At 45.9% G+C, this 71,684-nt stretch overlaps 1 protein-coding gene across 1 annotated transcript; it reads left to right on the top strand.

Annotated features, from left to right (window-relative positions):
• The first annotated feature begins 28,277 nt into the window (after positions 1-28,277).
• TRIM29 (tripartite motif containing 29) lies at positions 28,278-49,565 on the top strand. The gene is made up of 9 exons (XM_010009383.1): positions 28,278-29,135; positions 36,308-36,403; positions 37,652-37,885; positions 38,257-38,455; positions 41,276-41,359; positions 44,184-44,243; positions 45,506-45,607; positions 46,710-46,786; positions 49,503-49,565. The coding sequence occupies exons 1-9, from the start codon at positions 28,278-28,280 to the stop codon at positions 49,563-49,565; spliced, it is 1,773 nt and encodes a 590-aa protein (XP_010007685.1).
• Positions 49,566-71,684: the final 22,119 nt, after the last annotated feature.

Raw genomic sequence — 71,684 nt, 5'->3', positions numbered from 1 at the left:
AGCTTTGGAGCAATCCTGCGCTTGCGTTGGGTGGTTTGGGTGTTTTTTCCCACGGGATACATAACTATATACAAACTACAGTTGGAAAAGAGAAGGCAGCGTTAACAACAAAGCCCAGCTCTCCTGTCTGTGCAAAGAGAGTCCTCCAAACGTGTGGTTGTTGTGAATCAAACGACATTTACGTGATTGCCCAGCCAGTGCACCGTTACAAGTCTGCCACGAGGCATGCTGGATGTATTCCTGCCCCTGAGCATGTAACCTGGGCCACTTCAGATATTCTTTCACAGGCATGTGGACCTGAGTCACTTCAGACTCTGCAGGTCACAGTCAAAAGGCTCCCGATCTACCCTTCACCCACCCAGTTCTGCAATCACTTCCAGATGGGCAGATGCTCGTGAAGGGCCCCTTTGATTTCAAAAGGTCTCTCTGCAAACACAAAGGTCACTGTGGCAGCAGGATCAGGGTCTCAGAGAAAGAGCTTTGCAAGGAGAAGCACAGAAATAAAAAGGAAACGACCATTTAAATCCATGCTTCCAGGCAGAGAGACCACTCTTCTCCAAATAGTGCTTTTTGTGGAACCTCACACAAGTTTTAACCCTAAATTTTCACAGCCTCCCTCAAACAGACTGTCTCCTTGAAATACTTCTCAGGACAATGCCAGTGCCAAAAATGAGAGCTGAGGAAAGGCAAAAGTTAAGGGGTGCAAACAGGGGAGAAAAGAAATGGCTCAGCTTGGATGCAAGAGAGGGAGGGCCCACATGGTAGAAACATACAAAGGAGAAGGCCCCACTCGCAGTGTATATATTAGAGGAGATTATGCAAAAAGACAGGAGGACTCCAGTAGGGGCTGGAAGGAGGAGTGCCATGAGGTCAGTGGGCACAAATAACCCTTGGAAGACTTCCAGTCCATAGGGCCGTACTTGCTTCTCAACCCAAATCCGGAATCCACTTCCCTGTGGCACTAGGGTTACTTCAGGTCCATCAGTTTGCAACTGAGCCCCAAGCACCGGAGCACAGTGTGGTCCCCTGTCTGTGCTGGATGTGATGTGATGAAGCACAAGGAGGTGTAAGCCTGCATTCTCGGTAGCAATATACATTTGTGGGAATACACTCTGTCAGCTGCAGGTTTCAGCAGTGCCTACTGTGTACCTGGATCCTGAGGTGCAAGAGGTGATTCAGGACTGTTCCTCTTCGTGTTGCCAAGCTAACAAAGTTGGTTCAGAGCAACTGATATCATTTTTCTCCTGGTATGTCCTAGAGCAAAGGAAACCAGAAAACAGGCTGTCTCAGTGAGGCTCAGGACCTTGCCAGGAATGTTGTAGTCCTGCAGATTGCAATTTGAGCAGAGTACAACTGAACCTTGAATCTGACCTGGGAATGGTAGATTTGAGCCCAGTCCCATAATGAATGGACACACAGGCAAGAAGTACTGGAAGATGGGGAGGGGGTTCCAAACACTGGCAGGCAAACTGAAGTAAAGAGCAAATAGCTCTTCGGCAGATAGCAGAGAACAGAAAAGTAATCAGGGAGCACAGGAAGCAGAGGTTTGCTGACATGTGAAAGAGACTGCAAGCTGACAAGTGAAATGGACAGACACTGCTGGTCAGTATCCCAGCAAGAGGCACTGAACAGGTTGGTGGTGAGTGGAGAAGTACTGAATGGCAACTGCAGCTCAAAGACTCTGGGACAAAGTGAGTGGCCGAAACAATACATTACTGGTGCCAGTCAGCCTCTATATCTTTGCTGTTTGCTAAGATGAGACAGTTCTTCATGCACACAATCTCTTTTCTGAACTGCAGGGAAGGCGACATATGCCTTAGTTTGTTGTTTGCATTGCAGGATGAGTTACTGAGTTACATTTAGTTTTATTGAATGTTAATGGTCTGGGCCAAGAGTTTCTGGTATGTGTGCACGCTGCAGTCTTTTTACTGGGAGGAAAATTCCATTAAAATACCTCAGCCATGTTTGAGAACAAGGTTAAGGGAAGAAATACGCTGTTAAAAGAAAACACTCTCCGCTGTGCTTTGTTGGGATGTTCCAGCAGAGCAGTGCGTGGGAGCAGGGATTGCAATCTGACATGGGGCTTGCCTTGGTGCCTTAGACGAATTCTTTGTCATCCCTGGGGAAAACCACTAATACTTGGCCAAGCTACAGACCTTCATTCCCTCTTCCTCAAAACTTCATTTACAGAAGCTCAGTGTCACATCAGCACCTTGGAAAACCAGGAAGGATCAATGTCCACTAAGACCTGGACTCAAAGACAGCCCTTGCTGTAAAAGTTTAGAGCCCTAGCAGGTAAGGGAAAAACAGAAACAGAGCATGTGAGAAGTCCTACAGCATCCCACACTGTGGGTAAGCTGCTTGCAAGAGCCCTGCCTTTCCTGCATGCAAATTTACCAGGCAAACAAAAATGTTTGTAGCCACCCTGTCTTCACCACTTACCACCCACCTGCTGTTGCGTCCATGCTGTCAGGCTGGATGGTGCATAAATACCTGCACCATGTCCTCCCTTCATCCATTCCAGGAATACATCAGTCCTGTTCCTTACCACCCCAAAGAAATCCAAAATCAGACTGTTGCAACTCTCTCTTATGCAGTCTAGGATGCTTCCTGCCCAACCAACCCCCTGAATACAGGGGGACCAGAGAGAATAAAAGCCCTTTCCCCTTTGCTGTTTCACCCCAATGTGAGTAATCAGTCAATACTCCAGAGGCCATTAGCATCTGAAGTTTACTCTCCCATGGAGGAGAGAGTAATAATTACTGCTACTTTCTCATCAACTTACAGTAAGGCTTTGTGGCCAGTTTTCTTATTATGAGCACAAAACCAAGGTATTTAAAATGCCACAACAGCAGTACCACCAATACATCAAAGAGTGAGGATGTTTGTTGTGAAGGAGCTGCTTATTCTAAGAAACAATCCTGGTAACTGGGCAGTGGGGAAGAGCACCTGATCTTAGTCCCACACAACTCTGCTACTGTAGAAACAAGCTTCATCACTGCCAGCATGGTTCCCATCAGACAGCATGCTGAATCAACAACCACAGTGGTTCCCAAGAAGCTCTTCTAGCTCCTCCAAATCATCTCTGCTTCTTCAGAAAGGCCTCTTGTTTGCCATTTCATGTTGCTTTTCCCTTTAGAGGCATCATGCAATCTGTTGAACAGAAATTCAGTGCAGAAGCCACAAAGCAGCTCGGAAGCCCTGGCTGCCAGGGAAGGCACACCACTGAAGTTGCACTGGTGTTAATCTCAATTGAATTTGGTGTAACTGTGGTCAGGGATCAGACCCACATGTTCTGCCTTGATCTCTTTAATCTTCAATCCTTCATTTTCATGCCAACCTCTATTTTTAAAGCTATATGAAAGAATCATCAGTGCTTTTTGAAGGATTCAATCAGGGCAACTATTTTGGGGATCTGAACACACAAAACCCAGCTTTTTACTATTGTTCACAGCACTGCAGAACTAACAGAGCTCTGGGAGAGTTAATTGGATGTTTTTCACTCTCTTAGTCCCCAACTTGTTGACTAAATCCCAGCTATTATCAGGAGTATTACTACAGAGGACCTATGGCTTGATCTGAAGTTCTGGGAAAGTATTTGTGTTGTGGTGTTCAGTAAAGATCTTACTGTTACAGAAGGGAATCGGGCTTCAAGTCATTTTTCATTAATTAAAAACTATTCAGCGTCCCTTTTGAGTGTTCCCTGCTGCCCTCCTGAATGCCCTCCTTTTCTTGGCAATTACATGAAACAAGCTTCTGAATGGTGTTTCAAACAGCTTTGCTCTCTTTAAACAATGTCTATCATCTTCTATTTCTGACCTGTTTACGACGCTATTCTCTGTCTTGGGCAATTAAAAGGTTGAGAAGTACAGCAGCCTGGGTGTAATTAAATGAAGAGGCCCCAGTGGCAGAGCACTGGGAAGTTAACTGAGTGCTCAACCTCCACAGCCGATGCAGACTCTCTTCCAGAGATGCTCATGTCCTGATTAGATGCACATTAATTGAGATCTCATGCTCATTTATTCAGAGGCTGGATGCAACTGCAGGGAGGATGAGAAAGGCAGAGGAAGTGGGGAGGAGAGCAGTTGGAGTGGTTCTTGGCAGGCACAGGAGGGGTTCTTCCCCTTTTCTCCTGGGTAAATTCACAGGAGGAGACTCAAAAGCATGATCCTGCTCCTGCTGTGGTCTGTGTGACCTGGTTCATAGATAGGATAGGATAGCAAAATGCCACAAAATAATACCCATGGAGCCATAGTACAGATAAGGATCCCTCACAGGGCACCTGAAGCCCTAAGACACAAATCCTCAACTGTGGGAGCTGGTGGGGACTGTCCACTAACAGTAGTCAAGATCTGGGCTACCCTTCCTTGGAAAGGCCACGAGAGCTTGGAAGGATCATGTGGAAAAGTCTGGTCTGTCTGAAGGAGAGACTTCAGAGTTCATGCTGATGGTGTAACATCTGGGAGCTACTAGGAAATGCTTGGAAAAATCTCCCTCTGGCAAATACTGTTCTATAGCTCCCTATGTGAGCAATAGTTGCTTTGGTGAAGCAGACTCGTGACAATCCACTGGCTGCGGATGCCTTCTCCTCTTGGATCAGGAGAGCAGAATTTAGTAGTTTTTGATGGTCAACCCTTCTCTTGCATTGAAGATTTGGGCAGGCTTCCCTATTGGTCCAGCTTCTGGGGCAGAACAGGAGTTGTACTTGGAGACCTGAATTCACACTCCTTTTGTGTTCAACTTGTCTAATGGGGAGGGCAGGCTTGGTGCTCCTTACTTTCTCCTGCTCCAGCCTTTTTCGGTCCCACTCACACAGCTCTGCTCCTTCCTTTAACATCTGGATTCAACTATCAAACAACAGGCTTTCTGTAACACATTCCTTGCCTCCCTCCTTGCTTCATGCCTCATGGGGTTTGTCCTGTTCACAGAGGGAATAAACATGAAGAGGGGGAGGGCAGAGAGAGAAAAAGAAAACATGGCAGGACGAAGGCATTGGTAGGTGAAAAGCTTTTTTCTTTTCCTTTCCTGAACCCAGCTCTTGGCCTGTTTGACATGGGCACCGAAATGCTGCACAAATACAGGAATCCTATTCAAACCCACTGCAAAAGTCTTCTGAACACGTCCCATGGAAGCGACCCTGCAGTAATCACTGTGTGCAGAAGGAAGACCTCCCTGCCATTTCCAGGGATGGGGAGGATGCAATTATCTCACTTAGAGGTTGGTTTTTCACCCTGAAGCGTGTGGATTTAGATCCCTTCTAGCTGATTTCTTATGCTGATATGATCAGAGCTGGGCAGGAAATATCAAGCCAGGTCTTCTGTGGCTGTTAAACAGAAGAGTGGCTTCCGTCCTGCTGTGATCTTGGCATAGGTGCTGAGGGACAGACTCTTGCACTGGAACTTCATGTCCTGCAAGACTTCAGCTCAAAACAAGGAGTGAGGCAGCATGGCCTCACCCTAATGGCTGCTTCTATTGCACAGTTACTGTCTTGGGGGCACTTCCCTGGACAGGAAAACCCAGTTTGGAGCCTACGTCACCCAACTGGACGCTGATCCCACAGTCTTGCATCCTGGGAGAGCACAGTCCTGGTCCCCTGTCATGCCAGGAGAATGTGCTCAGCTTCCCTATGATGGTGTGATATTTAGTATACAGAACAGAAAGGAATAAAAGTGGTATCTCACTAACTGGACTTCCACTGGGTATTCTGAGGAATCCAGTTAGCAAGATGATCTGCTGGTGCTGACTCAGAAGAGGTTAATTTAAATCAGCACAGTCTGTGCTGGAATGATCCCAGTGGAAATTAGTGAGGGGAAAAACAGGTGGTGAGTTCTTGCTTCGTATGTCTAATTGGGATGCTGACTAGAGTCTAGATAAAGCAACATCAGTGTTGAGTTAAGCAATATCCTTTAAAACAAAAAGAATGCAAATCTTCTATGCAAGACAAGCTTAGTAAAAGAGATACTATAAATCTAAGTGAAGTCCTCAAATTGTAAAGGGATATAAATCTAATTAAAGTGATATAAATCTAACTGGAGAAATAAACTGTAAATTCAGCCAGAATGATATCCATCTAAGGAAAGCAATGCAAATGCACCAGAAACACCATAAATAAAATCAAAGCAGTATATAAGATGTAACGGAAGCAATCTGAAACCTAAATCAAGTGATACAAATAGAATGATATAAACCTAATTAAAGTGATTTATAAAATGGACATTTTGAAAAGAATACAGAAGATGAGAATAGCTGAATAGAGGGACCAGGATAGGTTCATGAGACATAAAAACACCTGCAGCTACAAAGAATAAATCAAGGTTAATTAGGTGCTGTGCTTCAGGGCAATCTCTAGTTGCAGAAGGGGTCAGGAAAGCTGCTCTTCTCCGAGTACAACATTCGAGTCACTTCTGACCCACATTATATGAATGGCATGAAAGGAAAATGTGGACGTTTTGCTTTGGGTAAATGTAACAGCAAAGATAATGACAGCGCTGTTCACAGGAATCCCAGAGTCTTCCAGCCCAAGGTCCTGGGAGCTTTGGGGGATAGTTAGTTAAGCAGGAGTTCATGGGAACAAGCATAATCCCCTTGCACAGTTGAATGCACTCATCTGACTCCATCAGACCTGACACAGCAATGTGGGCTGGGAGAAGCAGCCCCATGTTGAGGGTCGACTCTCAGAACAGTCGAGAGAGATTGGAATCAATTTAAGCCTGAAGCAAAATTGTTCAGTTATGAACAACAAGCCCCTCCTTCCCCCTTCGCCTCCCATGATTAAAGGCAGAACTGTCCCAAACCTTCTGTGTTTGCAGAGGGAGACAGTGGTTAATATTTTTCTCTTAAAATGAAAATCTCTCATGGGTAGTTTCCACTTTCACATAAAGGATCTTCTGTTTTTCATTTACGTGATTTAATAATTGAACTAATATGACCCCAATACAAATAATTAATAAGGCTGTTGCTTGTCTTTGGGGAAAAAAAAATCAGTTTCAGAGAATAGTCAGATCTGCTCAAGATTCTGTCTCCCTTTAGCTAAAAGAAACCTCTGCCTTTTCATTCGGAATGCTAAAACGTCCTTGGTTCAGCTTTACAATTGAGCTCTTCCCTTCCAATCTTATTCCAAAGCAAAGTGCCATATGTTTTATACTTACCATTTCAACATTTTCTCGTGCTTGAAAGTAAATTGGCATTTGAGCATCTGCAGTGGTTTGAATTTCATTTTCCAGAATAAAGGAAAATATCTATTTTGTGCAAACTTACAGAAAATCAGCAACCCCCTCCCAAAACCCCCAAGCCCAACAGACTGGGTTAGAAATCAGCCTGGAGGGAAATGCAAGTATTTTTCTTGCAGATTTAGCTGGAAATGTCTCCTATACTTTCCCGGAACATTAATGCAGAATTAGGCAGCCTGTTGGTTTGACATGCCCACTGAATCAAATAGCTTTATAAAACCCCCCAGTTAACCAAAATGTCTATTCACTGTATGCATGGACAGATGCACTGCATTCTGTGTCACCTAATCTTGCGTGCCTTTAAGCGCACTGGAAATAGTTCTGCAAACTATTCTTATATTATATTCTTCTCATCACAGCCATGGGTCTAACCATGAAGTGAAGCTGGCGGCAGTCACTCCATGCCGTGGGCTTCAGGAGGAAGAAGGATGGGGTAGAGCTGGTTCAGGTCCAGGTTATAGTGCGAGAGTTGATCATAGCTCTGGACTAACTTGTGCTGTAAATCTTCGCTGGGGGCTGCCAACAAGCCATCAAAAGAGATGACGGAAAGAACCCCTCCTGTGCCAGTTCCTGCAGTCCCTCCTGCAGCTCCCAAACCCTGCTGCTGCTTTGGCTCCAGCTCCTGGGTGCTGTTACCCTGACGTGTGGCTCTTGGAAACAATCCACCCTCCCTCATCTCTATCTTCCTTGCTCAAGGTCCTCCTGCCTGATGTCCCCGCAGGCAGTGAGATGGAGGCAGGCCAAGGGACAATCTGTTCCTCATTGAGGTCATCCTGCAGCTTGCTGCTGATGTGGCGTTTGGGGGATGGAGCTAAATAACTATGAAATAAAAGATCTCTTCCTTGCCTGGCCTCAGTTCCAGCGCTGCTGGGGCCTGGGAAGTGTGAGAAGCACCAGGCCAGCAAAGGAAACCAAACTCTTCCAGGTGACCCTTTACACCCTCCATCCTGCTCTCAGACCAGTGGCAACCCACTGGCTGGGCACAGTACCAAGGCTAAGAGGAATATTTGCTATGTCTCTAGTCAGTCTTTCCAAGGTCTTTTTCTGGTTCTGCCTCTCCCCCAGTTACTTCAGAGGTGGGGCTTCCCCCACCCCTGCTCCCAAAGGACCCATCATGATGGGAAGCTCTCCTTCCCCACAGCCCATTTTAATGACCCAGCTCCAAGTGCAGCTGCAGAGCTCAGGCAGTTTCTAGTGAAAAATCACAGTTGTCTGAGCGCTTCCTGTCTTTTTGCCTTCCCCCATTTAGGAGGTGGGGAAGGCAGGAAGGCACGAGCTTCTGAGCTGGGAAGTTTTTTCTTCTCTCCATTGCATCAAAGGCAAGGTGCTTCTGCCTTCCCATTCTGTAGCATGCAAGAGAAATCAGCAGCATGTTTCAAGAAACTACCTATACCCGAATCCCGGAGCTCCCAACTCTCCCTCATGAAAGAGCTGGGCTGTGGATTTCATACATCCCACAGTCTGAAGAGGTTTGGCTCAAGCTGTTCCTCTGGAGTTTGGGATGTGTCTTTTCAGTCATACGGTGGAGTAAAACCAGAGCCCGCTATTAGATAGTGATTCATGGAAGCAGTGGAGTGTGAAAGAGAACAGAAAAGGGGCACGAGAGCTGGAGTAAGACAGAACTACTGCTGGGAAGACTGGCAAGTCCCCTTTGTGTGCCCAAGGCACTATGGCATGAAGCTCAGAGCTTGGCTAAGGACAAAACAAGATGGTCCTGCTTGTAGCTGCCCTGCCAGCCACTTCCAGGCTGGGCAGCATGCGAATCCCCAGGAGCGCCAGGCCTGAGAGAATACACCACACTGTTCATGAGGCGCTGCTGCAAGGAAGGCTGTAGCCCAGAATTAATTGAGCGGCTCTCGGCACTGCAGGAGAAATCACATTATATTGCCTTCACAGCTCGTGGGGCAGGATTGCAAGAGAACAAGCATCCCTGGCTGGCTGGAGCCACAAAAGGGTCATGGCACTCTTGTCTATATTAGCAAGAAGAGAGATACCTTTTGCTTGAGATAAAAGGCACTAACAGCAGTAGGAGGGAGGCAGAGCCTGGCACTTTGTGCTCTGTCTCTTCAGAGCAGAGGCAGGGGAGCAGAAGCTCACGAAGGACATGCTGTACCCTGCGCAGAGGGGGCCCACTCCTTGCAAACATGCTTTTGCAACCCGGGGCTGGATTAGGCAGGAAAGCTGCATCCCTGGTGATGCCAAGCAGGTTTGTGGCACCATTGGCAGCAAAACCTGGGTTGTGGAAAAGAAATCTCTTCCTTCCCAGTGACACTCCTGCTAGCTGCCCCAGGGACCCAAGGCCTGCCCCAGGTATCCAATGCTGGAGGTTTCCCTCCCTGACCAAAAGCTGCTCCTGGGGGAAGAGGCCAGCCCAGCTGTACCAGGAGATGAGCAATGACCCCTGTTCCCCAGCTCCAGAAAGCCATCCCACTGGTTTATGATTCATGGCTACAGGAGCGTGGAGGCTGGTACGTGCATGCAGGCTCTTGCGTGCTAATCGCAGCTGAGGATGGAGATGGGGGTGGTGGGAAGTGTAGGGGGATGAATTCCTGATCCCTGGTATGAAGAGATCCAGACAGCCCGCTGAGTCAGCGCAGGGTCAGCAGGGTAAGGCCAGACAGGCTTTGATTCCCCCAGCAACTGGCTTTCAGCTGGTGCCTTCCCACCACCCAGTTCAGCCTCTCGCATAGGAACCACATGTACAAGGGGAGCTAGCTTATCCGTTCGCCTCCCTTTCTCGCAGTAACCTTAGCTGGAGCCCTTCCCCAAAATCACGTGAAGAACATGGCTCTGTTTCAAGGGACAAAGTGCAGGAGTTTCTCATTAACAGAGAATGAAAACTGCCTGCTGTGATCCAGCTGCAGTAACTCCGCTGAGGAGGGAGAAACAGCCCTGGGGGGGAAGAAAGAGGTAGAAAAGGAAATCAAAACAAGCAACTGCATTGCAAAGCCCGAGCCTTGTGGTGTTGCCCCTGCTCTCCTTTCCCCATGCTCCCCACTGATGCCAGCATGTCAGGCTGCAGAAGACCTTGTTCTGCTCCCTGAGCTTCTTGGGGGACCACAGTTACAATGACCTTGACTTCAGTGTGACGCCCACCAAAACCTCTCTGGACACACAGCATCTGTCTGTGGCTTCCCTATCTTGCCCAGACACCTGCAGCCCACCCCAGGATGTCGGGAGCAGGAAGAACGTTGCCTTCCCAGGGTATTAGGAGCAGGGAACTGCATGAAGAGGAGGACCAGGAGAAAGGGAAGTGGCTGCTGCAATATTTACATCTCCCCCTGTTATGCCCCCAAAAAGAAGAAACTGAGATTTGATTTCCCTGAGGCAGCTCTCAAAGAATTTACCTGGCATTCAAAGGAAAAGGCCTCTTTTTTTCCCACCTACAGACTTGGCTGCAAAGCCGGCCTCTTGCTCTACAAGAGGAAAAAGCCCCATATTGTTAGTGAGAGCCCACTACTGCCAAACAGCTAGACCCACGTGGGCCAGGGCTGGGAGTCAGAGTGAGACAGAGAGGGAATCAAGTGGCCCTTTATCTGGTGCCTGGGTTGCCTGGGCTGGGGCTGATGCATAGTTAGCATAACTGGAAAGGTCAAGTTTTGTAACAGCCTGAAGAGGGGGATCTTCCTTCTAGGGGAACTAGGGGAGGAATAAGGAGGAGCATCTGATGAGCAAACAGCCAGATGGTCATTGACTTACATGTGGCTTTTTCATACTGCAGGGGAAAAGAGGTATTATGGTAGGATGTGCTGTGTGAATTGCATAACCTGGTGAAGGGACGGGAGAGTGGCCCTGCCAGCCTCCTTCAGTAGCAGCAGATTCCCAGGCTGTGGAGATGAAGGAACAGACTGGGAAGAGATGGAGTGACTGCAGGAGAGATGGGGTGAGAGCACGGGGCAGAAAGGAAAATGCTGAGTTTGAATAAAGCAGGGGCACTGTTTTCCTTCCACTGCATTGGCTCAGCACTGGAGAAACCCAGTCCCAGCGGAACTCTGCTTGTGGCTGTTTATGGTGAAGTGAAACAAGCTGCTTTCCTTTTACCCCCAACACACACATCCACTCACTAGCACTTTATGTAGCAAGCTAATCTAAACTGAGCGAGGACCTGCCAGCATCTGCTGAGCTTCCTCGATCCTCCCCTGCCCAAGGGAAGTTACTGACAGTAGAATCATCCTTGCGTTGTCCTCCCAGCAAACGCCTCTGCTTTTCCCCAGGAAAAGGTGGTGGTGTTGGCCAGGGTGGCATACCGTTCCCTTCCCACCTCCTGATAGAACCTCTCGTTGAGGGTGAAGGGCAGGTTGCAAGAGACAAAGCCCTGATCCTATTGCCATGGAGATGTTAATTCAAGCTGAGTTCAAAGGAAATTTGTTCCAGCTAAAGCTAACAAGCCTGGCAGGAAAGCCCTGCTGTCAGTTGAAAGAGGCCAGCTTCTCGTAAAAGGGGAAAGGAGGTGGGATCAGAAAGAGGGGCCCCATTGAAAACACAGGCTCCAAATAGACGCAGTCCTATTCCCTGCCTTTGAGCAAAACCTTCCCCCACCACCAGCTGTGAAGCAAGGCAGCAGAAGATGCCAGACAGTCTTCCCATGCCTGGACCCTTACAGCAGAGCAGCCAGGAGGATGGAAGAGCTAGCAGAGCAGCCTCTCCCACCTAGGGCAGACGTGTAGAGCACGCATTTAGGTTCTATTGCTTGGGTCACTCTGCTGTGGTACACATGTGATGGTGACAAGAAGCACAGGTTCCAGGCAAGGCTGGCTGCCTCCTGCCATGCACCAGCAAGCACTGGAAGCAGAGAGGGAACTCTTGACACCAGTGGCAGAGGTCTTGCGGCCACACAAGCATTAAATGCACCATGTGATAACCAGGGCAGGACAGTGAAGGGCAGGACAGCTCTTGCTTAGCTCGGCATTGAAGTCATTCAGGTTTTCACATTGCCAATGCAGTTTCAGGGTTAGTGGAACTATCACATTTGGTGTAATGATTAATCCTGGCAGGTGAGACGTGTCGGCAGGTATAAAATCTTGTGCTTGTGCTGGTGTTTAGGGAATGCTTTGTCTCTGGGAGCTGGTGGTGAATATTCACAGCCCTTCTGAGGATGGGTTGGACTGACCTGGTCATTATTTGGCATTGCTGGAGAGCATAAGGGTCCATATAGAGCATCTGGGGAGAAGGCAGGTGTGCTTTCCCACACAAAAAACCTTTCAAACTGAGGAAGTGACTCATGGGGGTGCAGCAAAGGCAGAGGCCACCGTCTGGGATGGACCAAAGAGCACAGAGCTGCAAGGTCAGTAAAGAGCTTTGAAAGAGATGATGGAGCAAAGACCTGCCAACCCCCTCCCCTGCCCTGCAGGAGCACTTTGAACATCTACCCTGAGTCAGAGCAGGAGTGGGCCTGCTTAGTGCAAGATTTGGAGGAGAATTATGAGCAGCCTAGCTTAGCATTAGAGACATTAACTGTGGTTAGGAAAAAAAAGAACAAAACCCCAAACTCAGAACAGACTCTTCCAACTGAGCTACAATATCTCCCCATCTGCTTCTCCAGTGCCAAGAGGCAATGCAAGCACTGGAGTCAAACTGCTCCCTGCCAGCCAGGACAGCAACAGGAAGAGAGGAAGCTTTTGCCTGTATTAGGCAGCCCTGGAGAAACTCCTGGCTGGCAAAGAAATGCCCTAAGGGAGCGCTCTGCAGTCCCTGCCACTGCTGGACCCTGAGGTGCCTTCAGGACTTGGAGGAAACTGCTAGCTCCATTTGCCATAGCATCCCCCCCCCTTGGTCCCTAATCCCCATCTCCCTTTCCCTCCTTCCCATCTCCAGTGCCTTCCTTGCTGCTTCTTTGCATCCCCTTCCTCTCTCTTGCGAGCTCACCCCAGTGCCAGGCTCAGAACAATGTGGAGGGAGCAGTAAGAAACTGCTGACAACCAGTTAGTGCTGCGGGTTTCACATCCCGCTGGTTTAGCAAGACTTGGGCCCTCTCCCACCTCTTCCTTCTCTTTCATCTTCCCCTGCTTCCAGCCTGTAGCTTGAGGCAAATGCAGGAGGAATTTGCTAACGGACAGCACAGAGATTTCCCACAGATGAGAGCAAGAAGTGTTGTCTCTGGTTCTTAGCTTTCCTCTCCTCCTCTCATCATCCCTTCCCCTCTCTCAGACCTCTTTCCTTGCCAGCTGGCTCCTCTCCTCCCATGTCTATGCTGAGAGGATGAGGGGCTCCCTCCCAAAGCAGCGCTGACTTTTGGCCTGCTCAGCAACGTGCCTGAGCAAGAGGAGAGAAAGTAAGGAAAAGGGGAAGGACAGACTCGGGTTACTGTGAGCTATTAGGGCAGCGGGAGTGCGTGCAGCGAGGCGGAGGAGGAGACCTCAGCATGCTAGGGTTGGAAATAACAGCAGTGATACTTGGCATCCCGCTAGCCTCGCTCGTCTTTGCACTCAGATGGGGTCACAGCATGCCCCTGGCCTCACAGCCCAGTGGCAAGAGAGCCAAGAGGACGCTGGTCTGAAGTGCCTCTTCCTATGCAGTTAGGAAACCTCCAGGCACCGAAGGACATTGCTGCCTCTGGTGAGCCCAACCTACTCACCTTGCCTTGGACAAGGCACCGCTGAAGGAAAGAGCAGCACAGTGACTCAACTGGGAACCCAGCACAATTAAACCACAGGGTGAAGCACCTCCGTGTCCACTGCTACCAGCACAGGCATGCACATAAGCTGATCAGCAGCAGTACTCAAAGTCCCGTCTCCTCTTCCAGGAACAGGAAAGGATCTGCTGGAGTCATAGGAGAAAATGTACCATACACTTGCTACCTTGAAATAGCTTGAGCTTCATGCTAAAGCAAGTTAGAGAGGTTGGCTATCCTCCCCGCCCAGTCCCCCCCTCCCCTCCCAAATTCTATCTGTAAGTTGAATTATGTTAGAAAAGAAAAATAACTGGTTAGGAAAACAACCGGCCCTCCTAGGCAGCCATAATCAATTTCATTTCCCATTCACATGCAGCCTTAACTCTTCTCCCGTGCAGAATTTGCTCTGACATCCTGCTGAGGAGTGAGGTAGCATTTCTGTAGTCCACTACAGTAATCTCTTCCAACCCTGTCCCCTTTTTCGTTGTAGATATTGAATTGGGTGCTTTGGTCCTGTGATAACATGGAGTTGTTGGAAACCCCAATGAGAGAGCTGTGATTTTCTCCACTTTTCTAGAACCAGAGGGGAGAAGATATTACCCCAAAGAAAGTGAGCTCTGAATTTTATTTCTACCAGGAACTTGGCATTTTCCCTTTGAATACCTTTGCCTTCACTTGTCCCACATTCACCCCTTTCCTCCACTGATGATGAAGTTCTTTGGAGGCAATATTTAGTCCCTTTTTAACCTCTACCCCATGCTGATTGCAGAGCATCACCATTTCTTTCTTCCTTCCTACCTTGCTCTTTTTGTTCCACACCTGAGGAACTTGGGGCTAGTTATTTTAATGCGTATTGTGAAGCTAGTCAGCTTGGCTTTTGACAGCTCTCATTGATTGCTCCACACACCAACCTCGAAGCTGCTGCTTTCTCTGCTGATCTGGCTTGTTTCTACATCCCTTGCAGGCATTCTGATGACTGTTAGCATCCTTTTGAGGTGGTTATTCATCTAGCTGTAACTGGAAACCTCCCTTGGAAGGTGTCTGCACCCCCCAACCCCCCCCAACATCTTGAACTTTGGGGTTTTTTTGACTTTAGAAATATTGCAAGCCTGCTCTGAGCTCCCGAGTCCAATTTTCATTCCTGTGGATTTCTTTTAGCTAACAAGGATTTGCCTATTTGAAATCAAGAACCTTATTTGCAAGCTTTGTTTATCTTTCTATTTCATTTTAATTGAATCAGCAGTTACTCTCTGCATCCAAGGCTAACTTTCTCAGTACGGTGCCCTCATCACTTATCAAAATCCAGTCCAGGGCAGTACCTTTCCTGGCTGGTTCAGTGAACACTGATGAAGAGATTCACTCACTATTATGTGCCAGCATATATTCTCCACTGTTATTAGTGTCATCAATTTTTCATACTAAATGAGAGACTTTCACTTCCCAAGTAAGAATACCCTTTCTCAGTCTGTATCAGGCAATGGACTCTCTCTCTGTGTCCCAGTCTGACCCTGGAAATCTAGAGCACAGCCCCGTCATAATGCCAGGGCCAGCCCATTGCTCTTTCCCCACTGATGGTAAGTCTAATAGATTCCTTTCACGACATGTCAAGACACAGAAATTCTTGCTGTAAAGTTCTGTATTGCTCCTTCTACCATATATATCTGTAGGGAACTGTAATTATTTCAGATCTTGTCTCAGAGCAAGGTTTCCAGCTAGCCTGCAGTTTCTGCACCTCATCAGACAGATACTGCATGGCATGGTGCAATACATCCTCTGCCTGGAAAGCAGGGCACACTGCAGATGGTGATGAAATGCAGTTCCCTGAAGTAGGGAGTCACTGAAACTGGGATTCAGCATGGAATGGACAAGGCTTTACCTCCTTTTTCACTTCTAGTTCCTCCAGCTCCAAAAAGCAGAGTTAAAAACCAAGGGTCTATTCTTAGAGTGTAGCTTCTCTTCAGTCTTCCTCTCAGTTACCGTAAGAGCAACTACTAGGTAAGTGCAAAGAGGCAATGTGGACACAGGGCAATAGTACAAAGCATGTCACGCACCAGTACCTTGCTGTAATGTCTGGCAGGGTTCATGAAGTGACAAAGAAGTTTGTTTCAGTGTCATTACATCACTGCAAGAAACAAAGAGTGCAGAACGCCAAAGGGATTTTCTTTTCTCTCTTTTTAATCTCTATTTGAGTTCCTGTATAAAAATCTCCCATTTCACCTCCTGATGTTTCTGCCCCTTCCCTGCTCTTTAGTGGATTACTTCAGCCTGCTAAGGTGGGCATAAGGCCAGGCTGCTGAACGATAGTGTTTGCTTAGTTTAGCACTGGCTCCTGTCAGAAGCAGCCCTTCTGGCTGAACATACCGTTTGTGGCCATATGTGGTGTTATTTACATGGGGAAGGGAAGAAAAAAACCCTATCTTTGTGAAATATGGATTGAGAGAAAAGAGAGACATAGGCAGAGTGGGGTGGGAATGTGCCCATCTGAGAAAGCCATCCCAGCCCAGACTGTGGGAAGAATTAGCACAGTGCTCATGGAGAGGAATGCTGCTCCTAAAGCGAGCTGTGAGGGTCTGCAACGAAGCCTTGCAATGGGAAAAGGAATTGGACAGGCTTCTGGAATTGCTGCACGGAAGCTCAGCTACCAGCTGGGAGACTAATTTAGTTTCTGGTTTTTTTCCCTTGTCCCCATCCTCCCTCTTTCTCTCTTTGAATAGGAGAGCAATGCAGCCAAGGGCTCAGCTCCAGCCAGATTGTGCAGGCTCAGAGGGGGCAGACTGGGTCACTCATTGAAGGAGTAAACATCAGGGAAAGCTGAAGGGGCTTTCTTAGGCTGTGCTTGAGCTAAAATGCTGAAGAAGAGCACAGGAAGCACTTGAAATCCCCGACAGGTCCCAGCCTGTTTGCATCCAGCTGCATTACCTATTAAGAGGTAGAGCAGCCTGAGGACTACTCTAAATCCCACAGCAGCCGTGGCAGGTAATGAAAGCAGAGGCAGGCAAGGGCTGAAGGTGGTGAGTGCTCCGTTGTCTTCCTGCTGCTTAGCGCAGCAGTATTCTGCTCTTTGAGTGGTGCCCAGCACCAGCATTGCACTTGTGCCATCTCCAGCACAATCAGTCTCTTCCCAACACAGCCCATGTCAGTATCCTGATGTGCTCGCTGAGAAATGCTGTGCCAGTGGAGGTGCCATCCTTTGGAATAACATGTAAACCCAACTGTCTGACAGCCTGGACTATAAAAGTTCCCTTGGCAGCTTCTGCCAGTGTTATCTTCCTCCCTCAGCCAAATTCCAGGTTAGAAACCGAACAAAGCAGTAGTGATGAGTTGCCAGTATTTTAATGAGCAGTTCCCACAGACACCTTCCTACCCCTGCCTGTGATGAAACTCTGCAGAGCAGGTGCACATGTGTGCTCCCAGAAAGGGAGCTGTATTTACTTCTCACTTGTTCAAACAGCAGCAGTTACAAAAACCCTCTCTCATAACCATCACTCAAGCAGGAAAGTGGCTTATTTGGCAAAGAAATTGTCATCAAGAGCAGTTTGCTGGAAATGTTTACATTGTGTTTCTGAGGGTATAATGAGTGTGCTGATAAGATAGTGCATGAACCAGCTGACTTGAACGAGGGGGGAGCGTGTTGATGGGGAAGCTGCAAGCTGTGTTCTGCAAGGTGTTTGAGAAATACCCTGCTGACACCCTACAGAGGCAATAGGATTTACTCTTGAGCACGTATTTCAGGCCACTTAGGGGGAAGGTCTTTCTAGGACAGAAAAGCAGGATTGGGAAAGCTGGGATTTCCAGGATTATGTTTTTCTCCCCCAGGAAGGAATCTAGGGTGTTTTCCCTGCTGTAAACCCAATTATCCCTTCCCAGCATCTGGGGCATTCCAGCAGGGAGAAGAGGAAGAGGTACTGTCAACCCCCCAAGGGGTTGGGTACCTCAGGAAGACTAATCATGAAAGCACTTGGCCTAACAGGGACCTTGGCAGGACAGGCATGGACAAGGGGAGCAGCACAAGGAGAAGCTGGCTCCAGCACAGGCAGATCATTGCTACTTCTGTGCTTCGGGACCTGACTCAGCAGTTTTCTTGCTCCCCGGGGCTGGCTGCGTTTCAATGACAGTGGATTTACCTCTCTAGCAACGCATAGAAAAGCCTGGAAATCATCTATAGCAAATCTCGGGTCCCGTCCTCTGCCCCTGGCCTCGGGGAAGGCTCTTCTCCCTCGCACCAACCCATTCAAGACACAGCGCGGGTTCCCGGGTGCCCGCATTCGCGAGGCTCCGTCCCCCGCGGCGCTCCCGACACCCGTGTGTGGGTCACGGGGGACACCTAGCGGCTGGCAGCCGTGCCGGGCAGGGGGCCCCGAAGATGCTCACCCCATCGCACACCAGGGTGGGAGCTCCTCTCTCCCCCAGTTCACAGCCCTGAGCTCCCCTCTCCATCTTTGTTGCTCGCACACAAACCAGGGAAATCACGCAGGAAGAGGAAAGTGGGGCTCAGCATCTCTGACATGCTCCTAAGCCCGCATCCTCGCACAAGCGGGCTGTGTAGGAGACTATTTGCATGCTACGTGGTGTGGGCATGTGGCTGCAGACGGTCAGTGAGGAGGAATAAGCACCTCCCGTGCACTCCTAAGCTGGATTTCCACACCTTCCCCGGTATGGTGCAGGGCATGGGGATGGGTCAGAGGATACTGCGTCGCAGAGGTGTGAACACTGAGTGTGGGAAAAGCTGAGCACTAAAGCCCACCAGGCAAGAGACATGGGAACCTTCCACAATGTCCAAGAGACCTTCATCGAGCAGAAACACCCTTTTCACAAGTTAGCAGCTCTTCAGTGTGGTGGGTGGCATGCACTTCCCTCAGTGAGAGCCAACATGTACTTTGTGTGTGTCCACGCTTACACACTGCCTCTCTCTCTGCTGCCACAGGGCCAGGATCTCCAGAAGAGGTACAAGCAAGTAGGTGAGGGCAGTCCCCTGCTGCCTCCTCCCTTTCCTCTCAAGCAGAAGTGGCTCTGGGTGGCAGTGTGCCCCCCTGACATGGGAACTCACTCCAAAAGGCTGTGCCAGCCAGCTCAGAGGGCAGGATCATCGCTGCATGGGTGCAGGGAGGCAGGCAGGGGAGGGAGTGTGAGGCAAAGGCAAGCATGCCCTTCCCTGTACTAGAAGAGAGCTGCAGCTCCCCCAGGCTTGCAGCTTTCTCACCCCATCTTCCTCCACCCCCTTTTCTTTCCTTCCTGGGTGCCAGCCAGTCCCATAATGCTACGTTAGGCTGCGTTTGGACTTGATGGAGCCTCCAACTTAAATGCAATTAATGTAATAAAGACAAGCAGCTAGTGCATGCATGGAGCCAACCAGAGCAGCAGGGACAGCTCCCTGAGTTGCCCAAGCTCCAGGTGTTCCCTGCCCATGCACAAGCAACATCCCTTCTCCACTCTTCCTGCGGCCCGCGGAGCTGCAGTGCCAGCACATGGCTCAGAGCTGCCTGGGAATCTCCCCCGTTATTTTACCCTCTTTCACAACTATACCACCAACGAGGAGGCCAAATCCTGCCTTTCTGCCAGCACTTGCTGCTGGAGAAGCAGGCTCTGCCAGGAGGTAGCAAGGTGGGGAGCCAGGAGTGCATGAGCTTTGGGCCCTCTGGGTGCTGGGCACCTTCCAAAACTCACATGCAGCTGCAAGAGTTCCCCAGCCTGGCTGCCCATCCTGTTCTGCAGGGCCAGCAGCAGTGACAGTGCTGGATGGCAGGCAAGGCAGCGTGGCAGATGCCCGGCCTGAGGCTGTGCCCCTTGCTGCTGCTGCCAATGTCCAGTTTGCTACCCTGCACCTTATTATGGGCACTTAACTCACCACATAGAGCTGCTACCACAGTGACAGGGCTGCCATCAAGGCTGGAGGAGAGCTCCATGTGCTAGCCACACAGAAAGACCTGCCCTGGGGAGGCAGGCAAAAGGATAGGATGGACAGGCAGGCAGCCATGGGCAAGGATGCAGTGGGTGGCCATGCCTGTGCGCCACCAAGAAGAGGATGATCTCCCCTGACTTTGAGTCAGGTCCAGGGTTCTTGAGCTAAAGAACCCTGCAGAGATTTGCTTTGCTGGGTGAAGATGGAGAGAGGAACAGCTTTTTCTGTCACCAGACCACATAGGAGTGAAGCAAAGAGGTCCTAGTTGGTAGGAAGATGGAGGCTGGTTACGCGGTGGCTGTGAGGGGGATTCAGGGTGCAGGTGGCCCTTCTGGACTGTTCAGAGCAGTGAGGATGCATCTGGAGAGAGGCAGGAGCCAGGACAGAGAGCTGGGATAGCAGGATGAGAGGTGAGCTCCTGCCATGTATCAGTGGGGCTTGGAAGAAGGTATAAACAGGTGCTGAAGGACTGTGAGCTCAGTGCCAGTGACGTGAGAGCTACCATGATCAGCATGTCCCCAGATCCTTTCCAAAGCAAACATCAGACATTTTCCATCAGACGCTGCTTTCTCTGGATGCCAAATTTCACTCCCATTTGTGCAAGCCAGGGCCAGTGTCCACATGCTCCCGTTGAATTGCATATCCCTTCCCAAGCCCCAAACACTGAGCGGCCGCTGACAGGAGCAGATAAGGGACCTAGGAAGACAAGCTGTGTCAGGGATTGCCTTCCCTCTGCTCCCATCTCCATCTGAATACCAGAAACCAAAATACAGTCTCTGTACTGCTACCTGGAACAAAAGCAGCCTTGCTGGCCTTCCCTGCACCTTGCTGACCCTGTAGTTTTCACCTGGAGAAGGGGGTGGTATGACAAAGTCATTTACCGGGCAGTTGCCACCACCCTAAAACCAGAGGGTGGGATTCAGCTACAGAGGGATAATGCTGACCAAGGACAAGCAAGTCCAGGCAAGGCATGCAGCACAGCACTGCTCCTGATGAGTAAGAGTGGTGGATGCTAACCCTCCTCAAGGTCTGGTCCTGACCCTCGCCCTGCCTTGGCTTCTGTCATGTTATCCTGTATTCATGGCAGTGAGTAAGGGAGGCTCAGGCCCCAAGTTCACTCTCTTATCCAGGTTTTACATTCCTCTCCCAGAATTGTTCTGATATTTTCCTCATTCCTTCTTTTCACAGTGTTTTCCCTCTTCTTTGTCTCTCCCCCTTCACCCCGTCTCATTTTTCTTCTGCCGTCACTTTTTTCTTCAGTATTTATAGAGGAAGGGAAGAGGGGAGTAAATCAAGACACACACACGCACTGGATATTTGTCTTACTCTGTCACGGAGTGAATAAGCGTCCCTGTTTTAACATGTTTGCCCATTTAACTTCCCAGGGGCTTTTCAGAATGAGAATTCCTCTGAGCAACCAGACACAAGAAGTGAGCTCTCAGTCATTTGCTCTGCGTGGTGGCCTCATTCCTCAGGCTTCCCCCCATCCTGCACTCCTGGTTTCCAGGAACCCAACAATGACACAGAGCAGGGCCCACCCACCGCCTGCCCTAAAGCCTCCCTGGCAGGCAGGGAAGCCCAGCAAGGTCAGGCTGCAGCTCCCCAAGTGCTGAGCTGCCTCTTGCTGTGATGGAGCAGTGGCTTTTGCATGGGCAGAGCTTCCAATGGAGGCTTCTGTGCAAGGCAGAAGCCATGGGCAGCTGAGACCTTGCCTGCTGGGGCTCTTTCACATCTGCCCTGGGTGGGTGATGGCTCCCCATCCGTCTAAGTAACATCCCTCTAAGCGGGAGGATCTCTGAGCCTTCTGTGGAGATCCGAGTTCAGACACTGAGGCTCTTGCAAGAGGTGAAGGAACATTTGCTCTTAGCAAGGAAGACACTGACCAGGGCTAGAGCTGATCCCACAAGCACAGGAGCCCCTCACCAGCCCCTGGACTGTGAAGAAGCATAGGGCAGGAAGTATCTACCCCTTAGCTCCACTGCAGCACTCTTACTTCTGCTCTCCCACCATACTGGGTTGCTTGGTGCCCACAGAGACCTGGAAATACCTCAGGAGGGACAGAGGCACAGTATCTGTCTCCAGGACAGATCATGACAAGGAGTGCTTCTCCATGCACAGCTCTCCATGCTACCCTTGCTAGAAACAGCCACTGCCTGGAGGGAAGCTTGGCTTGATACTGCCAAAGACAGGTGATTTCAAAGCAGTTTGAGTGTTAAGGACACTTTATTAATAGTTCTCTGTCCTTTTTCTTCTTCTTTCAGCATTTTTTGCTGAGATGCAAACCTATAGAGAACTAGACCTAACAAAGGAATTTCTGCTGCTGGGGACAATAACAAATTATGTTAAAATTTATCATTTCCAAGCATCAGAAGCAAAAACCCTCACAGAAGACTACACAAAGAGATCCTGGGGGCTATATGTTAGCACCTATACCACAGGACCAAATCTTTTTCTGGAAAGAGTACAGTCTGTTGCAGCTACCCAGCTATCAATAAATTCAGTTCTGCCAGCTGCAAAGAGTGGAATGTTTTATTACTTCTTCTACAGCCCCCAAAATCCTGAGATGATATGAACTGTCAATTTTACATAAATAATACCTATCTCTTGTAGTGCGCTTTGTTCCCAGAGATCCCAGAGCACTTTAGGAGATTATGAACAGGTTGGAGCAGAACAGAGAACTGAATCACAATCTCCGAAGTTCGCCTGTGGAACCATCCATGAAATCACGACTGTGTGGTTACTGAGGCTGACTGTGAAAATGCTGCCAAGAAGCCAGTAAGAATATGCTGTCCTACAGCAGAATGTAAAAAAGGTCCACTGGTCATTGCCAATCCAACTAAGGAATATTCCTTCCCCATCCCAAATTTGGAGATGGGGTTTTTGTGCTGAGCAGACACCTGAGAGGTGCACCCAGCTCCACCCAACTTCCCCATCTCAGGTTGTGCCAATCTCCAGTGTATGAAAAGGAGGTGGAAAACAAAACAAAACCTGAAAACCAATGGCACAGAAACCAAGTTAAGCATCAAAGAAGGGGGAGCGGGAGCAGGAAATCCTTCCTGGCCTCTACAGGCAACCAGCAGAAGCCTTGAAACACAGGCTTAATTAATTAAAACCAAAATGGACATGGTGCAACAAGTATTGTAAGCACATTGAAGGCATGCAGTATCATCCATACAGTCAGGCAACGTGCTGATGACTGTAGCAAGCTCATCTTAAATACAGTTGAGATCCTGGTGCCCAAGACTGTTTCAAGGGCCATGCCTGAACTATGCTCCTGTGATGTCTAGCAATCTTCTTCTAATTTCTAGCCTATATTTTGAAATGAACAGATTTACCCTATTTGATCTTACACTAGGGATGTCCTTTGATTCAAATAGATTCCCTCCTTAGCTGGTATTCCCTTTCCTGTCCTACCCACAAATTTAATGCTGAGTAGTCATTTTCCCCTTCAGCCTTTTCAAAGTTGAAGACTCAGCATAACCACTAGAAAGGGGTCCTCCCCCAGGCAGCACATATCCTCCAGTTAATGCCCTTGTCCTGTCACACACCCTCTCACTCCTTCAGTGAATCACCCTCCTCCTGCACGCTCACTGAGTATCGTTGTTACACAACAGGCACTTATACCCTGCCTGTAACTTGTTCCAATAATTAAGATTCCTCATGGTCCAGCTCATAGCCTGCAGGCCTGATTTAAGCCCTGGGAAGCTTGTGTTTGGCTTGTCATGGTACCCTGGAGGAGCTATTCAGATGCTCATGCTGCCCTAAAAACGTTCTATCTGAAGCCAGGTCCTGACCATCTTCATTGAGCTCTCAATTCAGCATGCTCCCTAACATGAAAATGCATCCCCCAAATAACTTGGTTCTGTTTTCCTTCCCTTCATCACCTACTCTGAAACACACGGCTGAATATCACATGGAGGTGGCAAGCCCACATTGTCACAAATACCTGAATGTAAGTTTGTGCCATATAAATTGAGTCTATCTTGTATAAATCACCTCTATAAAGCTCTGAGAGTTATCTGGAGACCTGCTTTAAGCACACCTGCAGCATTGTTTTTTTCCCTATGTGCTCTATGCCAGGGTAGCTCTATTGATCTATCTGGATATATTGCTGACCGAACATGATACATGTGAAAGCAACATGAAGCCTTGAACTTGTTTTGCCTGCTTTGCTCTTACACTGGGAGCTGGTTAATGCATGGTCATTGCTCAATGGTGTCTACATGCTTGATGGGTTGATTTCCTGTGCTTTCTTGTGGCAGGAATAGCCTACATGCATTTCAGCATAACATTTTCTGGGGTCTGGATGTGTGTTATATAAAAGTGTAAGAAATGAGAAAGGACTGAAAATATGTAGGATGTGAAAGGGAGTGTGGATTACTGGGTAGAGCACAGAGTAGGCAATTAGTAGGAAGGTTCCCCACTCCTAGTTTGGTTGGAGTTATTGTGAGAACCAGGGCTAGTGAATCATGGGCTGGTTGATCTAATTCTCTGTGACTCTCCATGACTTCATCAGTCACCGGCGTTTGAAACTCTGCTCCGGAGCCTGTCTAAAGGAGTGCCCCAGGCTTGGCTTAACTGTTTCTATTCTATTTAGCTTGAAATGGACCCAATTTTATCACTTTTTCCATCCTGGGGAAACCTTTTCTAGCCATGAAGATTTTTGTGAGCACATCACACAGTGAAAACACTTTAGTACAAGCAATAAACTACTTAAACTTACTAGTGCATATACAGTGAAAAAACTCAAGTTCAAAACAAGATCAAAAGCATCATACAAAAAAAAAATTCAAGTATTTAAAGGGGTCACAATCATGAAAAAGAAGAGAATGAACAAGCAAAAAGGCTGTATAGCAACTTCAGACAAAAAGTTTCACTTCTTCCTGAAAAATTTCAGGCAGTTCCACAGTCCATGCCTCAGTTTCTCTAATTGCCACATGGGGTTGGCAACCCAGACCTATTTTGCAAAGGTGTTGTCAAGTTTAATTTGTGAACCTTTGAAAAACGCTCTGAGTTTTTCAGATGAAAGACACTGCAGATGCCAAACGTGGGTGTATGCTCTGAGTCAGAGGCATAGACATGGGCATATTGTGTGATTGGCTTGACGCAGTGCACTAGATAGGAGACAGTTGTCTTCTGCGGGAAATGTAGGGATAACTAGCACAAAAATCACAGAAGATGCTTACACAAGTGTGAACTAATGCTACAGAAATCAGGAACCTCCCTCTGGGAGGGGGAAAGATAAAGCCTACAATAAAGAAACGTCCAGTCTGTATTTTATTTTGGCTTCTAAATTGCCTGACATACACGTGTGTGCACAAGTCTTCTGAATATGGTTAGGAACTGAAGCACAGGTTGTCTGAGAAACTACCCTTTAACTCCTGTAGTCCTCCTGTGATTCCCAGGCAGAATTAGCCAGCAGTGGCTGTGGTTACAAACACCAGTAAGACCATGTGCTCCTCAAGTTTCAGACAAGCGTGAACAGTAGATTTCCCGGGAAAGGCCAGAAATAACAAGAGAGAGGTGAGCCCCAACTGCAAACCATCTTTTGGCATGAAAAAGACACGATGAAGTGTGATGAGGCGCAGAGAGATGCTGGGGAAAAGGTGGGCTTGGCCTTTGGCTACAGAACAAAGTAGCAGGATGAGTGGCAGCAGAGGTGGTGCATTTAGCTCTTGCTGGTCACATGTGGGCCTGCCACGGTGTCACAGGTATTTGCAAGCAGGACATGCCCAAGGCACTAATTCCAGGCACACGGGATGCTTGAGAGTGAGCTGAGGGTAAAAGGGGACAAGTGAAAGTGTTCCTGATACTGATAGGGGATGAGGTAAACAGGTTTGGGAGGATGACAGGGGAAGGGAGACTGACATGCCATGGGAGGCCAAAAGGGGGTGAGGGACCTTCAAGAAGTCCAGTTTGCACTTGGGTCCATTAATCTCTGTGTGTGTGTGTGTATGTATATGTGCAGCCTCCCTTGTTCTGTCTGACACAGCATTTAAGTCGAGGATTCTTCAAAACTAAACAGCAAGGACAGATGCCACCCATTCAAAAGCCAAAGAAGAGACTGCAACTTTATGGAGCATGCCAAATGTTTTAAGGGCTGACTACAGCCCATCTGATTCTGACTGGCGCAGTAGATGGTAAACATTACAACATCTTACATCTCAAGTATGGTCATACTTCACCAGTAACAAGTGGAGGGGCTAATATCATGGCTGGCATCAGAGTAGGTCAGGAAAAGCCCAGCCATAACCTGACTTACTGGAGGGTGCAAGTCTGTATGTGCCTCTGCATGGACAGAAGAATCTATCGTAAACCTCCTCTGAGTTCAGTTACTCCCAAGACTGCCTAAAGTAACAGGATTAAACTCGTTTGCTCTGGATTTGCCTCAGTAAAATCAAGATGAAAAAACTCAGTCCTTAATCTTTTGACTGCCTATTCCAAAATCCTAACAATCATTCTTGCCAGGAAAACAAGAGAAATCAAGGCCTCCTTCTCCAAGTTAGACCTTTAGTAAGGTCTTAAACCTTAGATGTTTTTTCTTTCTTAAGTATTAATGCTAGCTTGGAAAATCTCTGCTGATTCTCTTCACGTACACGTGAAGAACAGGCAGCTCCACCCTCCAGTATTTTTAATCGCTTGGAGATCTACAGGCCAGTTAATGCTATAAAGAGCAGCTCAGCCGAGGAAGCTGGGGAAAACAAATACATGGATGTCAGTCAATGTCTTTCTTTTATGAAATTTGTTTTTAAAAAATAGCATTGCCCTTTCCTATGCCACAGAATGAAGAATGACTCACAAAAGACTATGGTCCTCTTAATAAAAAACCTGTCCATTAGAAATTACTGAAAAAGGTGTGGCCTTTTCCAACAACTATTATCCAAAAAAATACTGTATACTGAATCATTTCTCATATATAGAGAGCTATAATGACATACAGGCTGTAAGTGGGACAGGATCCATGAGCCATGGGTCCCAACTGCATTTCAGTTGAAGAGAAGAATGTTTTCTCTTTCCTTATCTCTTATTTTGCACAAAGACCTTAGAAACTGGATCTGTTAGACAGGTGCTTCCTAGCTATTTCGTTCTCAGATCCAAAATGTATGCTGCTCTTGGTTTGGGCTGCACCTTTATTTCCTCCACGCCTCAAAAAGAGCTGCAAAATGTAAACCTGGATTTTTCCTCTGCTACTTCAGACACTTCCAACTGGCTTTTGTTACAGATTTCTAATGAGATATTATTACAGCCTAAAAATCTTATTCTCCAGCAACGCCACCATTGCATTCTGTGACAATTAGATTAAACACAAATCTTAGGCATGGTTAATTTACACCCAGGGCACTAATCTCAGAGCAATCTCACTGAAATTCAGAATATAGGCTATGCTAAATTGATACGATACGAGTGGAAGATCAGGCTCTTTCTTTTGAAGGTGATGGAACTCACAGTGCTTGTAAAGAGCCTTTTCTTCTGAAATCTTCTGTGATTCCAACAAGTTGAACATTTCCCTGGAATACAGCTAGTGGAGACAAATCTATTTTTAAAACCTCTTCCCAGTTCTTTTTTCCTGCAAGAAATATTTTTGCCCATCTAGCTGTAAATCATTTCTTCTTCCAGGTACATTACAGGTATGTCTCAGTTCAGTAGACTTTTATGGGAAGAGCCACATCAGATACACCTGAACCCTTACCTCAGTGAGAATGTGCAGTGAAATAGGGAATGGGGGTTTTATTCTTCTAGTCACATTAGTGGAGATTACATGGCCTGTGGGAAAAACAGGACTAGCCCATTTTAACTTCAGGTCATCTGTGTTGATCTGCTACATGGTTGGGTTATTTCCAGGTCTAGATGGCTGGACCTTGCACAAACCCAACCTAAAAATAAAAATAAAGATAATAGGGTCTTTTAAACCCAGTATTATCCCTATGTTTCCCCTCCCTGTCCTACTGAATGCAGTAAGTCCTCAGGGGAATTGAGTTTAAGAATGCTTTATTCTAGGCGTTCATTTTAATTACAACCATAATTATTTCTGTGCATGGGTATGACCCAGTTAACAAACCCATCTTCTGCATCTCATGGTCTCTCCGACCCTGCCCGTCTCTGCGAGGAGGTAACCTCAGCTCCTGGCAACAAGGAGCAAACTTATTTTTGAAACAAGCGGTCAAACTGGTTGCTGCATCTTAATGAAAGTGGTTTTTAAAGAACCCAACACATTTCTATGTATATAAACAGCCCTTCCTCCCAAACCTGGTTAGACAAGAATGTTCCTGGGTGTGGACTGCCTTGTATAATTAACTGCACAGCTGTAGCTTCTGATCCCTGGTAACGTCTTTCTTTCTCCCTGCGTCTCCCTAGCATAATCCAGGCGTTCTCCTCCTCCCTGCAGGAGCTCCAGGTGCGTCACTTGGGCAGAAGCTTTCCAGCATTCCACCGTCATTCCTTGCTGAGACAACAACTGGGCAGACATACCCACTTTGGGCTGAAAGACAGGAGCTGGAGGATAGATTAAGTGGTGAAGCCCATTTGCCCTGTTCAGACGATGGAAACGGGGAGTGCAGCAAGGCCAAATGGTACCACTGGGAAGCCAGAGGATGTGAAGAGTCCATCTGCCCCCAAAAAGGAAGAAGAAGTGAAGAAGAATACAAACTCTAGCGGAGGCGAGAAGGAAGCTCTGAAGGGCACTGGCAGTGCATCTTTGGAGGCAGGGCAAATCAAGAGCTCTCTCTTCTCTGGCAGTGACTGGAAGAGGCCCATCATTCAGTTTGTGGAGTCATCTGATGAGAAGAGATCAACCTACTTCAGCATGGATTCGGCAGATTCAAAGAAGATGCAATATGCCAGTGGACAGATGGGAGACATGAGGAGACCACCACTCTCCTTTGCAGAGAAAGGCGATCTCAGGAAGTCCCTCTTCAATTTGGATTCCAAAAAGAGCTTCCTGCCTAGTGAAGGGGAAGGGAGAAAGTCATTGTTCTCTGGGGGGCAGATGGGGGACCTGAAGAAAACTTCCCTCCCTCTCGTAGAGACAGGGGACCTGAGAAGACACACCTTCAACAAGCCTGACCGAGCGGCTGGGTCACGGCCCAGGGTGAAGCTTGAGGATGTTCTGTGTGATTCCTGCATTGATAACAAGCAAAAGGCTGTGAAGTCTTGCTTGGTGTGCCAGGCTTCCTTCTGTGAGCTGCACCTCAAGCCCCATCTGGAGGGAGCAGCTTTCCGGGACCATCAGCTCCTGGACCCCATCAGGGACTTTGAAGCAAGAAAATGCCCTGTGCATGGGAAGACCATGGAGCTGTTCTGTCAGACAGACCAGATGTGCATCTGCTACCTCTGCATGTTCCAAGAGCACAAGAACCACAGCACAGTGACAGTGGAGATCGAGAAAGCAGGAAAAGAGGTAATGCTCTTTTTATTGCACATTCCCATCAGTCTTTCCAAGGCATTTCAATATTACACCACAGCTTTTGCTTTCCAGCCTACAGTCTCTCCTCAAACCATGTCTGCAATGTAATTCTGGGATGCAGGGGTGGTGGATGGGAAGCATTCAGTGGAGAACGGATATTGCCTGGCTTCTGCTGCCGTGGGATCATTGTTCTCCTAATGGCTGGTTACAACAGCATAGCACTGGTCTTGTGTAGCAGACCTGACTGGGGGGTGGTGGTGAACCTGGCTTCCACCCCTGGTTGCATCACTGGCTTTCAGCAGAAGCTGAATCAAAACCATACATGCTAAGTTTTGTGTAGTGATCCCGCAGCCAGAAAGGTGGGCACTGCTCAAGTTCAGGATCTCCAGAATGGAGGTAGTTGGATGAGTGGCTACTAAAATTACTAGTGGCTATTATTGCCATGTCAGCTATTTAGAGTGAGATTATGGGGTTTTGTTTTTCTCTTCTGTTACGGATATAATAGTGTCAAGCACACCTATGGGAAGAGTAATTTGAAGCTTAGATGAAGAAAAATCCCTGGTGCAAGCACAAAACATCGTAATTTCCCCTGACGTGTTACTAAACTAGTTTTAGAAGATGGATATCTAAGGGGATGAGGCTGGTGTGTGGAGCAGTGCTCACTAATCGAAAGTCTTCCACCTTTGATTCCTTCAAGTCTCATGCTGTTTGCTTTCTGAGCAGACATATGATTATTCCACTAGATGCAGTAAAGATCAGGGTCTCAGCATGTTTGGTGCTATACATCCCATAGTAAGAGCATGTCCTGGCTTAGAAATCTTCTAAGCAGACAGGATGTATGCTAATGTAAACCAATTTGCCTAGAGTCACACAGCCAGTCCTCAGCAGAAACTGGAAGGGCACTAAGTAAGATCTGCTAAATCCTACTCCTAGGCACAGCCCAAGCCGGTGCTCTGATGTGGTGAACAGGCAAATAAAAGTACCCACTGCTGGAAATTCCTAAGTTACCCTTAACATGGAAGAACAGTTCAAGCCTTTCTAAGGTGGTGGGAAGATTTCTCTCTTAAGGCTGAAAGAGCACCTTATGCAGAGCTTCTCTCTGTCTCCCTGCGCACATATTTTTTATTTTCTTGCAACGTCATCTCCAACTTGCAGACTTACTGAAACCAGACAACATTTCTTCTGTGTCTCAACCAGTCTTTCGTAAAGAAATTCCTGCAGGGCTTGCTAGCCTGCTGTTTGTTTCATAATTGCTTATTCTTGTGTTTTTGATGTCAGCTCTCAACATAGCATATGCTAACTCTCGTAAAGCTGTGTCTGGTGTCTGCCAGGTCGTCCAATTCCTCTTAGCCGTTTCTACTGAAAAGAAGTTAACAGCTGCTCCCTGAGGAACCAAAGCTAGGCAGAGCCTTCTTCCTGTGGTTGGATGGACCTAGAACACCTTGCTTTTAAAGAGGCTGGTCAGAGGAGGCTTCGCCTAAGATTTTAATGATGTTTGATTTCTTCCTCAGAATCCTTGTGCCATTCTTGTTAGCTCCATGCTTTAGTTCCTATACTGTCCTTAGCTGTTTCTGCTGCTGCTAAGCCTAAAGGATTTAGGGCTTTATCAACATGAATCATACACATGTGCAAGTTTCTCCTGAGCACAAGTTTTGATCATGTTGTAACTTGAGTGAGTATTCACTCAGACAAAAACAATTAATAGGATAGCTTCTGCTTGCAAATGTTTATTCCTAGCCCCTATTTATTCACCTTAGGTGGAGCCTTAGCAAGAACCAGAAAGAGGAATGAGCATTTCCAAGTCCCTTGTGTGCACCGGTCTTGCAAATTCTTTTCCAGTCTTGCAAATCAGCTGAACTGGGATGTGACCACAAACTGGAAGAGTGGCAAAGTGTGAAAAGAATAAGCAAAAGCACCACATCAGGTCATCTCGATCCTTGCCCCATTTTTAAAGCTTGCATCCAAGCAGCATTGGGGTAGTTTTAGAAGCTCCAAATTTGCTAACTATACCACTGGGCTGGTGACCAGAATACAGCTATATCTACAGAGACTCTTCACACAATGTGGGTTGTGAAGGAACAATTGGTTTATCTGCAAAAGTTTCCCAGTCCTTGGCTGTACTGAGACTCCAATCCTGGAGAGGATTCCACCAGAATTTGGTGTCGGGGGATGTATGTGTGTGTCACTGACTGTCAATCTGGGCGTTCAGCAATTTGGTGGCACAAACCTGTCCCATGATGAGGTGTAATATGCTTGATTTAGGTATATGTATTCCTTTCATATGGCAGAATTAATGCAGGTTACAGTCTCTTTCATGAGTCTGTCTTTATAGACCTGTAAGGAGGAGAGGTGCTGTACTTCAGCGTTGGGAAAACAAGGGATAGTTTAAGATTCTTCTGTAAAATTAGGTAACTCTGCTTGCTCCACAGTGCAGACAGAGACAGTAAAGCTTAAGAGAAAAGGAATGCAAACAAGCCAGTAAACAGACACCTACTAGTTAGAGCATTTAAGCGAGCAGTGGAAAGACTGATATTTTTCTGTCTGTGAGACAGAGGAAGAACATGGCAGCATCTTCCACTTTTCAGGAGCCTGGGGTGAGAGTCACTCTTTTCCTGGTGTGCTTCTGAGCAGGCAAGAGCGAAAGGCACAGGGGGTCAGACAGAGACTCTTTTCCTGATTTTCCACACAGTGGTATTTGTGTATTTTACCCAGCAAACCTTTAATGCCTTCCCCAGAGCCACTTTGCATTAGTTTCCTGTTACAGATTTAGAAGCAAAGTAACAGCCCCACCAGAATCAGCACAAGAAACAACCAAGAAAAATGCTGTGAGGCTGGGTAATAACCACACACAGTTGAAAAGTGAAAACTGTCAATAGCAGCTTGTACAGCCAAATAAAACCCTCTGGCCAGCTTGATTTATCAACAGAACTAGAGTCCCCCTTTCAGATAGCATCCTTCATTTTGAAAGGGGATCCTTTATTCAAAACCTGTTTTACAGGCCTGTGCTCAAAATGAGACAACTTCACATATGCCTGCCAGTCACACAGCTGTAAATAACCTGTGGTTACTATCCAGCACCAGCCTTAGTACTCAGCACGTCAGGTCAGTTCTAGTGAAAAGCACTTTGATTCTTTTCTTTAATACTTTACGTTTAAAGAAAAGTTCACATTGCACAGCAGGTTTAAAGAGGCAGCAGAGAACTGTTGTGCAGAAACAGGACCTGGGTGTTCCTTGTTTCAACAAAGCCCCTTTTAAAAGGGGAGACTTCACAGAGGCTGAACTGGGCTTTGAAGTCAACCATCCACAGACATGCATCCAGAGGGATTTCCATGTGAGCCCTCTCTGTTTTGCTTTCACTGTCTGAATAGAGAGCAAACGAGAGAGTAGCAATATGCTAGTGGAAGGATTTTTTGGCCCTTCTCACCAAGGCAAGGTTAGGGCACAATGTGGCTGTAAGACCTTAATCTACATGAGTTGTGGTTGCTCTGCGGATACAGCTTAAAATAGATGCTCTTTCCACAGAGATGGTGCAAGTCCCTTGCAGGACGTTCTTCCTAGCTGGAAGGCTGGGAAAGCTGACCTGCTGCAAACTGTGATTTGCTTGTTTGCCTGCATTCTGCACTAATGCCTCTGCAGTGAGGGCAGACCCCAGGGAAAATCCAGCAGTTTGTAAGTAAGGAATTCTCTTCAGACTGTGCAGAGAGCCTTTTCTGGCCTCAGCTCATGTTGTGACAAGTGGCCTTATTGCAGGATGCTGGCAGAGTCTACAGAGATTGTAGCCCACTGGCACCCACCTCTGCTTAACTAAAGCTTAGATAGAAAAATGTAATGGCAAAAGCAGCAGAAATAATATCTCAAACAACTTGCTGATTTCTCATCGTGTAATTTCTAATACAAGCCCTGTATTAGGAACAACTAGTTTAAACACTTCTCTAGCTTCATTATTGCATTTGGTTGTTGCTGTCGGGTAATTAGCATAGCTCTCCCAGGCTGGTGACACAGGGGTGTTCCCTGATTCAAGGACTGGGTTCCCAGAGCATTAAGACATGATGATGCTTGTATTGCTGCCTTGCAAAAATGAGTCACATCATGATGCAAGATTCATAATCTCACATCTCTAGGTCCTTTACAGCAAAAGGGCTGGGTTCAGTTGTGGATGTACACTCTGAACTTTCACTTAGGCCTCTTGACTGCCCTAACTTAGACTCTAACAGGGGATCCTCTCTTAGCTCAAAGACTCTCAGTGCCAGCATTTCTCAGCTTGCTATAGTCAAACCGAATGGTCTAAACCTGTACTTCCTAGAGCTTCTTCACTGTTAGTATTTCTGCACTGTAGGGGCTCCCCTCACAATGACTGGAGGTGCTACAGTATCTTTCAAGAGGCCCTTCTGAACCCCAAGTCTCACCCAATGGATTTGTTCTGGATGGTCCATCACATAAGAGGATCAGGAGTTCTTGACCCTGGAAAATCTGAGAAATATGAAGAAAGCTGGGAGAGAAGTTTCTTTATTGGGAACAAAGTGGAGGAGTTGACAATACCTAATACGTGTAGCCAGCCTACTGTAAATGTAACACAGGACATACATGGACAGCTAAAGCAATCTTTCAGCCAGTCCAAGACTGATCAAAGCCTTAAAAACATCACTTTTGCTTAACCCCTTACATTGTAGTCCATCTCCAGAGCACCTCTAACTGAATAAGCCTCTTCGTACCCACATCACCAGTTCTTGTACTATTCCACAGCCTCCCTGAACCTCTTTTGAACATTTTTTCTATGCTTAGACTGGTTTGAATGTTTGTGTTACCGTGCAATGAAACACTTTCCTTCACCTCCCTTGCTGGTGTCTGTGCTAGTGGGTTTTTTTGCCCTCAGTATGGGCATTTTAACCCATGCTGAACCTGGATGGCTGTGGTCATTTGCATTCTGACTACTGGAACTATCTCTGTAATTTCCACTTGCAAATCATAATTGTCACTCTAAATGGTACTGTGGGTCTGCTCTCAAATACTTGTTACATCCCATCCCAGAGGCACACAAACTACCTTTCTGGGTGAAGGGATATTATAACTGCAATAAGCTGTTAGGAGTTAGTATCACTTCTGAGCAAGTAATAGTTTACAAAATTCCTTTGATACCCATCTCAATTAAAAAGTACTATAAAAGCATAATACTGCTGTCAACATCTTTCCATCCACCGTCTGATTCTTTTTCCTGTTACCTTTCTTTTCAAATCCCTCTGTTTGAGAGTGTCTGTGAAAAGTCTGTTTTTTTCCAGTCCTTTGTATGATTTCACTCATATTCTTGTCATAAGAATGTCCTGATATTTAGGGATGAGGAAGGAAACAAGACCTCCCATTGCCCAGGAGATGTGCTTTTTACTTTGCTAACAATAAGTGTTCCGAACCCCTGTAGAATATGAACTTCAGCTCATGATGGTATTTGTTTGACTAGTGAAGGCTGTCAGGGTGTATGGGTGGTATTTAGAGGACCAGTGCTCTCCTAACTCTCAACAAACAAGGACAATTACAATGACATTGTGAGGATGCAGCTCTTCTGGCACTGAGATACCTTTGAGTACATTTGCCTTTTTTGTTCCTCCTTTCTTCTGTTTTATAAGGCAATGAAAGAACTATCAAATTGTTTTCCCTCTATAAATAGAGATATTTCTAAATTGGAACAGCTAAAGTCAATGGCTCTCAGATGCAGCTGTGCATGATTCAAGCTTAAGAGGATGTTCAGACGCTATCGTGACTGGCAGCAAGACAAGAGTCCTGATGGGCTGATTTCCTTGGTCTGAGCTTTTGACAGCTTGTTGCATGCTTTTCTTCACTGTGGGATGCTGTTTTCTACTCCTTGAATGAAAAACTGAGAACTTTAAAACTTCCACCCCAAGGGAAACCATGATCACAAGGGAAGACCCATGTTTTCACATTGTATTATCTTCTTGGGTGGCAGCAAAGCAGTGGGAACTACAACTTGTGTTTTAACAGCAGGGAGGCCTCATTGTGTTAGTTGCTGCAGGAGTGGTTGTATCCATCCCTTGTCTCCCCTGCCTCCAACTGTTGGCCTAAATGTAAGTGCTTTTGGATAATACAACCATTTGCCAAAGGATCCCACATGAGCAGCAGGTTTTCAGAACTTTTCCAGTGTGACACGGCTCAGTTGCAGTGGAGTACAGGTAATTCCTGCAAACTGCGTAGTTCCTAAATAGCTCTTGGGATGGATATCCCATAGCCAGATTGCCTGTAGTTATACTTGTGCTGTGACCAACATGTACACACATGAAACACACAAAGATCTTGAAATGCGTAAACAAAGGCTTTGTCATGATCTGTTGGGCAGGGACGTGGTGAATATGAACAACTGAGGGAGGGGTTGCCCAGAGTTAACGGCGCAAAGCATTACTAAACAGCCAGGTCCTGGTCTGATCCAGTGATGTGGCATGCACACCACCCGGCATGTTACACCAGTGCATAGCTGCCCGGCCCTCAATGGCCTCCAGTTCTATGAACTGCCTTGCATGCAATTGTCTGGTCTGAGCTTCTCTGGGAAGCCAGCGCAAAATGAAATGCAAATGAAGCCCAGTGAAGTTGCTGATCTAAGCCAAGCAATGGTTGACTACACCTCCTCCCTCCTCCTTCTCTATTTTTTATTTTTTCCAAACATTCCCCAGCTTCATCATAACATGAAAGCTCTCAATTCAGAGCAAATTAATCCACAATCCTGTCTAAACAGAATTCCTGCCGGAGGCATCATCCTCTTGTTGCAACACTCGTCAAACGTCATTCCGTAATTACATGAAAACTGTTATTGCTGCAGAGGCACACCCTGGGATGGGCCCTTCACTGCATACACAGCTGAATTTTGAAACAGGCCTCTTCCCCCTCCAGCTAATGACTCTAATGTGATTAAAAACGGCACCATGACGGTAGCCCAGTAGGTGGGTGCTTCTGCTGTCTTTGCTGAGGGAGCCGAATGTCTTGACCCAGCGAGAAGCTCTGGGATCTTGTCCAGTGTCAGCACATGATCCCCATTTCAAGCAGTGCCAGGAACCTGCACCTCCCAGTTGTTATTGTTCAGGGCCAAATGCATAAGTGGGAACACAGTGCTTCTTTGAAGTAGGCCACCCTCAGCCCCAGTTCATGAGACTGTCCTCTCCTCGCAGGCTGAGCTTTCACTGCAGAAAGAGCAACTGCAGCTGAAGATCATTGAGGTAGAAGATGAAATCGATAAGTGGCAGAAGGAGAGAGACCGTATCAAGGTGCGTATGGGGTATTCATTTCAGTTCACTTCTCTGTTTTTCCTATACTTGTCATTTTCTTTTCCACTCTCTCACATCCCTCACCTCCTTTCCTCAATTTCTCTGACATAGCCAGCTCTTATTCACTCCATCCCTTATCCCAGCTCTCTCTCATCACTCTCCAAAACTCGCTCATGCCAAGTCTTGGAAACAACAACTCCTACTAAATTAACATTGCAACATACCCTGCAGGAGATCAAGAAGAGGCAGCACAGCCTTGTTACAAAATGATCCAAGGCACCTCCCTGATTTGGGTTCCTTACAGTTCTTCTATCACTGGTAGCCAGGCTGATTCGGAAACAAAGGTGTGCTGCTGCTTTCTTTCCTGCTAGACCACACACACAAACTCCAGAAGGGCTCTGGATTGCCCAAACAGAGATAAGGCAACCAGAAAAGATGCAGTTACACCAACAAACACCTGGTAAATGGTGGAACAGCTTATTTCCATACAGATACAGGGCTCTATTATAACTCTTTAATCACGCTAAGGGTTAGAATATAGTCGTGGTGTTATTTTTCTCATTTATACCCTAACTGAATAAAGCAGTGAAAACACAATTTGAAGACACCCCAGAAAATCTGCATAACATTAACAGGCAAAGCCATTCTTCTCCCTTTTATGTGGTACACGTACATTGTCTTGCCAGTTCTGCTTTTCGTCTGCTTTATTACTATTATTACGATTATGACTATTATGACTATTATTACTATTATTATTGGAAACCTGACCTAGAAATTTTAACTCTGAATATAGTTACATCCACAGTCCTTCTGAGGAATATTTCAGAGGGACCTAGAGGAGAAGTTTTAAGAAACGATTCAGCACCTTTCATCCTTTGAAATGGTGGGAATTTGGTCCTTGAATTCTTGAGGAGCCAGAACCATGATTTAGAAAGTTAAACAGTGTTTTTAAATATCACCCAAGAGTGCAATTCATGAATTCAAAGATATGCTCTTATAATCAGGAAGACAGCATGCCCTTTCAATTACATACACACAAGTACTGCAAGAACAAGTATTACTTCTCCTGGCACGTTTCTGGTGCTGACTTACATACCTAGAGTCTCCATAGTCACAGTCTAAATGCTGAGGATGCTTGGACATATCCCTCTCTGTTTGCCTCTGTTAGACAACTCCCTGAGAAGTTTAATGTGTTATTTCTCCTGCCTCTTTCCTGCTGCCTCCTCTCTCTGACCCTTCCCTCTGCAGAACTACACTACCAATGAGAAAGCAACAGTGGACCAGCATTTCAAAGAGCTGATCCGTGACCTGGAGAGGCAGAGGGATGAAGTGAAGGCTGCCTTGGATCAGAGGGAAAAGATTGCATCAGAGAACGTGAAGGAAATCGTGGATGAGCTGGAAGAGAGGGCAAAGCTTCTGCGGGAAGACAAGGAGCACAGGGAGCAGATCCACCAGATCAGTGACTCCGTGCTCTTCCTGCAGGTAACCAAGATCTCAGTTTAGTTTTCTTCCCATGAAGACAGTATTTGTCCCAAAGACAAATCCCAAGCTGCGGTAAAGTGCATTAATCTCCTCCAGTTCAATGCACATTTATGGCAGGAACCTACCCTGACATTTGCAGCTGTCTCTGCTCTGGTAGGTGAAGAATGAACTTCTGCATGCCAACTCCAGGGTTTTTTTGTAGATGGCTGCAGCTCACAGGCACAACATTTGTCTGCCTCCTTTGTCTGCCCCCATCTTCACTGTTCTCTTTTGCACTTCATACTATTTGGGGCCTCACATTAGCTACTTCCTAGGACCTAACCTCCATCTCTTATATTCCTCAGTAACCTCTCCTCCCTTCTGTTTGGCAGGAGTTTGGGGCTTTGATGCGGAATTATGTCCCCCCACCATCTCTTCCAACTTACAGTGTGCTGCTTGAAGGGGAGAGCATGAGCCCATCTATGGGACTCCTCAGAGATGACCTCCTAAATGTCTGCATGAGGCACGTGGAGAAGATCTGCAAGGCAGACCTTGGCCGCAACTTCATAGAGAGGAACCACATGGAGAATGGTAGAGTATCTGAGATCTGCTCCTTCCCTCCTTCCCTCGGCAAAGCCTGGCACAGAGTCAGAGGTGAAGTCTGATCAGTGCGCTCTCACAGAGGAGAAAGTAAGCAAAGACCTAATGAAAGTGGGAGAAACACTACCTGTAGCTGATTAGTACCACAGCACTGCAAGGAGTCTTCTAGGTCTTAGAACCCACCTACTTTCCATGTCTCCCAATTAGTTCTGCAGAAAGGACTTGTCTTGCATCAAGCTTACACATAATTTTAGGAGGACAGGGAACTAGAAGGGGATTCCACAACCGAGTTTCACTTCCTAGATCTCCCACAAAGAGCTTTTGTAACCTTGGGCAAGTTAATTATTCCCAAAAGATGACCTCCTGAACTAAGAATAATAGGGATTGGAATTAATAGTTATCTCACCAGGCTGCTATAAGGATATAATCTATTAATAATTGTGGAACCTAGATACCAGAACAATAAAGGTGGAGAAGCTGGATAGGTAACATGAAGATAAATTGCACTCTGCTGTTCAGGAGGATGTGTGACTCAAAAAGATGCAGGGATAAACTCAAGTCCAGTTCATACAATACAAGCAGCTGAGGAACTTTGCTGCAAATCTGCAAGATCACTGTTTCATTCAAATTCACAGTACTAATTCCTGCCTTATTAATACACCATCTCTTTCCTGGGCAATAGCCATGTAAATCACTCCAACTTCCTTCCAGAAAAGACAGATCCACATTACAAGATGATATAATAAAGGAGGAAGGGAAGAAACAACCAAAAAAACCCTCCAAAACAAAAAACCAAACAAAAAGCAGCCTGTTTGATAAGATGCACAGCAGTCAGAACAACACAGGTTCACTTACTGGTCAACATGGCAATGCTTTTCAGAGCCTGGGTTTTGTGAATCAGCCTGCCTGCATTCATAATCTAGAGCAGTAAGAATGAAGGTGACATGGGACCAGAATACATTTAGATCTGTAATGAGAATCACTAGTATTCATCAAGTGACAGCCTGCTGCCGCCCTATATTATGAAGAGAAAGAGTAAGCCCCTGGCCCCAAGGAGCCTGCACTGCAAACAGTTCATTAACGTTTATCTAGTGCCATCAATCTCTGTTAGACAGGAATTAGATGGACCAGATTCTTCTGGTCTGGAGAACTGAACTTTTTAGTTCAAAGTGCTCATGATGCATAGCTAGAGTTGGATTCTTTAACTCTCCCTGCCCTTCAAGTAGTACCAGAAACTGAACATTACTTGTCTTCCAACATTTAACACCCCCATGTACCTGGTCGGATTCTCAATACTCTCTTTTTGCCAGTCCTGAAGCAAATGTATTTTACTTGGCTATTTGTACAACCCAACAAGAGTATGCATATATTCAGTTCTAGTAGCTCTGGATAAAAACTGACTGCTTCTTGATTATTTTTAATTTGGGCCCCTTCCATATTACTGATGTCAGAAGTCCTCAAAGGTACTTGAAATCTGTGGGATTCAAGTGCCAAAATATGAGTGGGGCAACAATTAACTACTGCCAGAAAGTTGGGCACTTTGAGAAACTTTACTTTAATGGACACAGCTTGGAGTCTGCCTAATGAGAAGAACAATGGTATCCACTCATTTGGGAAATGTTATTTAAGGTGAGTCTCAGAAGCTTCAGAGCTCTCCGTTTTTCAAACCACAGTTACACTTGAAAGAGGACAGCACTCTGCATCTAGTGACTGCAAGGAAATAACTCCACAATTACTTAATGGATTTAATTAACTCAGACTCCCCGAGTCACTGCAACAAATTCATTTGCAACTGGCTTGATCTTCTAGTGTAAAAAAACTTCCCAGGAAGAAATATTACATTAATGGAATGAAACCAGCTTAATAGCAGACTCCAAAGGGAATCCGCTTTCTTTTAGTTGTCATAACAGGTACCTACTTAGTAGTGTGGCAAGGAGGAAAATAATCAGACAGCATCCAGGGATTTTAAATAACACAGAGATAAATTGGAGAAATAACATAAAAGTTTGTTCAATGACTTAAGAATCAAAGAATGGAACTATTTAAACATGGGAAACAAATTCACCCCCTTGCAGAGAATAATAGGTTTATAGAACACTCGAGGCCTTAAAAGAAAGTGGTTTTATGAGCATCTCTACTCATCGAGCACCAGTTCCTGTGGGTCAGTATCAGAAAACCAAAACCAGGCTGTGTAATACCTGGGAATAGGGTAGGTTTCATCTGCTTTGCATGAAGCCTGAACCAAATATCCTTGTCCGAGAGCCCAGGAAGATAGAGCTGTCTGCAACTCAGGTTTAGCATTTTTCTGTAAGAACTGAAGCAAACAACCTACTGGGCTCTCCCAACACTGATTTTCTTGAGCTTTGTAATACTTGCAGTTCAAGATCTGCTGGTTGGAAGCCAGCACTGAGCACAGGTTAAAAACACACAAAAGAAGCCAAACCACTGCTTTTGAAGTGGGATATGTTTTTAGCCACACAGCAGGATTTTGGTAGGAAAATGCCTCACCCTCAAATCTCCCTATGGATTTCCAGGAGATAGCGTATCTACTTAATGGCCAGATGCTGTGCTGTCTCTGAGGGAGCTTTCTCCTTTATCCGAGAGCTGAACCTCTGGGCGGCTACAGCACTACTTTACCTCCCAGCCAAATAGTCCCACAGAGGTATTAAGAAAAAACAGAGAAACTCGTTTTCAAAGAGCAGAACCACCTCTCCTGCAGCACTTGCAGAAGCAATTCCAATCTGTTATTCCCTTCCCTCTCAAGACCATCCAACAACCTCCTCCAGCTCATGTCCTGCTCTGCTTCTCCAGGTGACCACCGGTACATGATGAATAACTATGAGTGGAACCAGCCGGACAACTTGAAGAGATTTTCCATGTTCCTGTCTCCCAAAGGTATGGTACCCTAATGGTGGCCTGGCTTCATTCAGAGTGAGAAGCAGGGATTGCTAAAAGCCTAAGCAAGAAAATGCCTTTAGAAACAGAAAACCAGAAAGGGTAGCACACGAAACAAGTAGCCACATTTCTTCTGGTCTCTAGACCTGGATTTGCCAGGTGTTTACAGCTGCTGCTCTGCAAAGCCAGATGGTGGGCAGTGTGAAGGGATATGCCAGCAATTAGCACTGGCACTCCCCTGAAGGCACATTTAGAGTGCAGTGTTGCCTGCTCTGTCGTTAGGGTTCCATGGGGATAACCCAGATCCCAACACTGAGCCCTTTGTCTGTATTTTCCACTTTGCCCTTCTCCTCTGTTCCCAGCCCACGCCTGGCAGCTTGCTGGCAGCCCTGCCTGGCGCCGCGGGGGTGAGGATGCCCTTTGGAGCAGAGGCAGCATTCCCAGTTCAGCATCAGCAGGACTGTTTCCTGCAGGCCCCCCAAGTTAGGGGACATTCTCTTCATCAGAGGCTGCAGGGGGCATTTTGCCAGTGGTGGGTTTGTTTTGCATGGAGCCTGTCTCCAAACACTGCCCACATGGTTACAGCTGATGTGCTGCCCCCAGCTGCTTCAGAGCTTTACAGGCCCTGTGCTGTCAGGGAAACACATGTTTTGCTAAGTGGAGCTGCAGATGCTCAGGAGAGACCACAGACTCAGCCCTGCATCCAAAACTGTTTTCAACCTTAACGGGTGGTGGTAAGTTAGATTTAAAATTGCGTGGTCTGAACCCATCTCTGTCCAAATTCATTTTAAATAGCTCAACATGCATTAGAAGAGTGTGGTGGAGTGTGGTGGGAGGAGGACAGTAGACAATGCCATTCTGATGTCATTGCTCCTATGTGTGTCAGGGGCAGGGCTGAAACGTGACATGGCAAAAGGAAAAGTAGTAAGTGACAGTGTCATTGCATGGCATAGCCTAGCTGCTCACTGCACCAGACCATAGTGACTGGACTTCCCTCTGCTCATCTCTGGATAATCAATTGTTAAGACCTGGGAACAGAGGCTCACTGGCTCCCAGCTGGGATCCAGCATGGCAGCCTCCTGAAGGATGTGCCTAGAGAAAGGAGGGATCAACAGAGACTGCTAGATACAGGGTTTCTTATTTAGTGCTCTTTATTGGAGCCAGTGGGGACACTTCCTGGATGCAGGCAGCTAGAGAGTAGTGTAAAGGATGTCCAGCAGCTTGGAGATCAGTGGGCTACTGTTCCTGCAGTGGATTTTTGAGTATACAAATCCTGGGGGAACATTACTTCTGCCTACACACATCTACCTTTACCTCAGAGTACAGTCATGTTGCCTTCCAAAACTACTTGTTCTGTGTTTTGTACCAATGAAATCGCTTCATCCAAAAAAATCTAAGCACAATCTCTGCTGAAATGGGATTTGAATAGCACAGGATGAGGACTCAATCCTCTCTACTAAAATGAGGACTCAAGCATGATAGAAAGGAACCAGCTGCTGAAACCACACTGTTGGGGTGTTTGGGAATGGAATGAATCAGTAGGCAAACAGGAGACATGACCCATTTAGCTTGCATGCTTGCTAGCAAAGGATTATCTGATGAATAATGCAATGTACCCATAATCATTTAACTCTCTAGAGATTTCTATGCTCTGTGTCATGTAGTACTTCCTCCCATTGCATCTCTTCTAAGGAATTCCATAAAATAGGATTTAAAAAAACAGAGGACCACCATTTGCATTGCATAATACACAATATCCTTGATTATTTCATGATAGTTTTGTAACACACCCTTTTTCTCGCTAGGTTGGATCACTGCAAATCCTGCCTGAAGCCACAGTGGCAAGTCTGTTGGCTGCACTGAGGAAGGCTACCCAAGTTGTGCTCTGCACTAACTGCAGTGGCCCACACTAAGAAACTGCTTGGATTTGAGCTGAACCTATATGTTTTTAAGCCCTGCTTAAATTCAAGGAGACTTCTACTGCCATAGTCATTAAAAACAGTATCACAGAGCATCTGCTTGCAAAGGTGTCATAATGAGGCAGAGGGGAGACATAAAGGGTTTCAAATGCTGCCTAAAAGATAGAGGAACAATCTGTTCCACTTCTTGACACTCCTTTCTGTCCTCTCCACTGAGCTTTCTTCTCCTGATGTGGCAAACAGTTTGGGCAGAGCCAGGAGGATGTTGGAAAGATCATCTTGTACCTTTGGAAGTCTTTGAATGAAGAGTAGAACGGACTCAGGCACATAGAAAGGGAGAACCAGTAGCTTAAATAGAAACACAGCTTAAATAGAAAAACAGGCCACAGGATGGCAGCATAACAGCTCGAAGCGTTCACCTCTTCACTCTTCTGGGAGTCCAGTGTCTCACAAAAGGGGTACAACAGCACTAGTCTGCATCACACTAGGATTTCCTAGTGAAACCCTGAAGCACATGCCTGCCACAGTGGCTGAGACAATGTGTGCTGGAGCAAGAAATGTTCCTCTGCTTGTGTCTCTTTGAGCTCCAAAACCAAACCTTTGTCTGCATGAGTCTTTGCAGAATAGTCACATTGAGTAGACAGACCTGAGTGGGCAATTTAATGCAGCTAAAGACAGTTCTGTGGCAGTTAGAGTGCTTTGTTCTGTAAATGAGAAGTCCATTCACCATTCCCTAGAACCCAGAATAAAAAAGACCAGGCTTTTCTCTACTCCATGGACTCAGATTTCTGGTTTGGGGCTGCTTCCAGATTGGTGGGGACTGTAACATAGAGCAGCGCCAGGCACAGGCCTTTGAGCCAGCTCATCAGGACCCAACTGCTGAACTGGATGCTCTTGTTTTACAGCCAGTTTCAACCCACGATCATGGGAATTTTCCTCCTTCCAAGCGACTGAGGAAACACTTGGTACGGGTAATTCCGACTTCAGTGTGAAAGGATCTAACCCCCCGTGCCACAGCTTTCTAGCTGGCTAACCAAATCTCTGCTTCCCCTCTCAGCTGTCCTGTCACCTGTCAATCACTGTCTCTCAGATCCATCTCTTAGCTGGGTTATCAGCACTGTCTGCATAGACCCAAACCCAGGATCTCACTGCTCTAGATTTCTTTCCATACAGGAAAGAAACACAGGGAAAGAAATTCCCTCCTGTATACAGGAGGGAAAGGCATCCCTGTCCTTACTGTTCAGACAGTGAAAGAAGATTGAAAATGTAGGTGCCAATTTGTAAAGATCCTGAGATTCCTAACCAAATGCAATCAACAGGAGTGCCAACATCATCCAAGGCAACCAGTGGAGGATGTGGTGGACTCCAAGTACTCTCAGCCAGTCTCAGAAGCACAAGGCAGCTCTTCTCCAACAAACATACACCTTTTACTTAGCGTATAAGAGCCTGCCCCATGTTCACTGTCTGTACAACATCCAGCACAATGAGGAGGGGGTGCTTTGAGCTAGTGTACCAAGGACCCCAGCAGCAGTGAGTCATGCCTTTTCTTCCCAGATGCCTACAATCCTTTTTCTTGCCTGTGTTTTCTTTCTTTGCTTTGTTCATGCTCAGAGGGTCCTGCCTTTCCTTTCATTCAGAGGCAGCCTACAAGCATCCACGGCTACTCTACCTGGGGGAGCTCTGGTGACTCACAGACACACCTAAGTTGTTCCTGTTTTCATGCCACAGGCAGGGCTGTCTCCCTCTCATCATCTCTGCTCTCAGATTCATTCTGGCAGCCAGGGCCTGACCCCAACGAGGCCAGAAGGGGAAGCCTTGCTTTAATTTCTATGGGCTTTGAATAAAGCCTCAACTGCTTGGAGGCAAGGGAGCTTCGGCAGTTATGTAGTTTTGCCTTGTTACTCCTGTCTCTGGAGATGCAGTTTCATGCCAGGAAGCTGCTGCTTTTCAGTCATACCTGCACTCTGGGTCTCTCATGAGAAAGGCTCTTCCCTGCCTGTCTGGAGCATTGGGATCAATTCACACTTGCACACTGTGTACACTGGGACCCCACAACTTGCTGCACTCATCTGCCTTTTCTTACTAAAAGAAAAGGGACAAAGCTGTTAGTTCCCATTTTCCCCCAACCAGCCGAAGGTAGTTTTATAGGGTGTGTTTTGAAATGCTTAGGGCTTCCCCACTGCAGCATGCAGCACCATGGAATAACACAACCTCTTCTGTCTTCCAGTCGGCAATGGTACTAAGCTGCCTTTTCAATTCTCCTCGGTGGGACAGAATCCGCCCGGTGACTTCAGCAAACAGTCTGATGGGAGCCTCTTCACTAAGACCGGTACTAGGCAGTTGGTATTTTACCCCTTCCTTCTTTCCCTTTTTTAGGTGATAAGACATTTAATCCTCTTCTTGCTTCCCCAGAGAAGGTCTGGAGCAGTCCTACAGCTAGCCCATATCTCTTGTCCTGACTGTCAATCTCTTATATACACACACATGTTCACACAAGCAACTTACTCTGCTGAGCCGGGGCAACAGGATTTTATTAAAGAGTGTTAAAAAGTACTAAAAAGTTACATCTAGTGACTAGCTGAAATGGTCTTAACTTTCATTTGCAATGGGTAGAGATGAGAATTATTATAGAGGCACAGGGAGCAGGGAAAGATACTGGGAAATTATGTTCATGGCCATTTACCCCTTTACCTTCATCAGTGTTTTAAAAGAGCTATCATCCTGAAAGAGTAATAGCCACTAAGCACAACCTTCAAAACCATGTGCAGCAGCTGCCTGTTCTCCTTCATCTGAACCAGAACCCCCGTTCACTGTCTCATAATCCTCTTTTCACTGCTCACTAGTTTAAGGGCACCAGAGGTGGAATCCAAGAGCATCAGCACCTGCCAAGCAGAGCCAGGTCTGACTAATTTGTGAACGGGGAAAGACCATTGCCTGATAGCACTGAAACTGGTCATGATTCAGCAGAGCTGGTGTTATTTTTGAATCAGAATGGAGGTGGTGTGGTATAAAGGGGTTAGGTCTTACCACACTGCCAGAGGTACTGTCATTAATTTCTGACATGAAACCCAGGCCTCAGCTCTTTGCAGTACTTAAATAGCCTATAGTGTTCTTTGCAAGAGCCAGAATGCTTAGTTCGGGACTTGGCCTGAATTTAACTGGACTGATTGCATTCCACCTCTCTGCACTCCTCAGACATTTTAATTAGACAGACTTTCTTTACTTCCTTTTCCTAACTGATTGGGTGGTGGAATAGAGATCTGCCTGACTGCTGTTGTGTCCCTCCCCAATAATGGCTGCATTTCAATGTTAAGCAATGCAATACTAATTATGTGGCGCTTCCAGTCCTGCTACTCATCTTGATGCTCACAAGGGGAGACGGGGATGGTGGCAGGGACTGATCTATAACAGGTTGTTTTATGTTGTCACAGCTTATCCTTCAATAGTGAGACATCAGTCTGCAAAGGTGACACCACAGACATGGAAATCTTCTAAGCAGTCTGTCTTGGTAAGAAATACACTCTTGGTGTGAAAGCATGTGCACAGCTTCAGCAAGAGAACTATCCGCTTTAGTGATACCTGAGACTTAAGAGACCAGAGCTTGGGTTCTTTGGAGATGGGAATGTAAAAGCTTCAAGACACCAGCTTCTATTTTATTTCTCTGTGGTTAACTGCATCCACAGAGGGATGCAGGTTAACACTGCTGCCACCACAGCTCTGGATTGTAGGAATAATCTATACTCTTGGTCCGTGACATCTAGAAAGCACAGATTGTGAAAGTGACACCAAAGACAAAAACGTAAGAGTATTTCGCTAGTTACATCCTAGAGTGCACAGATGCAATATCAAAACTGAGGGGTCAGACTATGAACATAAATCACTAGAACATCAGTAAGTCACTCATTTTGCACTTTTAGCACAAATCAGGTAACAATACATTATAAAGGGCAGAGGACAGTGATATTTTAGGTCTTATAATCTCAAACATACGAGGTTAACAAGCAGTTAATGCCCAGCCACAGAAACACTAAATTAATCTATTTTCTTAACATCCATTCACACTGTGATACATTAAGATCTTGCATGACCCAAAACAAGATCGACAAGCTTTTGCCCCCATCTCCACAGATGAAGGCTATTTTTTCAGTTCTGATTTTACATTTGTGAAAGATTATTTACTATTCCCTGGAAATAAGACTTGTAAGAAGCAGAGGGCCAAGAATTGAGAGCATTCCCACACTGAATGAAGAAAGCAAAGGAAACACACAACAGTTAGAAAGTGGCTGCCTAAAGACTGCAGCTGTATGTCTCTACTAACTTTTCAAGGCCCTACCAGGAGATGAATGCCTGTGAAAGGGATGTACCTGGGTAGACAGTTTCACAAAATCCAGCCTTGAGTTTCTGAATATGCTACTGCAAAATAGATACCCTAGGAACAGCGAAGTTTTGTAGTGTCTTCTGTCTTGTGTTTTGATCACTGCCTTTCTAAAGATCATCTACTTCATCATGTGTGCGCTCAAGTGGAGACTTTTCCCGGTGATTTTAGATACCAACCTACCCTTCCTAATGGTGGTGGTATACAGGGGAAGTCTGGCCAGGAAAGTGAAGTCTCTGTTAGCACTGAAGGATGCCACTAGGGTGGTCCTAGCAATAAGCACCCTGCAGCACAACAGGCAGCATGCTGTGCTTCATGAACACAACCCATGCTTTCCTTCATCCTCATAGAGACACAGCCTGGGAAACTTCTCTCACATGAAGTCATCAGGCTTTTTCTTTTACCCTTTCTCTCTCATGCATACACATGTAGTGGTTATTTTATTTTTATGGTCTATATTCACCAGATAGCCCTGAACTTAACAATTGGCTTGATAAATATAAGCATTAAAAAGTCCCAAAATAGAAATACGTGATCTGGACTGTAGGAGCTCTGCAGGAGCTGTTATGGTCTATTGGGCCAATAATCGACCTTTTAAAGCATCTTAAATATGTATTTAAGTAATACACATTCTAAAAGTTCTGTAAATATGAATTTTCACAAAGGACTGTACTGTTTAAGGAGGAATGTCTTTTAAACCCACAGGGAGTTCTTTAAAATGAAGCCTCCCTCTTTCATATCTTAATTATATTGGAAATTAAGGCCATAAAATGAAAAGAGCTTCAACAAAAGGGAACATTGAGCAGGAGGTATTGGGAGTCAGCACTGAGCAGGAGGATGGGTTGGGCTGGGTTTGCTCTGCCCGTGCTTCCAGCCTTCTGCCATGCCTAATACTAACAAGAGCATTGCACAGAGTGTTTCTTTGAGGTCTCTCCCACCTTCTGCAAGCAAGATCTGGGCGGTGGATCAAACCTGAGACAGATAAGACATTACAAAACCACAGTTGTTCCTGATTACCTTGGGCACCATTTCACTAGCGTAAGCATATTCTCATCCAGGCTAGAGATTTTGCCTTGAAGAGTGCAACCAGGTATCACAATCCATAAATTGGCTTTTGTATTTTGCGATCATCCCAAGCCAACAATATGCTGCACAACACAACTTTGCTTATTTGTAATGGTGCAGATAAGAATGAAATTCCAGGGGTAGGTCCTGATGAGAAGAGATATAACTCAGGACTGCAGTAAACAGAGCTAAGAGTGGTAGACAATGGCAATTCCTTTAAGCTCTGCCCCTGTCTCTCCCTTTACACTTCTGTTTACACAAACGTTTAGTACTGGGCCCTGCAACATGTGCAGGTGTGAAGAAACAATACACCATCGTGTAAGAATTTCCATGCACAAGAGTTTTGGCACAAATAAATACCATGTGACTTAGTTGATCACTCACATAACTGTGCATGGCTTTAAATGTGAAACCTCCCAAGAGTTCTCAGGTTAGTAAGCAATTAAAAGACACTGACAGAAGCATAAAAATAAAGGTGACATTCCTCTTCTCCAAGAAGCCTCTCATCAAACCATGAGTCATCGTCTGAGATTTTATATGATGCACAGACTCATCTGGCTCAGGAATGAGGTCCATGCAAAGCATGTATATGAATCAAAAAGCAACACCATTTGCATATGATCACTTCAGCACCTCCAGTAGTGAAATGAGGCAGTGATGCTCTGCAAGAGAAAAGACTGAAGGTGTTAAGATATGTATGGTTGGGCTACCTAGGAGGGTGAAGTATAGGTGGTCAGTAAAGGAAGGTAGGCCAAACTCACATGCCCCAAATTCTCCATTGCAGTCACATTACCGCCCCTTTTACGTCAACAAAGGCAATGGAGCCACTTCCAACGAGGCACCTTGATTCCTGAAGATTTAGGGAAGAGCTGGCAGCACTTGGAGTGAAGACTCAGCTGCGGATTTTCATGGATGTACCTGCTACTATATTAACCTTACTGCTCTAATCTCTGCCAGGGAGAGGGAAGGTGCAGAAGGGAATAGCCTTTACTGGAGGAAACAAGGACTTTTTCCTAATGACCTAATTGCCTTGAAAGCTCCGCAGGCCTTAACAATGTAACCCCATCCTTTGCTGTCACCTCCTAATTCCCTCTCTGTCAATGTCCTTCCCTTTGCTTCTGCAGAGCAAGCTGCTCTGCTTCTCCTGGGAAGCATGCATGCTTGGGTAGCAACCCCTCTACTGTACCAGTTGTCCCCTTGTCCTGAGAGTGTTTGTATGACCATAGCCGTTAAGTTCTGACGAAGATCCCAAACTGGGGGGGAGCCCAAAGGTCTTCCTGGAATGAAGAGGTCCCAGCCAGCCACTGGGACAGGCTAAAGCTCCTCCCTTGCCTCTCTAGCCTGTCACTCGGAAACAGGGAGCAGCTCTCACTGGCACCAGGTCCAGTGCTGCCACCTCCCCAAGACCCCTGCACACTCCCCCCAGCCCATGCCAGTGGCAGCACACTTCCTTAGAGCCCTTCTTTAGCTCAGCTCAGCTCTGCTCCTGCTGCCTTTCAAAAACCCATCAAAGAGGACCTATTCAGAGCTGCTACAGCCCAAGGCCAGCTACTGGTGGAGGGCAGAAAGGCTTTCTATCCCATTAAAGTACCCCCCCAGCCACCTTTTCAAATTAAGGAACAAAAAAGAAAATCCATCCTACTAACATAAGATTGATTAGATGCCATAGGTGGTGGGTGCTTTTTCGTTTTGTGTTGGCTTTTTTTAATTCCCCTAAACCAAAATTGATTAATTCATTGTGGTTCAGGGGTTGTTTTTGGTTTTGTTTTGTTTTCTGCAATGGGCAATGACAATTAATACCATAGCTTTTTGCTCAGGATAGCATTTTTTGTTTGTCCCCTGGATACACAAATCACATCAGCACCCAGCCTGCAAACCAGCCAGGGCTGGTTGAGCTTCCCATGATCTCACTGAGATTATTTTCCTTCCCCTTGGACAAAGCTGAGAGGTTCAGTCCATGCTGTGTAGAAACCTCCCAAGGCCAGTCACTTGGAGCAGATGGCCCATTGCAGGATCAGAGCCTTCAAACAGTGATGAGCAGCTGTCAGAGAAACAAGACATAACAGCTACTTTTCATGGTTTGCTCTGTTCAAGCAGTTTTTGGAATGGCTTCCCCCAACCTTTCCTACCCCCAAATGCTTGCAATACCTTGCTGAGAGGTAACACCTATTCACTCCCTGAAGATGACTTTCTTGCTGGGCAAAGACAGTGCTTTTTAATGCGACACCTCAGTCAAAACTTGGTTGCTCCCGAATACCTGAAATGGCACTTGTTATAACTATTTTTTTCCTAAATGTCCAGCGGGGAAGGGGATAGCATGGCAGGGAAGGATGTGAAGAAAAGGAAACTGAGATAGAGTTGCTAGGAAATGCATGAAGGGTTTGAGTATGTTTGTGAAAGGATAAAATAAGCCCTCCCCAGATATCAGGTTTTTTTGCCCCCGAGCAGGCATCCAGTAAGCACTTGTGTCCCTTTCGCCCCAGTAAGACCTTCTACCACCTCCTTTGATATTCCAAAATGTGGGTGTGATCCCTCCCCTCCTCTTCCAAACCTTGGATATTAAAATTCACCCCTTCTTTCCTGCCTTATAGAAGGCTTGTTGCGGTGCCAGCTGGGGGCTGCACTGCCCCTCGCCTAGCACACAAATGGAAGAGTGTCCCCTTGTCCCGTCCCCGCAGCCTGTTTGCTCCCTGTCCTCTCCTCACTTCAAGGGCCTCACTCAGATCACACACACATGACTTCCCACACCGGCACACTCCGGCAACAGGAACGGAGCTGCTCCCCACTTGTGCTAGCCTGGGAGGATGCTGGACCCCTCCTTCCAGCCCCACTGTACCTCGATAGGGAACTAACAGCGCGGCTTCGAGGTGTATTGTGCATGAACTGTTTTTATCGTGTTTGTCTTGATCAGCAAAGCAAGAGGAATTCCACCTCCTCAGACAGGACACGACTGCGTTGATGTAAGTGAGGCCCTTCACGTGTGCAACATACTGCAGAAATAAAGGAGAAAGCTCCATGTCTGACCAAAAACAATGGGTTTGAGGTCTGTCTTTGGTGTTTGTATGCTTGTAAGAGTCTCAATGAGGTTAAGCCCCTTCAAAATATTCTTTAGTTTGGAGAACCCGTTTTCCTAGAGGTTTTCTTTTCACAGCTTTATGGATGAGTCAAAGTCATGTCAAACCAGAGAAAATTCCCACATCCTTGAACATGAAAGACTGATGGATGCAATTGTAATATAATACCTTCAGACTACCCTGCAGATATGCCCAGCTAGGTCAGTTCCCAAACAAGTCCTTCCCTGCAAGGACATTTCCAGAAACCCCTCAAGCCTGTTGTTGTTCATGATTTCAATGCTTTTCCCCTGCCAGCGTTAAACCTCACCAGTTCACACCGAAGGAAAGCTCTTGCTCACATGTGTGCTAGCCAAAATCAGCCTGGGAAAGACCAGGCTGTAAGGAAATGGGCTGAGGCACGGTTTTGCCCCAGCCTGGACCCAAGTCCCCCTGAGAGGTTGGTTATGGGACCCTATATCCCCTTGAACCCTTGTGGGGAAACAGACCTCCGACTCTGCAGAGCTCACACTGCTTGACTATATCATGGCCTCTCTAGTCTCTGAAGAAAAGAATAAATCCCTTGTGGGATACTAAATATGTGGGTTCAGGGCCAGACATGCATAGACGTAGCCCTGACAGCCACTTAAAAGAACAATTGTACACGTGAATCTGTGGGAATAAGAACAGAACCAGGCAAGTTTTATTCATATACCCTAGATACACATTCCAGAGGATGCCTGGCATATTTCTTCTCCCAGGTACTAGATATCAGCTATTTTTCCCCAGACATTGCTGACAGTCATTCACAAAGAGCAAGGATACTACCGATTCACTTGAGAAGCCAGTAAATCCTCCTTGTTTACCCCACATGGGAGTTACCAGGGAACAGAGCTCAGCTCTTTCCCATCAATTCCACTCACTGCTTCCATTACTGTTATTACTGTGATTAAAAAGCAATCAAAGAGAAATCTTCTTCCTGTCCTGAAATTGCTGCAAACGTCTCAGTTCCACCATTTAAGCATGAGAAGAGCAAGCTACAAGCACGCTCTGCACTCCTGGACTCTTCAGCACTAGAACAAATAATGGAGCTCATCACCTGAGCAGTCAGAGGCAATGAGCAGGACTGGCCGTGCCGGTGGCATGGGGATGGAGTAATGAACCTTGCTGCTGCAGGGCTAGATGCCTGCTTAGAGAGTCTAGTCAGAGCAGTCCCAGACACACATAATGAACTTCACAGCCTGGAAGTGTGGCCTGAGCTCAGTGCTGCTGCACGCCCAGCTCTGAGGTCAGGCTTCAGCAATCCATCCCAATGAGATCCCTGAGAGAAGGGGGGGGGGGGGGGTGTGCGGGGTGGGGGCGGGGTGGGGTGTGATAGGTCTCTCTGGTCCAGGCAGGACACTTGGACACCCGAAGCTGGGCTGTCATAGAAAGGCTCGGTGACAAAATGTACAGTCAGTGTGACTCAGAAGGAGACGTGAGCAGCTGTGACACCTCTTTAGAGGGTCTGGATGCTGATGAGATCAGGAGAGGTCTTCTCCCTCTTTCACTCCCAGCAATTAGGGGTCAGGGCAGCAGGTCTCATTGAGCCGCAGTGCTTCAGAGCCTGGCTCTGCTGCAGAGATGCAGGGCATGTACCTGTGTAACAGTCTACCTGCCTGTAATCACAGCCTTCTGGTAATCAAAAAGGAGTGACACTGACTGCCACGCAGATAAGAGCAAGTTCATGCTGAATTTTACTAGCAGATCTGTAACTGTGGGCTTCTGAACCAGAACGATGCATGATCTGTGCTAGTCCAAGGGAAACACAGGTAACACAGGGACAGACCCCCTTCCTGGATGTAAATTGGCTTCAACAGTCAGTGAAAAAGCAAAGAAAATAGCTCCAAAAGCTGATCTTCACTAATCACTCATTCAGCTCACTCAATCACTTCTGTCACCACAGCAAGACAGGCAATTGTTTTATCTTTGTGCATATTAACCATAAAGTTTTTAAATGAACAATTCTTCTGGGGCATAAACAATAATAATAAAATCTAATTGCTTGTGAACCTTTAAGATTTTGCAATATTGTAGTGAGATAAATTTGCCACTCTCTTGCGCAAAGATAACACAGAAATAAAGGTTTTGAATTTCCTAATTAGCAAGCATAAAATACAGGGACATGTTCTTAATAAAACTATTGGGATGTTCAATCAAAGATTACAATAGCTTTTGAATTTTCATTGCTAAGGATCTGATCTTTAGACTTTCAGCTTTTCAGGCTACAAACCTTGAAATGATGCAGCTTAACAGAGCATTTCCTCCAGACCATGATGCACTGGACCAGTTCACCGTAGCTCGCAGGGGGACAGATAGAAAACACTCTGTTGCTCAGTACAAGTGAGGCCCATGCCTCAGCAGAGCCATCCAGAAACACTAATGATAAATACAAACCTGGTTCAATATGTTCCTTTTTATCTCAGCTCAAAATCCTCTACTTGGATTTTTAAACAACTCTTAAATAACTCAATAGAAAGAATTTTTACGTAATTCTAAATAGAAAGAATTGTAAGGAAACCCCTTTCAGGTTAATATTTTCCTTATATAAGGGAAAATAGAACACATTTAAGCTGAATAAAACATGCATGGATAGCTGTGGCAATTAATTTGCACATTTTACTGCACTTAAACTAGTAATCTTACACACTTCCATCAACCATACATTTAATCCTGGCTGGCATAGTTGCTATGCACTGTTAGAGAAGGCATCCTGCATGTTACAGTAATGAAGGATTAACATTTTGCCCTTTCTATCACTTGTTATTACAAGATCTTCAATGGTTTGTAAATACAAGTTTTCAACACTTTCTCCCTGGGAAGGTAAGCAAACATAGCCTGTAGTTCCCTCACCAGGAGACACAGGCACAGACCAGAGGGAGCAGCTTCTCCAGAGCTGCTGATGCTGAACTATGTGTTTCAAGGGGGACCCTAAAGCAGACTTTGTCAAACTCTGCCTTACCTGTTTGTTGACTCTCATAAGGCCTAATACAGATGCTTTACAATAGTGTTAGCCAGTCTCCCTTGGATTGCAGTGTTGGACAATCGTCCTACAGCTGGCACCCTAAACCTTGTTAGCCTGACTTTGATGAGCTCTAGGAAGAACTTGACAAGTTCTAGGTGGCTCCAGCCCTGCTGAAGTTGGAATGGGCTAAATAAGCCAACAGATCCTGAGTCTCTGGAAGACGACTCTGCTTTGCTGCTGTCAGGAACTGCTCTTCAACCCCTGCATCAGCAGCATCCATTTGCACTGGTTTTATTAAATAGCACGGCACCAGAGTTACTTGTGAACTGCTTTTGGGTCCCTGCAACTCAGGTGCCACAAGAACAGCATGCACAGAAGATCTTTTTGTGGGATCTTTGAGAGAGACCTGTCTCAGACCCCACAGCAAGGACGTTAGCACTCAGGAGCCCAGCCTTGCATTTTTCTGCTCCAGCATTTTGACAGACCCCATTACCTTTTCACATGCCATTTGGCTGCTGTCAGGAGGAAGAAAGCTTCTTAACAGGGAAACCTTTAAAGGCCACAGCCTGCATATGTGTGCTCTTTATGTGGAGCCTCCTTCAAAGAACAGATTTACTTCACATTTTCTCTTTCCGCTCAGGACCTCCAGGGGACGATAGCTCCATAGACATGCTCTTCTGCCTACTTAAGGATTCTGTGAGTACTTTCCCGTTGCAAATCCTGGAGGATTTAATATCCACTCTGTAATCTACTGGCACCAACAGGCATTATCTAACTAAACCTTAAATTGAAAATGCTAGTCTTTCTATTTTCCCCAAGCAGTTGTGAAAAAGTCGGGTTCTCATAGTCCGATGTAATTTACTCTCACTCTAATTAAAATACACCACTCAGCTCGTCCTGGCAAGGTACTCAGCTGGCTGATGCTGTGAATGTCAAAGGCACAGCAGGAGCTGGCGGGTGAGATAGCAGTGCCCTGGGTCTCCCAGCCTGACTCTGCTTTATCAGACCAGCCTCTATTCAGTTTCACAACAGCAGGAGCAGCATAGGCTGAATTCTCCACTCTGTTTTGCTGAGACTCTGATCAGTCAAGTTTTGGCTCTACTTGGGCTGAGGATTGTCACTGAGGGCATCCAACTCATTGTCCTAATCCATTACCAAAACCTGGCAGCAGTAATCAGCAAGGAGACTCCTCAGTGTTGTGTTTGGTTCTGTGAGTGGTGGGAACTCATCAGTGTCCACAAAAACACTCTCCACCCAACTCACTTCCAGGGCATCTGATGGCAACAAAAGATGGTACCTGGCTGGGCCAGCAAACACACATGACTGGGCTTGCGGTGGTGATGTGGGGAGGAGAATAGGCAAGAGGTACCTGAAATACGCATTTAATGCAGATAGAAAAGGCCAGTGATACAGACGTGTGATGTGCTTCCAAGATAAAGAAACACGTTATCTGTAGTTCCTCCTCCCTCTCATTCATCATACTTCATTTTGGCTAAATCACCGAAGAATAAACACCAAGCAACAATATTAATTTACGATTTACAATTTCATTAGGAAAAAAAGAAAGTCTCAGACCCAATCAAGCTTGTTGTATGTAACGGGTTTCCACATGGGTAGGGTATAGATTCTGCTCTGTAGTAATCAATCCCTATGGATGCACAGCAAATGAAAAATGGAAACTTTTAGGGGGAAATCAGTCAGGAGATGCAAGAACAAAGACAGTGTTAGACTGAATTGCAGAGCAAGTCCATCTGGTTCAGAAACCCTTCCGACAGTACCAGATGCTTCGATGAAGATTCCAGTAGACAGATGTGGGATAAACTGTGTTTAGGGAGAGCTATTTCCTCATGACCGCATCAGTTAGTACTTAGCTTATGTCCCTAATTAATACCACTTTTAGTGTTTTTAAATCCTATTAACTACATATCTGATGTGGCTCCCTATTACTATAATAGCTGAACATCAGCATCAGGCTCCCTGTTGCATTTATTATCCCAACACTTACAAGTATGAATCCCTATTTTATGACCACAGGCAACAGGAGCACAGAGAAGGTGAGATTTGCTTAAGGTCATAAAAGGAGTTTGTAGCAAGGCAGGAACTTGAGGTCTAATCTCCAGCCAGGAGAGGATTCTTTCCCTCAAACATACCTAATCCCATTGTGAATCCACTTGTCCCTTAGCTTAGGAGTATGTGATAGCAAAGAGTTCTACAGTCTAGTCTCATAAAAATACTTCTCTGAGAACAACTGTCGTGCAGACATTGGAAGCACATTTGAAAACCACTCAGCAGATTAAGGGTCTTAGTATTGCAGGGAACACGGGATTACAGCACAGCTCCACCTTTTATCTAAAAAGCCTACATCACTGGGAACCTTGGTCTTGCCAAAGAAGGAAGAGGACATGATGGATGCAGGAATTTCCTCCACCCTTTTTGTTTCAGTGTAGCACATTTACTGGGACAAGAATCACACAGGCTGAAACTGTGTGCAATGCTTAGGAGATGGTGGAACGATAGAATAATACTCATGATCAAAGAAGCAGAGGAACCTAAACAGAGTAAAATTTTTCTGGAATTTAATTAATATGAGAAAAGAAAAATTTACCATCTGACACATTTATTATTTGATACACTTTTAAGAAAAATAATTTCAGGGAGATGTAATAACTGAGTATTCCCAAATCCATTCGCTTCTGCTAAAAGAACGGCTGCACAGGAAGTAGAGGGAAACAATCAAGAACAAAAATCCCATCCCAGCATACTTTCATGTTCAGTAGGCATAAGGGACTTTTGCCCTTCGTAACTAACATAACAACTTTGTGTTTTCATTACTCAGAGAGATGATTAATTCCTATGTGAACTTTTCTAGATGCTCCACTTCCATCAGATCTAACGCAGCAAGTTTCACTGAAATATGTACAATTAAAAAGAGGTCTAGGCCAAAGGACTGACTTAGACTAATGAAATACAAGAACAAGGTCACAAATCTCTGAGTACAAATGAAAATGCAGAGCTCATCCTAGGACAGCAGTTCTGGGCACCCACCTCTGTTACCACAGGATCAAACTCTTCAGTTTGCATTAAGACTTGTCAAGATACTCCAGCCAGGTAGGAGTTTGAACCTGCATATTATATTATAGTGCTTTATTATTATGGCAGTTAGGAATGTAGGGCATCACTTTTTATCGAAAGCTGATAGAGTTATTGCCAGTAAACTCAGTTGTGCTAATTGTTAGATTTTTAAGGGTAATGTCTTTTCATTCCATAGATAAGACAGGCTAAGTGTGTGCAGAGTCACCGTGGCTTGGCTAATGAGCAGTAATTTGTTAAAGGAGCAATTAATTTCAGAAAGCAGTCCATACTTTCCCTAGCAAAATGAGGGATAGAGCCCACACTTCAGTTTCTACAATGCTCCTGTCACTTGTGGTGAGGAAGAATTTCTCTTTTTCTGATCATTTCTAGTCACTAAAACACAATGTGGAGAAGTTACAACACCAGCCACGTGGTAGCACAGATACACGTAAACTGGCTGGTTTCTACTCTGACAAAATGCAATGGCCACATATCAATGCCCTCTGGATGACCAGGGCAATGGCCCTTTTCCCCTCCTGTTTCAGTCTCAAGGCAAACAGCAGCCTGCCGTCAGCAGCAGTCCCTTTTGACACCCAGCTAGGTTTAAAAGAGCCCAGCCACAGCAAGGAGCAAGGCTGCAAAGTTCCTCTCCAAGACAACTGCATATCAAGTAGAAATCACACAAGCACTCTTGATAAACAGCAGGCAGCCCTGCTCCTGCCAGCTAACAGGATTAATCTAAATGCACACAGACACAGCTGGGCAAAATCAAAACATCGAGCAGAGACTAAATTACACCACTTAATGGCAAAATGTCTTCAAGGCTCCCACTCCGTCCACTGCCTTTGCCCTTCTGCTGCAGCCATGGCAAGGAAGGGAAGCTGCATCCCTGCCCCTCCAGCCCTTGGTCAGCACTAGTTCAAATGACAGGCAGGCCTTAGAGGTGAAACCCAACCACACAGTTCTTATCAGAGCAATGGGCAGGAGACCCAGGTCTTCGTGGACCCAGAGTCACAGCTGTTGAAGGGTCAAGAGATTAGCTTTTGAAGCAGTAGTAATGGCAAGGTTTCTTACAAAGGGAGAGGGCATGGCTCTGTGGTTAAGACCACAAGATGCTGAGGCTCTTGTGGCTCTGCTGCCAACCAGTTAATGCCAGAGTTACCCATTGCAGCACTGAGCCTGTGGTTCACCCAAACCACAAGAAACAGGCTTTAACACCACAAGAAAAACCTCCACACATTGCAGCAACAGAGGTGAAATAAAAATAAGAATTGTATGTTCAAAAGGGTAATTTTTACATAGATGAAAATAAAAGCCACTGAAGCAGCGTGACACAAGGTTCCTTCTCCCCCCGGCACAAACTAGTGGATCCTGAGATTGAAAAAGATGGAGAAAACCTGTCACTTTCCCCATGCTGAGGTCCCTGCCTCTACAGTGGAAGGGAGATAGGAAATGATACAGCTGCAATCACGACTGTGATTTGAAAATGAAATTCAGGCACAGGGATTGCCTTCCTGACTCCATACCTCAATTTCATCCTGCGCACATCTCATTTATCTTGGTTCTCCCAAAACTCTATATAGAATTAAAGAAAAATGTAGCTGTCATGGCTAGTGCTCCAGCATCAGTTTCTCAGTTTATGGTGCTGTGGGTCAGAAGATGCAGAAAGTATTACAGCAGGCACCAGCTGGATGTATCCAAGCAGACAAACATGTGAATGCTGTAAATGGTTTGGGTTAGCTCTGCCCCATAGCCAGATCTCATTTAGAACCAGTAATGAAGGCCTTGTGTGGGCTGGCTGCATTCAGTTGTGCTCACTAGAAACAAGACTAGCAGTCATCTATGAAGTAATTGCCTGACTCACCTCACATGAATTTTTCTAACAATCAGAAGCTGAATCTCCTGTCCCCAAGAGCAGAGAGATCTCAAGATGACCAAGAAAAGGTCATATCAAGCTATGGCAAGCTGCCCTCCTACTGGCTACTAATCCAGGACAGGTTATGAACTCCGCGCCAACTCTAAATGCAAGTGAGCTACTTCCAAGTGTTTCCTAGTGATACCTGTGCACTGAAAGGGAATATCCTTCATTCTTCAGAGACCATGGTAACGTCTGGTATACCATGGGGCAAAACAAATTTCCAGCTCAAAGGATGTTATTTTCTTTTACCTTATTCTTTTCTTTTCAGAGCATTTATTATTTTGCTTTTTCAGCTGCTAAAGCATTTACCAGTCTGGAAGCAGGTCCCTGGAAAAGATAGAGCTGAAGCTCAAGCAATGTAGAAACTCACTTCTGTGCAAGTGGCTGTTTCCTCTTTAAGGATAATTGTAAGTCTGTACTTCATAGCAGAAGGGAAAGATGCTTTCTATTTAAAGCAGAAGGGTTGAGAGTTCAGGAAAGGAGGATGAAGAAAGAGGGAGGAAAGGTTCTTGAAGATGTAGGGAGTTGAGAGTGGGGATAGGCCGGTACTTGGCAGACAAGAAATCACACAGGGCAATTTGTACCAAGAACTATTCTGACCCATTTTAAATCAGTTCTTTAGAGTCTCCCCTGAGGTATCACAGTAATTTCCTTCAGCTTTTACTCAAAGGCCAGACTCTCCTTTAGGCAACTTCTTTTTCATGGGTTGTTTGGGTTGATCTTAAATGGCAATTGCATTACCAGTAAGACCAGTTTCCTTTATTTCTGCCAATCAGCACGTTACAAACACTGTTACCTGCCACAGAACACAAGGTTCCTGCCTGGGGCTTTTGTTTCAGCAGCTTTTAAACCCCCAAGTCCCATGTAAACTTGATGCAATGGCCAGATCCCCAGCTAGGCTGTCTACCACACCTCACAGGAGCCTTGTGCAGCAATTCAATGAAGAGCCTGTTTGGCGTCAGCTCAGGGCTGCAGAGCAGGATGCTCTTTGTCCTGGGTCACTCTGAGCTCTTCACTAAGGGACCACTGTTCAAAACATGCCTAAGTACCTTTGTGTGTCTAGCCTATAAGTCTGTCCACGTGCCATGACTCCACCAGAAAATGCTGTGCATTTCTATGGCATTCTGAGGATCTTGCCTATTATTCCTTCCTCCATTATATATTAAGCAGCACTTGTTAAACTGCTCTTGTCAGGCATTTCTAGTTTTAACTACTCACACCACATCTATGTCCATGTGCACTGTGATCAGAGACATCAGACTGCTGATCATCTTTAAGACCCTTCTTTTTCCCCTTTCTCTCATATTCATCTTAACAGAGTGGTGTTTATCTGTTCTTCCCCTTTGCAGCATATTTGAAAAACAAACCCTGACAAACAATGGTTTGCTTTGCATGTATTTTTCCTTCTTTCCTAAGAAACCAGAGACAAATCTCACAGTCCCAGAGCAAACCAAGAAATCCTGCAGTACAAATAGCTAAAAATATTTTTTACAATAGTTATCTTGTTATTTACATATTTGTTCCCAGCCTCCCCATCTAATTAGACTCTGAATCCCATATTCACTTATGCTGGCAGATAGCTCCATTGTTTTCATGTTTTGGGTCTGTGACTATCTGCAGAGCTACAGTATAATCCCATTTACGCTTCTGGTAGGCAAAACCAAAGAGAACTGAATGCCCAAGTGAGGAGGAGCCTATTTGCAAAGACTGAGGATGGCCAAGGCAATTCTAATGCAATTGGTGCTATGGACTCAGATATGATGCAGGGCTCAAATATGGGACAAAGGCAGACCACCTCATTCATAGGCCTTTTGGATCACATGAGCCAGGAACTTGGCAATTACAATGCAATCCAAAGAGAAGTTACTGGGTACCAAAAGAAATAATACCATTGGCAAAATCTGTAGATTCAAGTGGAAACATCAGTAGGAAACGACAAGGACAACAGATGCAGGAAGAGTTTCCAGCAGGTTATACAAGGACTTGGATTAACCATGTGTTAAGAACTTCAGTGAGCTGCTGTCTCTGCATGTGGACAAAGCTGAGGGGAAGAGAATCAGATCATACATGAGCTGTCCCCTATGTTTGCGCAAGATGAAGCAAACAACCTTGAAGCAAAACTGGAGCAAATGTGGCTGTTGCTTCATGGCTCAGATAAATTATGGGCTTGCAGAGAAGCCAAGACATGCTCGGGAGGAGCAGTCTTTGGGATGCAGCCACAGAATCACCAGTTCAGTAATCAATGCAAGGCATTTGGCATGACAGCTTCTCAGCTGGATTTGTGAGCTGGGTGTTGGCCAATCGTTATAGCTCCAAGCATCTTAGCAGGGATGTGGTCATAAATCAGTAAGCTCCCAGCCCAGCAGCAGGTTGAGTAGCAAGGACCACACCAACTAACATGAATGCTCAGCAAAGAGCATTGGGGGATTTTCCCCAAAGCATGATATAAGCATAACAAATAAGAGAGAGAAAAATGCCCGAGCAAGCCCTTAGAATAATCCTGAGTTCTCTTCTCCACAAAGTTGAGCAGCTACATCTACCTTCCTGGCAGCTGAGTGTCTGTCCCAGTATCAGGTCAGGCTTATTGCTGTTGCATCTTCACAGATTCAAAAGTAAAATCATATTCTGTCAAATTAGATGACTTGGTTTTGATTAAGGGTGAAGGGGAAGGGGAGAGGAAGAAGCTGCGAGAAGACAGCACAAAAATTAAATGATCTGAAAAGAGATGAATTGAGAAAATTTTCTTCTAACTCATTGCCTGTTTCCCTGCCATGTGAAAGGATGATAAAATCTATATCTGAGGGATAGAAGCAAGCGTGCTTCAACAGCGTGTGCAAAATCCATTTGCCATTCTGGCATGAAAGGGGCTACTGAGATGTGTGGTATTAACTGAGCCTTTATCTGATATCCTGCGAACTTTTGAAAGTCTCTTTCTACCCACAGGAGGGTCAACAGCCACTAGTAGTGTGGCTGAGATAGGGCTGTGCTGCTGGCACACATCTCCCATCCTGGCATTGTGTCTGGTACAGAAATAAACTTATAAGGTTAGGGTTTCTCTCCTGTTGCTTAATGCATTAGGCAAAAAAGCAGCCAAGAAAGAACCCTGATGTGCCATGGACTAACATGAGAGGAGGTAATGGCTGAAGACATTAGCTAGAAGCTAAGGAAATTCTGTCTCCCTAGTCTTGACCTATTTGGTTTCTAAAATGCAGCATGCAAATTACCTTGATTTTTAAGAGATGCTCCAGGGATGTGCACTGGCTCAAGGGGCAGATAAGAGACCACAAAGCCTTTCCACCCGTAGGTTAGCAGCAAACCTGTCCTGCTTTGTTAGCAGCAGGATGTCACAGGGGGCTGATAACCTTGTAATTGGCATGCAAGTTTTAGGCTGCACAGTACTAAACCTGTAATAGGGGAATTGTAAAGGAGGCAGCAGCATCAATTATTGATTCCAAATAGAATTAATAAAGAATGAACATTTACTACAGCTGATAAAATGTTCCATGCAGGATGTTTATCCTCAGTACAGCAGCAGAAACAAGACAATAACATGCAGGGGTTGTTTGGCATCCCCTTTATGCCAAGCAAGACATGATGCCTTGTTTCTCACAAGAAGAAAGACTATGGAGCTGCACAGGATACAGAGTTGGTTTCCATCATGTAATCAAACTAGAGCCATGCAACTATCTGGTGCAAGTGTTGGGCTTCAGTGCAGTTGCCCACCCTTATAGATCATATATGGGGAAGTGACCTGTTGCCCTACCCCTTGCAAACCAGCTGCAGATTTGCAGACAGACCTTGCAGCAGCAGCTCTGCACCAGAAGAACTGGCCAGATTCTCTCCTCAGGTAAATAAGCCCCCTGCTCAGAAGGCAGTGGTGAGGTTTAGGTTAGGGTTGAATAAGGCAGCGGAACCTGAAAGCCCATTCAGGCTTGTTGCTGGTTAGATGAGCATAACCACGTCCTGTCAGAAGAGATGAGTGGCACTTGGGGTTTGGTGGTGTGCTTTACTGAGCTTTCAGGAGAAGCAGTCTTTCCCTTTGCCATAGAATTTTAATAGCAAACCTCTCTCTGGGTGTTACTGCATTTCAAGGCTGCACTGTGTTCAGGCTCAGGATTTCTTTCTTTTGAGGTTAAGACAATTTCTCATTTAGCTTGGGTAGAGAGATGCTTCCCCAGGCAAAGCCTCTCCAGAGACCTCAGGATCTACTCACTGTGGACATGTCCAATGATGATAGGTTTCGTTCTCCATCCTCTTGGTGTGCATGTGCTAGCACCTACCTAAATATTGTCAGTGCACATAAATCTACGTAAATTAACTCCCATACGGTAAAACTCTAATAAACAGAAAATAACAGATTAAGGATAAAGGACTGCATTGCATCAAGTCTGTGCTATTCTTTGAATTCTGTTGAAGTTACTCTGGTTTACACCACCTGATGGCGTAATGCAAAGATTCTCCCATTGCCCTGAGCCAGGATGGTTTATGACCTAGTTCTGTTTATTTGCACCCACAAACTAAACTAACCTGCATTATGAATTATAGCAAAGGGAGGGGATATTTTTCTCCTTCTTCCAGAAAGCTTTACATTCATCAAAGTTAATTGTAATCGGCTGTTAGCACCCATAAATAATCAGATATATTGCTGAGACACAGAATAAATCCACCCAAATTATGGTAATGAGTAGGATTTTCAAAAAGTTTAATCAAAATTGTGATACAGAATCACAATCAGCAGAAAACTGCCAGTTCTTAAAGCTCCCCTGTCTGCAGTCATCACAAAACTCCTAAAACCAGGAAACGGTGGAGGCTTCAAGGGTTGGATGTTGGAAATTAAATCAGCAAGGCACTAGTCTCCTCTATGTATCTTCAGGACTCTATTTATGTTGCCATCAGCATTGTGACCGGAGTACCGTATGTCTTGCTGCTGCTTAAACAGGACCCTAGGAATGATGACATAAGCACAGGATAACAAGGTTTGGGGCATCTATTCTAGACATGGTTTTATACTGCCCTCCTCCTAACGACCTTCCTATTGCACAGTAAAGAACAGCAGTAGTCACCTTGCTTGGGCTTTTCCCCCTTATCCTGTAGCTCCAAACACAAACTCAGTTTCAATCCATCACTCCTGCTAAAAGCCCTGTTTTTCAGGTCAGGTCCCATTTTCTCTTATAAAGGTTTGAATGAAGATGGGTGCCCCACAAGGCCAGGGTGATATCCTCCCTTCTACATATCAAGGGGCAGAAACTCCCCCAGTCCTCATCGGCTGTGTGATAAAAGAAAAACTACCAGTGCATCCTCCTGCTGCCATTGTTACTACAGCTGTAATAGCAGGAAATTGCCCATGTAGACAACATTCACAACCAATTCTGTGAATTAGATGATGGGATTGTAATTTCATGTCTTATGATGTCAGGGAGTCACAGTAAACTCAATTAAAAGCTGAGACCAGGAGAAAGAAAAGAACAGAAAGAAAGGAGAGGGGGACGTGTGTATACATATATATGTATGTCTCTGTGTGTCTGGGACAGAAATGATGATTGGTGTCCCTGTGCCCCACAATAGGAAGTATCTGCTTTTGATGAAAAAAGGGGGATTCAGAATGTGCTGAGGAAAACCAGGACCATGACTGGGAAGGAATCCAGCTGACAAATTACATTGAGAAAAGATCCTTCCAGGCGCAGGAGGCAACGAGTTGCAGTTCTGATTGAATAGACTTGTTAATAAAAATACACTGAACAAAAAATGAAATAGAGAGCAAATCCTTTCAAATAAGATTTCAGTCCTGACTTAAATCCATGGCTTCATTTATGTGCTCCCCTGTCCTTGCTCACTCAGCAGGACAATAGAAGAAAATAAGAGAGGTGCAAACAGACTGAAGTCTGTCATGTCCCTCCCCAGGATATAGCTGGGGTGCAGAGGTGGGGGGGACTCGGGGGGGTAAGTCATAGCAGTTTTAAAATATCTTTCCCCTCCCTTTGCTTTAAAGTTACAGCTTGTTTTCCTGGAAGTGAAGACAGGCATAAGGCGGCAAATCTTGCTCACTGTATTATGTACATATCTTTGTCCCATAACAGGACAATGTTGCATCTTTACAGCAGCAACATTGGTCTCAGCCCTGTGTTTCTCCTGCTTTTGTGTTTTCTGCTACGTCAGCACCCTAGAAGTCCATGGCAGGTCTCCACTGTCGGGTATAATGGCTAGAGAGCTCTGTTAGCTAGGAACAGGAGCTCCCTCAACTTGTGTTGGGGCAGGAAGAGAGCTCTTTCTGTGGTGACTTTTCCCGAGGACCTTTCTGGGGACTCTATGAAGCACCAGCTTGTCTGTGCTTGCTTCATGTTGCTGCTTGGACCGCTGTTTTCCTACCTTCTTTGTCGCAGAAACATGGTGAGCACCACTGGAGGGCCCACATGTTGTTCGAAGGAATCTATCCTATATTTGCCACCCCCTGGAGTTAAAATATAATGAGATCTATAAATAATAAATAAATCAGCAATTCTTTTTCATGTCTTTAAAAAGGCTATTCTCTAAGGCTACAGAGCTTTTAGAATTTCTAATGGAAGTGCAAGGGGGGAGCTAGAGTGTTTCTTCTTTATTTTCAAGCTAAACACATGATTTGTGGAGGTGAAGCTTTAAGAAAAGAAAAGTCAAGGAGATTAAATGTGATGAAATTATCTCTTTCAGTCCAGTACAGAGGAAAGACAGAAGGAGAAAAGTGGACTTAGTTTCGCTCGGAACTTCTTAAGAGAAACATTTACTTCCACTAGACAAACAGATCAAGCTTTTTTTAATGCATCCATAACATGGCAATTCGAGCAACTCCTTTACATGCAACAGGGTGTTTGAAAACATGAGCTCAGTGTCTGACAGATCGATAAAGAGGGAGACTAAATGGGGAAGAAGAAACTGAGAGGTACTTATTAGCCTAGATCTTGTGAGTCTTTCTGTGTTTGGGAAACAGGACAGCCTGCCTTTAGGGTCATTCACTTCAATGTGCAGGGCATAGGGTATTAATAATACAAATCCCCCCATATCTGAAAGATTAATATACTAGGTCAATTCAAGCAAAATATCACAGATGAAACTAGTGCATCTGAGTTGAGGAAGAGCAAAAGAAAAGCCAATATCACACCCCCAGGTTCTGTCTGAGCAAAGCCTTCTCTGCTTCTTCCTTCCTAATGAGGCGTTTTACAATGCTGATGGGAAAACTCCCTGGTGGAATAGAAGCACCAAAGTGGGAGCTAGGAATACACTAAAATTTATATACAGTAAAATGAAGGCAGGCACACAGGAAAGGGAGCAAAGTTGGAGAAATGAAAGGGAATCAAGTTGACTTGCTCTACAGCACAGACCTCAATATTTGCAGTGTCTGTTTACTTCCATCACCCCCATGCTTCCCCCTAGAGAACAAGCCAAACCAATACACAGACCCATGTTTTTTATTTACTAGAACCTTCTATTCAGTTACACCTGGTCCAGCAGAGCCTTTTTTGCCTTTGTTTTCCTAAGCACCAGAACAACACTGCTAATCCTACAGAATAATATTAATGTAATCAATATGATTATGCCCATGAGAGAATGTCAGCGACTGTAAAACAACACAGCCAAAGGGATCCAGTAACAGAACAAAAACAAGGATAGGAGCTTATTTTTGGATTTGTTTTGTTCTTCTGTCATTTTCTATGCATTTTTTCTTTGTACTATGTAAAATAACAATAGATAGAACAGAATTCTTGGGCATTGCCAAAGAAAGCCAGCCTTTTGTTAAGGCTAAACACTAGAGACGCTCTAGCTTAAGTGTTGGCTCTTCGGGCAATTTAAAAACATACCCAAAGCTATGACTTCCCTGTTCAATCCCAGGTAAGTGCTGCCCAAGCTGCCTGTATAGTTCCACTCTGGCAGGGGAGACTGTCAAACTGAGCCTATTGCTGCTTGGCTGCGTGATGCAGGCAGAGCAGAATCTGAGTCTTGCTGTCCCAAGATAGCCTTTCTACATGGACTGTGAATGATTAGCACAGACCAGAGGCCTCGCTTATAGATGGCAAGCACTAGTATTTCTTTACACTTGAAAGGGCTTGAAACAAACACAGAACAAGAGTATCTGAGATCTTGAAAACACCACCCCACAAAACTCCAAGTGATTTTCTAGTGCTCCCACAGCCATACCTGGATAAGAACTTGAATGCTGTACTCATACTCTGAGACTGCATTTATGGAATAAGTTATTTCCAGCCAATCTGAAAGAACCTCGGGTTTCCTTTTGAAGGCATGGAGTTTTCTTCCTTGACTAGTGCTGAATGCAGGAGCTGGCAGGGGGGCTTTGCCACAAGCACAGCTGTGTCTGCACTTTGGGTTGCTAGGCAGGTTCTTACAGCATAATCCTCACTCTGATAATAGCTATCAGCCACCCAGCTCACAGCTGCATTGCTAAGAAAACTTCTGTTTAAGTTCCCCTTTTGGGGGTCAGCATCTCCTAGTCGGCACAGTCAGTCCCTTCAGTCTTTGCCTTTGCTTCATCTCATCTCCATTACTACTTCTTCTAAAAGCTCTGAGATGGTCCCCAGAGGCCATACAAGAAAATAGAAATTGAATGAAGATTAAAATGCTGATCCAGAGCTGTTAATACCCCTCAGGAATTACACTAACATCCACTTGGACTGAATCCCATCTGGATAACAGCAAGAAATGTTCAAGAACAAGCCCTGAAGGTTAGTCAACATACTAGCTTTCTCTAGATCTCATGTCCTCTTTGACTTTCACCCCTTTTCCCTGGCATTGAGGAATAGTCTTGAGACCATATGTAGTAAAGGTCTGACACAGGGCTTTGGCCAGGTAAAAGCTGCCCCTGCTCTGGAGGCTGTATGAGCCATGGACTGAGAAAGCCTGGACACACTGCCAGGACATGACAGGGTCCCGTGCATCACTGTCCAAGTCCCCTTGCCTCCCTGAGAGGAGAAAGAGTTATAGCATAGCAAGGAAATCAGTGCCATTCAAAAAGGGCTGGATTCAAATGGTTCAGAAACAGGGAGAGCTACTCAGGTGAGCAGGAGAATTTGGGTTGCCCCTTAAATAGGATTAGAAACTTAAAAGGCAAGGTTCAGCCCTGCCAATGGAGATAGCTCTGGCACAGAGATGTGTGCATTCATCACCCAGCAACCTTATCCAGCAACTTTTTAAACCAGCAGAAAGAAATGGGCACTTATTAAGTGTGGTTCATCTCCTCCTGAGATGAGCTCTTTGCCTGACTCACCCAGAGCTTCGCTTTGGACAAGGCATGGTGCTATGCTCCCTGCTTCTGCTGTGCTTCTGCCCTCTTTCCTATCTGCAGGCAGTTCACTATTTGCTTCACCAGTTCAGCACATTCTCTTTTAATGCCTTTGTTTTTGTCATAGATTTTTATGTGTGTGAGCACTTGTTAAATCTGGGCAGGAATGTGTTTGAACGTTTAGCCAGATTAGCCTGGGTTTTATTTATTCTTGCCGAGACGTGCACTCCAGCCCTGGCTGACATTATATTAGTTGTTTCTGTTCCATTATCCATTTACAAGGGGGTAGGTGGGGGTGTGGGGGATTGTGCATGAAATGAAGAAAGCCTCATATGCCTTGCAAACGTGTTTTATCTCCCCATTGATTCCTCACCAGCCTGTTCCAGCACCAACAGCCCCTTTGAGCTGGTAAACCTGATGCTTCTTGCCTCTCCCAATTACTGTCCCTGTCCAGGACCTTCCTGATTCCCTTCTCCATCCTCCACCCTGGTCCCTTCTGAATTCCTCCTTTTCTCCGTGACCTGCCAAGGTCACCCTCCTCAGTGTCCATGTTGTGGGCAAATCACTTCTTGTATCACATCCTTCTCTTCCCTGTTTCAAAGCCTACCAGTCCTCAGTATCAGCCCTGCAATCTGCAGTCATGGGGTTCAGATCTCCATCAGCCCTCCTCCAAAAGCTTGCTAAATTCCTGCTAATCCCAATGCCACAAATGAGCAGTGTCACTCTGGCTCTGATAGCCTGTGCTCTCATGCTCTCGCTGGGAAGCCACAACCAGCTATCTCCAAACTCTTGGTCTATACACTAATACTTATGTTTATGGGCTCAGGGTGGGGTGAATCTGGGATGCAGCAGAGCTGCCTATGGCAGTGGCCTGATTGTACCTTCCTGCTTTTTGGAGTAATAAAAGTAGCAGCTACCAGGTGCCTCTTGCTGCCTTTCTGTGCTGGCAGGTTATTTATATGCTAATTTCTTGCCTGTGTTTGCTACTTATACACAAGATAACAAAACCTTCCATGAAGATGGGATGGGGGAGAGGCATGCAAGAGCCTTTTGATCCAGCTAGGAGAGTTAATACAGTATTATTCACAACCAATTAGACTTTTTCAGACAGGAAGGGATAACTATATACTGAGACACAGTTTGTTAAACTGAGATTGCAGCTGGGACCTGGGGAAGGCAGAGAAGAAAAGCCCCTAGAAAAGCATTCAGTTACAATTAGACCATATGAAGACCAAAGAAACACCTTCTCTGTGATTTTTGTCTTTATTTACTGTGGTGCAATGTGTATCCCCAGTTTCTGGACCCTGCTTAAGTTAGAGCGCTATCTAGCTAAGTGCATTTTCAGCCAAGCTACCTGGAGCCCTCTCCAGACTGGTAGTGTCTTGCTGAAGGTAGCTCACAGCCGAGTCCTCTCTGTGCCTTTGCAAAATAAGCTTTGATTAACTGAAATGTAGACATTTGAAGATCCTTAGATGACAAGTATTAGAGTGGCTATGAGAAGAGTAGATTCACAGGTCTGAAGAGGCCACACTTACCATGAAAACCCACTTTCTACCCAGAATAGGCTGCAATTTCTCTATGAGCAAAATTATATCATTTTTAAAGCCCATGATCAAAGTTAAATTCAGAGAGGTCCTGGGTCCTTAAAAAAAATCCTCTCAGCTGACCATTACTGCTAAGAGTAGCACCTGCAAACACTGCCCTCGAACTGGCATTAGCATTAAGTGTTGAAGGTATAAGTTTTGTTGGTTGTTTGCGTTTTTTTTCTGGGAAGACAGGAACAGAGGAGATAAAATTTCCTAGGAGGTATAATTCTCTTCTTCCAGTAGAAAATGACCAGTTTATGACTAATGCCATCAGGTCCCTGGAAATCAAGGCTGCTTTCCAAGGGTGCAAGAATAGGATCTTGTATCCCCGCTCTGCTCTCAGGCCAGTGCACAACCTGCAGGCATCAGAGCTCCATACCTGAATGGACCACTTGGCCTCACCACTAGCTCTCAGGCCTTGCCTGTTGCCTTCACCAGTTAGGGAGCTGCTGCCTCTAGAGATCTCACCTGGACACAGGGATGAGAGGGGCAGCGAATGCAGGGACTTGTGTGCTTGCTGTTGTGCGTAAGCAAGGGAATCAGCCAGGCAGAGGCTTTGCTGCTGGCTCCTGCCTCCCTCCAACCCCCAAGGGGCCATTCCTGGTTTCCTGCCACTCCTAAGAGGAGATGTTGATGGGTCGGCCACATCAGGCACTGCGTCAGCCTGCCAATCCCTCCCTCTGCTTTCCCAAAGAGGAGGACTAGAGGCGCCGCCTGTCACAGTGGATGTACCTCACCATGACAGACCCTGTCATCTCTTGCTTCCCTGCTCTTGACAACATTAGGAAGTTCAGAGGCTTCACAGAGCTGCAGGCACTTAAACCTGTCTTTCTTTTCAGTGACTGCCACTGCTGTCTAAGCAGGGAATGGTAGAAGGAAAGAAAGAGGGAGAGGAAATACTCCAAGACGGAGGGAAAGACCAGCAGAAGAGTCCAGCTAAATAGAGCAACACTATTGACCAGCACATAGAAGCTCAGAAGTACACTTCTCCCTCTGAGCAGCTACTAAACACCATTTCTCTACGAGCAAGCCAGAAAGGCAGCCCTGCTCCTTCTTCCACTGCATCCTCCT

The sequence above is a fragment of the Nestor notabilis genome, unplaced genomic scaffold, assembly GCF_000696875.1.
Source record: "Nestor notabilis isolate BGI_N333 unplaced genomic scaffold, ASM69687v1 scaffold4452, whole genome shotgun sequence".
NCBI classification, from domain to species: Eukaryota; Metazoa; Chordata; class Aves; order Psittaciformes; family Psittacidae; genus Nestor; species Nestor notabilis.
The sequence above is the reverse complement of the archived record's forward strand: the minus strand, read 5'-3'. Positions and strand labels throughout refer to the sequence as shown.

Coding starts and splice junctions, on each gene's coding strand:
- TRIM29 (XM_010009383.1), top strand. CDS start 28,278: ATGGAAACGGGGAGTGCAGCAAGGCCAAATGGTACCACTGGGAAGCCA. Junction 29,136..36,307: donor TCGAGAAAGCAGGAAAAGAG/GTAATGCTCTTT, acceptor CTCTCCTCGCAG/GCTGAGCTTTCACTGCAGAA. Junction 37,886..38,256: donor ACTCCGTGCTCTTCCTGCAG/GTAACCAAGATC, acceptor TCTGTTTGGCAG/GAGTTTGGGGCTTTGATGCG.